General features: G+C 36.7%; 4 protein-coding genes across 7 annotated transcripts; 2 read left to right on the forward strand and 2 right to left on the reverse strand.

Moving 5' to 3' along the window:
• The first annotated feature begins 23328 nt into the window (after positions 1–23328).
• On the forward strand, positions 23329–36729 carry LOC114315161 (uncharacterized). Its single transcript, XM_028261731.2, has 7 exons — positions 23329–23782; positions 24428–24553; positions 30226–30426; positions 34182–34278; positions 35466–35569; positions 35834–35885; positions 36230–36729. Exons 1-7 carry the CDS (start codon positions 23568–23570, stop codon positions 36455–36457), a joined length of 1023 nt encoding a protein of 340 aa, XP_028117532.1. The 5' UTR covers positions 23329–23567; the 3' UTR covers positions 36458–36729.
• Positions 36730–40323: 3594 nt separating this feature from the next.
• LOC114315162 (putative nucleoredoxin 1) lies at positions 40324–53399 on the forward strand. Of its 2 annotated transcripts, XM_028261733.2 has the most exons (8): positions 40324–40593; positions 48396–48881; positions 49131–49748; positions 50402–50770; positions 51424–51540; positions 51672–51701; positions 51786–52154; positions 52763–53399. In XM_028261733.2, exons 1-8 carry the CDS (start codon positions 40489–40491, stop codon positions 53333–53335), a joined length of 2667 nt encoding a protein of 888 aa, XP_028117534.2. In that variant the 5' UTR covers positions 40324–40488; the 3' UTR covers positions 53336–53399. The 2 variants fall into 2 exon arrangements, with proteins under 2 accessions (XP_028117534.2, XP_028117533.2); XM_028261732.2 differs by having other exon boundaries at positions 51672–52154.
• Positions 53400–53891: 492 nt separating this feature from the next.
• Positions 53892–60249, reverse strand: LOC114315163 (uncharacterized). 2 transcript variants are annotated; one of them, XM_082924009.1, is made up of 8 exons: positions 60029–60163; positions 57184–57284; positions 56931–57053; positions 56761–56823; positions 56616–56663; positions 56455–56505; positions 54355–54412; positions 53892–54220 (listed from the first exon to the last, which is right to left on the reverse strand). In XM_082924009.1, the coding sequence occupies exons 3-8, from the start codon at positions 57021–57023 to the stop codon at positions 54180–54182; spliced, it is 354 nt and encodes a 117-aa protein (XP_082780135.1). In that variant the 5' UTR covers positions 57024–57053; positions 57184–57284; positions 60029–60163; the 3' UTR covers positions 53892–54179. The 2 variants fall into 2 exon arrangements, with proteins under 2 accessions (XP_082780135.1, XP_028117535.1); XM_028261734.2 differs by lacking the exon at positions 57184–57284 and having other exon boundaries at positions 60029–60249.
• A 1700-nt stretch (positions 60250–61949) lies between these two features.
• On the reverse strand, positions 61950–66786 carry LOC114315164 (uncharacterized). 2 transcript variants are annotated; one of them, XM_028261736.2, is made up of 8 exons: positions 66333–66786; positions 65271–65639; positions 64677–64748; positions 64393–64460; positions 64112–64262; positions 63652–63732; positions 63445–63534; positions 61950–62421 (listed from the first exon to the last, which is right to left on the reverse strand). In XM_028261736.2, exons 2-8 carry the CDS (start codon positions 65523–65525, stop codon positions 62332–62334), a joined length of 807 nt encoding a protein of 268 aa, XP_028117537.2. In that variant the 5' UTR covers positions 65526–65639; positions 66333–66786; the 3' UTR covers positions 61950–62331. The 2 variants fall into 2 exon arrangements, with proteins under 2 accessions (XP_028117537.2, XP_028117538.2); XM_028261737.2 differs by lacking the exon at positions 66333–66786 and adding an exon at positions 66026–66257.
• Positions 66787–68127: the final 1341 nt, after the last annotated feature.

The raw sequence follows: 68127 nt of genomic DNA on the forward strand, positions 1-68127 counted from the left end.
TCAGCAATCGAACTATGTGCCATTATCGGATATAAGTGTTTTTGGTATCCCAAACCTGGTGAAGAGGTTTCGCCAAAAAAACCATTGAATATTAACATCGTGGATAGTGGCCAATGGGTCGGCCTCAATCCACTTTGTAAAATAATCTGTTGCTACGATCAACCACTTTAGATTTCCTGGAGCGCGAGGCAATGGTCCGACGAGATCCAATCTCTATTGTGCGAATGGCCAAGGACTTGAAACAGGATTGAGCTCTTCAAAAGGTTGTTGGATGATTGGTGAAAACTTTTAGCATGCTGAACATTTCTGTACGAGCTATTGTGCGTCACGTTGCATTCGGGGCCATTAGTATCCATATGTGAGCGCCCGATGAGCCAATGATCTGCCCCCTACATGTGCCTCGTATGATCCAGTGTGCATCTCATCTAACACACTTGTGATTTCATCGGGATGTAGGCATTTGAGATAGGTTTCAAATAGGATTTCCTGAACAGCTGCTTTGAATCGCTCAGCCAAAAATACATAGCTCGCAGTCTGATCTGATGGGCCTCTTTGCTATTAGGGGGTACAGTACCATCAAACAAATATTGGATGAGAGGGGTCATCCAATTTTCCTCATAATGAATGGGGTGGCAACTTCTCTGGTAATGCTAGATGTGGAAATGGCCCCTATCTCGATCGTGCGTCGTTTTGTTTGCGCAATTGATGTGGCCAAAGTGGCTAGTGCATCGGCATGGCTATTTTGGTCTCGCCTAACCTGGTAAATTTTGAAGGAAAGAAATTGCTCGGCCGCGACTTTTGCTATTGCCAAATATTTTATCATTCGTTCATCCCTAGCCGCGTACTTGTCATTCATCAATTTGACGACTAGTTATGAATCGGACTAAACTCTTATGGATTTAGCGCCTAACATTTTTGCAGTTGTGAGGCCATTAATGAGAGTTTCATATTTATATTCATTATTAGTTGCCGAAAAACCTAGATGAGCGATATTTCAATTGTCTCTTGGTGAGGCGTGATCAGCACGAATCCAATCCTTGTACCCTTAGCGTTGCTAGCCCTATCGCAATACATTATCCACATGGTGTCGGCGGAGGATGTGATTCCTGTTTCACCCTCCATGGTGCTCATCTTTGGTGAAAATTATGCTAGGAAATAGGCTAAAACCTGCGCTTTGATTGAAGTCCTTGGTCGGAACTGAATATCATATTGTTCGAGCTCAACAACCCACTTGGAAATACGTCCTGAAGAGTCAGATTGGTGCAGGGCCCGTTTAAGTGGAAAAGCTGAATAAATGATGACAGGAAGGGCCAAGAAGTAATGGCGCAATTTGGGGGATGAAACGACCAATGCCAGGTGTAACTTTTCTAGGGGTAGATACCTAGTTTCTACGTCAAGCAACTTTGCTCACATAGAAGATTGGTATTTGCCTAACTAAAGATTCTTTTATGAGTGCCGAACTTACAGCATGATCAAAAATCGCTAGGTACAAGTACAACCTTTCCCCATTGATGGGGTTGGTGAGTAGAGGTGGTTTGGCTAGGCAACTCTTTAGTTCTTATAGAGCATGGTCGCATTTTGGGGTCCATTCGAATCGGTTCTTTTTCTTGGTCAGTTGGAAGAGCAATAGGTGTCGATTGGAGGATCGGCTAATGAACTTATTGAGGGCTGCTGCCATTCCAGTGAGCATTTGGATTCCTTTAACAGTTAAAGGCGGGGTTAGGTTGATCAATGCCTGGATTTGATTAGGATCAGTTTCTATTCCTTGATTAGTGACAATATACCCTAGGAACTTTCCCGATCCAACCCCGAACGCACATTTTGCCGCATTGAGCTTCATCTTGTACCTACATAGTACCTCAAAGGTTTCACAAAGGTCATCAGGATGATGTCTAGCTTCCTTTGACTTGATCACCATGTCATCGATGTATAGTTCAAGGTTTCATCTGATTTGACTGCAGAACATTTTCGTAACCAGCCGTTGGTATGTTGCTCCAACATTTTTAAGACCGAAGGGCATCACTTTGTAACAGAATAACCTAATAGGTGTGATGAATAAGGTCTTTTCCTAATCATCTGGATGTATTGCAATTTGATGATATCCCCGATAAGTATCCAGAAAACTCATTCTTTCATGTCCGGAGGTTGCATCTACGAGTTGGTTAATTTTTGGTAAAGGAAAGCTATCCTTAGGGCTTGCTTTGTTCAGATTGGTGAAATCTATGCACACCCTCCATATGTTGTTCTTTTTCTTGACGACCACAATGTTGGACAACCACTTCGGATATTGAACTTCCCGAATAGCATTTGTCTTGAGTAACTTTGCTACCTCCTCTTTGACAGCGTCAACGTGTTGAGGCGTGGACCTCCGATTTTTCTGTATTACTGGTCAGGAGTTTGGATTCACGTGTAATGTCACGACCTAGACCCACCCCTATGGGTTTAGCATCGTAACCGGCCAGTAATCTGTGATTACCAAAGGCCTACTTAACAGTAATGACAGTAATACAGAGTAAAGGGGCTGGCGGAAGCCAAAACAGTAAATAGAGATGTCCAATGAGCTGTGACATTCTGTATGCAAAAAGACTTTGATGAACAAGTCACATTCGTAATCAAAACACATTTACATATCAGATATACATACATACAAGTTAGGGATTCAATCCCTATGCCATAACTGTACAGTAGAAGTCTATAACATCTATTACAAAACAGAAACAGAAAGGTGAATCCGAACACCCAAAAACAGCCGTAGCTTGAACGGACTTGGAACCTCGAGGCGAGGCACAAAGGTTGACTTGACAAAACAAGAGCTAACCCGACGCTCGTAGCTCCAGTCTGGTGCCTGGACACCTACATATATATATATATAAACAGAGAGCTAAAGCTCAGTGAATAACAGTTATGCAAAGAGGTTAAGAATGAATGTCCTTTCAGTAATTAAACAGTCCTATCAGTCACTTAGAAACCATAGCAGTCATGTGTGGTGCATTCCATAGCAAAACAGTACAGTAGGTCTTAACAGACCGAACAGTCAGTCGATGGCCATCATAACAGTAACAGTAATGGTTCCAAACATGGGAACCGACAGAGATCTCTGTGTCAGTAGCAGTAACAGTATAGTAACAGTAAATTGCTATGGATGCCACGAATACAGTTTACAAATAGGACAAACATTTATTCATTACACAATAACGTTTCAGTAAGCAGAACAGTTGATCATTCAGAAAATAATCATAATTGAACATATCTTTACAACATTGTTGCTCATAGAGCACTGGGCTATAAGCAACTAGTGGGCGTCCTCGGGTGCCAACCCTACATAGTTACAAAACGAACACACACTAAGTTACACACTCGGGAATCAACAACTTAGTCCCTATCTTGACTTGGTGTGGTTCTACATCAATATCCTCATTAAGATGCCTTAAACATGGCCTAGGAATGCCTAGGATGGAAAGAGGATGCAAGGATGCACTTTAAAACACTTTTCAAAATTTGCTGAAACAGGGGTCCACGCTCGAGCGTGGCTTCTACGCTCGAGCAGACATGCAAACAAAGGAGCCCCGCTCGAGTGTGACTTCCTACGCTCGAGAGGACTGCAAACTTCATGAAAAGTACTGGATGCATGCAATTCACGCTCGACGGACGCTCGACCCCCGCTCGAGCGTGAGACTCAAGTCCTCGCTCGAGCGTGAACTTCCTCGCTCGAGCGGATTGTAAAACACATGAACTTCTAGGCATATGCATTTCACGCTCGAGCGTGACTTTCCACGCTCGAGCGGAAGTGCATGTACTTAGAGTGCACGCTTGAGCGTGAAGTCTTACGCTCGAGCGTGGGTCCAAAATCTGAAATTTCCAGATTGAACCTCAAGCATGAAATTCAACTTTTAAAGCTTCAAATTCGATCCCCTTGGGCTAATTTTCTGGAAAACACTTGAAAACCCATAATACAACATGTTTCAAAGATTAATTTGTAAAATCAAAGCCCATAGGTAAGTCAATTGAACACCATTTCAAAGAAGTTTTTCATGAATTATGTAAAAACATAACATGCATGAACTCTTATGAACTCTAGTGCTCTAAAACTCGATTAAATGCAAGATTAAGCTCAAAACCATGGTGAATTCATGGACTATAACATAAACAGGAACATGCATGTGGAAATTCATGAAGAATAACCTCAAAATTCAAGAATATGTACATGCATGCAAGGATTAACTCTCAATTCAACATTTTAAACCAATTCTTGACTTAGATCACTAATTTACCATGAACCATGCAAGAAACAATTTAACTACATAAACCAAAGGATGAATTATCTACCTTAGGTCTTGAATTCAAGATGTGGAAGCTCAAATATGCAAATTCCCTTCAATTCCTCTAAGTTTCAAGCCAATCTAGGTGAACTCAACTCCTTTCCTCTCACTCTCCTCTCACCCACAGTTTGGTCTTCAAAAGATGAGCAAATGATATGAAACTAAGCTCTAAACAATGTTTAACAAAGTGGCCCACTAATGGCAATTTGGTAATAACTCAAACTAATGTAATTTAACATTATTTAATCCAATTTAGTCATTCCAAATCAAATTTCAATTAAATCTACCATAAAATCACATAAATTCTAATTAACACATAACACCAATCGATTTCTGATTCGGCCGCCGATAAGGCCTTCAATTTGTAGTTCGAAATTCAAAACATGAACAGATCGATCAAATGACGAACAGATAGAAGTGCAAGTAAAGCAATATACTCTTGCAATCAGTTCAGAATTTTGGTCTAATCAGTTACTTATCATTCTCAGTCACAGTTTAGCATTAATCAGAGGTGAGGGTTGTCACATGTAATTTGTGGCTTGTCACTTTTGGGTCGATGCCCATTCATAAGATGTCCAGGCGAATATATCCCTGTATTGGAGTAGGAAATCCGCCAGTTGACTTTTCTCTTATGGGACGAGAATTTTACCTATGAGGAAGAACCTGTCTTCATCTTCGAGATTGATTGGTATTTTTTCGAGTTCTTCGGTACTCTTAGCTCTAATCTGGGGTTCAGCTTCCTCTCCTGAATCATTTGTCTGAACATCCGATGGCCGAGTTGAAGATATTGCCATATATTATTTTGCCATTGTCTGGTCCCCCCAAATGGTCTTGACAGTGTTAGTTTCTGGGAAGCGTAGAACCTGGTGGAAGGTAGATGAAACAGCTTCCATTTGGTAAAGCCAAGTTCTACCTATTATGGCATTATAAAGAGATGGCACGTTGACCACCTGAAACTCGATTTGGTGGACTGTTTCTCCGACCTTGGCTGGCAGAAAGATACGTCCTAAAAGGAATACCGGGCTCAAGTTGAAGCCATAGAGTGGGGATCCCACATTGAGCAGGGCTTCATGAGACAACCCTAGTTTTTTGAAGAGTCCGTAGTATATGATTTCGGCCGAATTGCCTTTGTTGATCAATATTCTTTTGACATCAAATTTCCCAATCTGTAATGTTACTAACAACGCGCCATTATGGGACATAGTTTCTCTCCGGAGTGTGGGTGCTGCTTCCCGACTTATACATCTTTTTGTTGGAATCGAATAGATCATACTGATAGTTACAGTAGGTTATGTTTCCCCAGCTTTGTCCCTGGTGTTATCTTTTCAATATGTGGACGTCAACATAAGATCGTAGATGTCTGCTTTGCACCAACTTTTCCAGGAATTGCTTTAGCGCTTTACAGTCCTCTGTAAGATGTCCGTGGTCTTTATGGTAAGAACAACGCAGTCTTCAATTGTGAAGTGAAGGATCACCGAGCATCCGGGGTAGCCAAGAAAAGTAGGGTTCGTTCTGAATTTTTGACATCAAACGATATATCGACTCAGTAAAGGTGGTGATAATTGCTCGAAAGGCCTCTTTTCGTATTTTTGGCTAATCGGCGATTGCGTTAGACTCCTTCCTTTTGTTGTCCGGAGATTTCTTCTCATCTTTTCATGGAGCCTTAGGTGGGATTTGAACCGGTTTTGGTTCTTCAGTGCCTCTTATGTCATGTTCAATCTTACAATATTGTTCAACTCGCCTCATTAGACTTTTCACATCGGTCGGTGGCTTTTTTGTTAGAGACTGTTGAAGCTTGCTCTCAGGTAGCAATCCTAACTTGAATGAGGCTACTGCCAGTTGTTCATTGCAGTTATCGATTTCATTGTAAGCTGCCCAATATTGTGACAACCCTCACCACTATTTACTGCTAAACTGAGACTAAGCATGTTAATTGACTGATTGACTGAAAGTCTGAATTGATTGATTGAGTATATGAGTTTAATTGCATTTCTCTCTGTTTGACTGGTAAATTATCTGTTCATGTTCTGTGTTTAAACTGCGAATTGAAGGCCTTATCGGCGGCCGAATTAGAAATTGATTAATGTTTTATGATCATTAGAAATTATGTGATTTAATGGTATATTTATTTAAAATGCGATTTGGCATGATTAAATTAGATTAAAATAAGCTAGATTACAAGAGTTGGCCCTATTTACCAATTTGCCACCTAGTGGATTAATCTAGGCAACTTCTCTCCACTTCATACACTCTTGACTAAACATTTCATCAGCCCATTTTGAGAGTCACAACCGACTAGAGAGAGAGAGGGTAGGAGAAAATCTTGAGTTCTTGAGAATTAGCTTGGAAATTGAGAGAAATTAAAGAGATTCTTGCATATTTGTGCTTCTACACTTGAATTGAAGACAGAAGGTAGAGAAATCACTCTCTTAATTGTGTATCTAAGTTGTATCTAGTATGGATCATGGTAGTTTAGAGAGGTAAGTCTAGAATTGGCTCTAGTATGTTGTATTGTAGCTCAAATCATGCATGCATGTTTACATTGTTGAGTTTGGAGGTTGGATTTCATGGGAATCTTGCATGCATGTTCATGTTTGTGTTAAAATCCATGAATTCATCTTGTCCTTGAAGAAATTGACTCACTTGAACATGTATTTGAAGCTTTAAAGTTGATTTAACTCATGCATGTTGCATTGAGGTCATGTTCATGAAATTTGGTTTGAAATTGGGTTTAATTGAACTACCTTTGGGCTTCGATTTCTCAAATAGATCTTTGAAACATATAATGTTATGAGTTTTGAAGTGCTTTCTAGAAAATTAGCCCAAAAGGATCGAATTTGATACATTTGAAGTTATTTTGAGCTTGAGGTTCAAATTTGGGAATTCTAGATTTGGACTCACGCTCGAGCGGGGTGACTGGTGCTCGAGCGTGAAATTCGTGCATCCAGCACTTTAGTTGTGTTTGCAGTCCGCTCGAGCGGGGTATTGGACGCTCGAGCGGGATCTTGTGTCTCACGCTCGAGCGGGTGTAGAGCGCCTATCGAGCGTGATTTTCACACATCCAGCATTTTTGACTGTTTTACAGTCCGCTCGAGCGGGGAGGTATATGCTCGAGCGGAACCTTTTTGTTGCATGTCCGCTCGAGCGGGACCTTTGTTTTCTAAAAATTCTGAAAATATTTTTAAAGCGCATCTTTGCATCCTCATTTCATTCTAGGCATTCCTAGGCCTAGTTTAAGGCATCTTAATGAGGATATTGATGTAGAACCACATCGAGGCAAATTAGGGATTAAGTTATTATTTTTCCCAACTGCATAGCTTAGTGTGTGTTCAATCTGTAACTGTGTAGGGTTGGTATTCTGGAGACGCTCTAGCTTATCTATAGCCTAGAACTCTGTGAGTAACAATGTTGTAAAGATATATTCAATAATGATTATCTTCTGAACAACTAAACTGTATTGTTTTCTGAAATGATACTGTTACTGAATGAATGATGTCCTATTTGTGAACTGTATTCATGGCATCCACAGCAACCTACTGTTACTGTACTGTGCTGCTACTGTCACAGAGATCTTTGTCAGTTCCCATGTTGGAACCACTACTATTTACTGATATGATGGCCATCAACTGACTGTTCGGTCTATAAGACCTACTGTACTGTTTTGCTATTGGATGTACCACATATGACTATTTTAGTTTCTAAATGACTGTTGGCATGAAATATAAGCCATAAACTGAATGACTGATATACTGTTTAATTGACTGTTTTCAATACTGAAAGGACATTCATTCTTAACCTCTTTACGCATATGTTATTCACTGGACTTTAGCTCACTGCTTATATATATATGTAGGTGTTCAGGCACTGGACCGTTGCTAGGGGCATCAGACAAGCTCTTGTTTTGTTAGCCAACCATTGTACCTTACTGCGAGGTTCCAAGTGTGATCAAGCTTAGGCTGCTTTTGGGGTGTCTTAGTTTCACCCAACTGTCACTGTTCTGTAATACTGTATAGACTGAATGTTTTTGAACTGTACTGTTTACATAGGGATTAAGTCCCTGTCCTGAAATATTGTAAATATTGTGCATACTGTTTGGTACTGACTGTATACATGTATGAAAAGCCTTTTGCATACAAACTGTCACAGCTCATTGGACAACTTTAATTACTGTATTGGCTTCTGCCAGCCCCTGTACTCTGTATTACTGTTCTACTGTTAAGCAGGCCTTCGGTAATCTCGGATTACTGGCCGGTTACGGTGCTAAACCCATAGGGGCGGGTTTGGGTCGTGACAGAGTGGTATCAGAGCGATACTAAATCATGAGTTATACCGCACACACGTGTCCAAATGAGTTATAGGAAGTCCTAGAAAAGAAATTAGGGCATTGCATGAACATGAAAAGTGTGTGTGGCTATGACATGAATATAAATGTTAATGTGTTAATGTGTTTAAGTATGCAACTGCCTATGTTTATAATTACCGTATTGCCTATGGTGTAATGAAATGAAACCTATGTGCATAATCGAAGAAGTTAAGTGGAATAACGTGTAACGTTAATGTTAATACCGAATGTGGAATTTAGGTAAACATGGACGTGTGAAAGAAAAAGGTCGTGTGACCGTACCTGAGCTGAAATGAAAGTATAAACACGTCTGATATGAGATAAAACGTGAAATCAGTAAGAGCCTTTCCTATACTGATAATCACCCTGTTTGTGTGTAAACAAGGGAAAGAATGAGGAATGTAGATGAAACCGAATCCTCTAATCCTAGAATTAATGAGCTAGAAGGAATGGTTGAAGCCTTAACCGAAAATCTGAGACAATAAAAGCAGACACACGTGCCTGAATCAACTATTGATGATCTGATGACACTGCTACAGAAACGCAATAAACTAAAGCCACCAGAATTTCTGGGGGGTGTCGAACCACTGAAAGCTGAGGCTTGGGTTAGAAACTGAGAAAATATGTGAAGTTTTCTTCGAAAAATATTTTTCCCAATGCATCCAAGATACGAAAGTATCTGAGTTTGAATAAGGTGAGTAAGGTGATAAGACTGTGGTCAAATATGAGGTAAAATTTACCCACCTAGCTTGCTAAGCACCCCACGTGATAGATACTGACTACAAAAGGCTAAAAAAAATGATAATTTTGAAGTGGGCTGACCTAGATGCGTTTGACCGAATTGACGTTTTAAAACCGTCAAAGTATGTGGATGTCTTGAATAGTACATTAATGCCTGAGACAACATGGCAGTATTGAAATATCCAAACCAACATCATCAACTGAATCAGACAGAATGAAACGGAAGAAACAAAAAATGGAAATGACTAGTAATTCAATGACCTGTGAATGGAAAATCTCGGGCAATAGCTTTGAACAAAGAAGGTCGAGGAAGCAATGTGAACAATGATATACCTATCTGATATACCTATTTGTTGAGAATGTGGGAAATAATATTGGGGCGCTGCCGCCGCCTATCCGAAACTTATTTTGGATGTGGACAGGAAGGACACTTGCCCAAATCCTGCCCACGAACTCATCTGAACAACAATGAGCCTAAATCTATACCCTAGTTCCAGAAAATACTCAGAACACTGAAATGACTGACGTAGGTATTACCTTAATTATGTGTAAGTGCCTATACGAACATTTGTGTGGGAATCGTACATTTCTTAATTTGATGTAGACTGTGGACATGTTGACTGAACCAATTGAATTACTGAAATTATGAACCCCATGCTATGAGAATTGTAAGGACTTGTGAGCAAGGAGAATTTGCTGGGATAGGTCCTTGTATCGTATTGCAACAATTGAATATGAACTGTTAGGTTTGACCTTTGAACTGTGCTAGAACTATTGAATGTGGGAACACCTTATGATTGACTGTAATTCGAGAAATCTGTATAGCTATGACCCGAACCAAACTGTTATATGTCGACGGACATCATTGAATGATCAGACCCATGAACTCGAATTATATACGTGAACCGTTGTGTGTGGAACTTCTGAAATTAAGAACCCATGTCGGTTTAGGAGGGTGAACTTCTGTTTATGAATTTGCGAACGAATGCCTTAATGATAATTGATGTTAGACTCACACCTGTATGTGTATTCCTATGCTTGTAATACTATTAGAACTGACGGGGATGAACTGTGGTTAATGAATCCTTTGAGATCTACTGTTTGATGCGAACTATATGTGCGACACCGTAAAACCTTATGTTACCAATTACCTATGTTATGCAAAATGTTTGGACTTATGTACATATATGCATACCTTTGCTTAAGGATGTTATTAGACTGAGTAGACTTATGACTTGTTACCCTAACTGTCGTATCTGGAGAAACTACTTTGTAATGTACATTGAACTCGTGAATCTGTATTGGGAATGTTAGTAGACTCTGAACATGCACACATATGATGATACCTTTGCTCGGAATGATTGGCATGTTATTGTTTGATAATATAACCGTTAGGATTATGACTCCAGGATTGTGTGAGTAAATAAAGACCCTAAATGACAAACTCTAGACTGTGAATCTTGACTGTGGAAATTGACAAGACTATCTGATTAGACCCGCGAGCCTATGCTTTAGTGACTGTACGACTGATTTGAGACCTTCGTATGACAACTCACTATTATGTGTCACCAAGGGTCTTATATGCTGTATTACTGTGTACCATATGCCTATATGAAAGACTTATTTGGGAAATTGCTATATTGACTGTGATACTTACCTCTCGATGTGAATAACTGCATGCCTGTGCATTGCCTATAAACTTATTGGGAGGAACACGTTGTATATGACCTGTAACGCTTCGATATGAATTATAATAGTACAAGACTCGGATGTAAGTTTGGCAATTGATGAACTTAGACTAATTGTGAAACTACTGACTATGTACCTAAACGAATGGAGTATGAGCTAATGTGCCTCATCTGGAAATGATAAGAATGGAACTTTTAACTGATCTGGTCTGATAGAACCGTGGGTTGATGAAACCCTTTGTGTAACTAATGGACCTTCTGTTTGATGACTCATGCTTTGAACTTTTACTTGATATGATTGGGCAGAACTTTCAGCTAATATGACCTGGTCGAACTTTCATCGATTTGACCAGAGGGAACCCTTATTGAGAGCTATTACTTGATTTGCTTACTTTATGGGGGAAAACTGTGTACATGATATGTAATTACTCGGTATTACCGTTATGACCATGAACTTGTTTGACTAGGGAATAATTGTTTGGGTGTTACTGTACTTCAAAACTGATGGAATTTGTTGACAACAGACTGGTTTTGATTATAAACTCTGACAATCTGGAAGTATATGTAATCAGTATGACTGCTTCCGTATTGACACGAAGTATGACCGAATCTGTGAGGACTGAAACTGATGAATAGTAAATGAATGATTACTTTAGAATTTCGCTTACTGCTATGGGAGTAATATAAAAATTCGCCTTATATTCCCGATAACTCCAGAATGACCTGGACTGACTGTGATCGATTACCGAATTGAGAACCAAATTGAACAAAGACCGAATGAATGACTCGGAATTGAATGGATCGAATCTCTGTAACTTAACGGGGGAACTACTTATGAAAACGAGACCAGTGAAAATTTATAACCCCGATAAGTACTTGATATAAGTAAGGTGAGTAATAATACAGTAAAGTTCTGTGCAACTGTATTTATGTTCTGTATCACGAAATAAGTTTTTCTTTCTGAAACGTTATATGCTGTATACTGAATGGTTGTTCAATCTTTGATATGTGTTCGTGACTCTTGGTATTATGTGATATCTGTTAGCTGTTACCGGTATCGGAGGTTCCTTTACGGAACTTATATCTGTCTGCACTCTGTTACCCGTACCGGGGGCCTCGTCACGGGGGCTCAGCTTCTGTTCTGTTACCCGGATTCGAAGGTTCCTTTATGGAACTGGTTATTCATAACCATCATGTGTCTGTAGTTGTTTTGTATCTGTTCTGTATCTGTTATGCCTATATCTGTTCTGTATTTGCTATGTCTGTATCTGTTCTGTATCTACTATGTCTGTATCTGTTCTGCACCTATTCTGTATCTGCTCTGTTAGTGCTAATGAATGCACTACGTATGCTTAAGCAAGAATTGTGCTAGCTATGTATGATCTGGACAAGAATATAAAAATGAACATGTATCTGAATCTGTTCTGGACTAAAATCTAAATGGGTATAAGACTCTGTTTTGATATGAACCCTACTCTCTGTATGTAATTTATAATCCTGTTAATGCTTGAAGCTAAGGTCGAGATCGGATTGAGCATGTCCATGAATATGGTTGTGCTTCTATTTTATAAAGAGTTAGAACTATACCTCTGTTGAACATCCTGTCTTTAATATAAGATAATCCGAGTTTGGAGGACTAAACTCTTTGTAAGGAGGGGAGACCGTGACAACCCTTACCACAATTTACTGCTAAACTAAGACTAAGCATGTTAATTGACTGATTGACTGAAAGTCTGAACTGATTGATTGAGTATATGAGTTTAATTGCATTTCTCTCTGTTTGACTGGTAAATTATCTGTTCATGTTCTGTGTTTAAACTGCGAATTGAAGGCCTTATCGGCGGCCGAATCAGAAATTGATTAATGTTTTATGATCATTAGAAATTATGTGATTTAATGATATATTTATTTAAAATGCGATTTGGTATGATTAAATTAGATTAAAATAAGCTAGATTACAAGAGTTGGCCCTATTTACCAATTTGCCACCTAGTGGATTAATCTAGGCAACTCCTCTCCACTTCATACACTCTTGACTAAACATTTCATCAGCCCATTTTAAGAGTCACAACTGACTAGAGAGAGAGAGAGGGTAGGAGAAAATCTTGAGTTCTTGAGAATTAGCCTGGAGATTGAGAGAAATTGAAGGGATTCTTGTATATTTGTGCTTCTACACTTGAATTGAAGACATAAGGTAGAGAAATCACTCTTTTACTTGTGTATCTAAGTTGTATCTAGCATGGATCATGGTAGTTTAGAGAGCTAAGTCTAGAATTGGCTCTAGTATGTTGTATTGTAGCTCAAATCATGCATGCATGTTTACATTGTTGAGTTTGGAGGTTGGATTTCATGGGAATCTTGCATGCATGTTCATGTTTGTGTTAAGATCCATGAATTCATCTTGTCCTTGAAGAAATTGACTCACTTGAGCATGTATTTGAAGCTTTAAAGTTGATTTAACTCATGCATGTTGCATTGAGGTCATGTTCATGAAATTTGGTTTTCTCAAATGGATCTTTGAAACATGTAATGTTATGAGTTTTGAAGTGTTTTCTAGAAAATTAGCCCAAAAGGATCGAATTTGATACATTTGAAGTTGATTTTGAGCTTGAGGTTCAAATCTGGGAATTCCATATTTGGACTGACGCTCGAGCGGGGTGACTGGCGCTCGAGCGTAAAATTCGTGCATCCAGCACTTTAGTTGTGTTTGCAGTCCGCTCGAGCGGGGTATTGGACGCTCGAGCGGGATCTTGTGTCTCACGCTCGAGCGGGTGTAGAGCGCCTATCGAGCGTGATTTTTACACATCCAGCACTTTTGACTATTTTACAGTCCGCTCGAGCGGGGGAGTATACGCTCGAGCGGAACTTTTTTGTTGCATGTCCGCTCGAGCGGGACCTCTGTTTTCTGAAAATTCTGAAAATATTTTTAAAGCGCATCTTTGCATCCTCATTTCATTCTAGGCATTCCTAGGCCTAGTTTAAGGCATCTTAATGAGGATATTGATGTAGAACCACACCGAGACAAATTAGGGATTAAGTTATTATTTTTCCCAACTGCGTAGCTTAGTGTGTGTTCAATCTGTAACTGTGTAGGGTTGGCATTCCGGAGACGCTCTAGCTTATCTGTAGCCCAGAACTCTGTGAGTAACAATGTTGTAAAGATATATTCAATAATGATTATCTTCTGAACAACTGAACTGTATTGTTTTCTGAAATGATACTGTTACTGAATGAATGATGTCTTATTTGTGAACTGTATTCGTGGCATCCAGAGCAACCTACTATTGCTGTACTGTACTGCTACTGTCACAGAGATCTCTGTCGGTTCCCATGTTGGAACCACTACTGTTTACTGATATGATGGCCATCAACTGACTGTTCGGTCTATAAGACCTACTGTACTGTTTTGCTAGTGGATGTACCACATATGACTATTTTAGTTTCTAAATGACTGCTGGCATGAAATATGAGCCATAAACTGAATGACTGATATACTATTTAATTGACTGTTTTCAATACTGAAACGACATTCATTCTTAACCTCTTTACGCATATGTTATTCACTGGACTTTAGCTCACTGCTTATATATATATGTAGGTGTTCAGGCACCGGACCGTTGCTAGGGGTGTCAGGCAAGCTCTTGTTTTGTCAGCCAACCATTGTGCCTCACTGCGAGGTTCCAAGTGTGATCAAGCTTAGGCTGCTTTTGGGATGCCTTAGTTTCACCCAACTGTCACTGTTCTGTAATACTGTATAGACTGAATGTTTTTGAACTGTATTGTTTACATAGGGATTAAGTCCCTGTCCTGAAAGATTGTAAATGTTGTGCATACTGTTTGGTACTGACTGTATACATGTATGAAAAGTCTTTTGCATACAGACTGTCACAGCTTATTGGACAACTTTAATTATTGTATTGGCTTCCGCCAGCCCCTGTACTCTGTATTACTGTTCTACTGTTAAGCAAGCCTTCGGTAATCTCGAATTACTGGCCGATTACGGTGCTAAACCCATATGGGCGGGTTTGGGTCGTGACAAATATCTACTAGAATATTCTCGTAGCCTCTTCGTATCTTTCTTCTTCATCATGAGGAGTACATCTACTTCTTTCGGCGACCGGTTATTGGTGATAAAGTGTGAGACAAATGCTTGCTGCAACTGTGCCCAATCGCTGATGGATCGAGCTTCCAATTTGTAGTATCATCGCAACGCCATTTCTCTTAAACTTGAGAAAAACATTCGACACATGATCGGGCCATTGTTGCTCCACAATGTCATGGCCTACGTATAATGTTGGATGTGGTTGGTTGGGTCCCCTTTGCCATTATACAAGTTGAATTTTGGCGGGGTAAACCCTTTTGGTAGATCTGCACTATCTATTGTTCGGGAGAAAGGGGATGTTAAATCATCTGTGAAGAGTTTTCATCTAATGGGTTTTGGATGGCCCCTGGTCCGAGCATCAAGCAAGCTCCTTAGGTCATTCTTCGAGTTATTTGAAAAATCCCTTCGGATGACCTGACGTTTTTTCTGCGTTTGATTGCGGTTGTTGTTGGCGGTCTGTCTTGCGACCTGATGGTGATTTGGTCGCTTTTGTTGATCGACAGTTCGGGCTCGTTCGACGAGCCTTTTTCGGGTCGCGCGTAATTCTTCCTTAAGTGCTTCCACTTTCGCCATTAGTTGTTTAATAAGTTGGCCTTGTTGGTTTTCAGGATCTGGTGGAACTATTGGTACTTAGTTCGCAGGGGTAGCATTGGGATCGTGATCGAAATTTTCACTAGCCATATTTTCGATTGGCAAATTTTGGGAGTGAGTTGGTATTTCGTCCAAAGCGGGATGGACACTCATCTTTTCTTGAGTTTCCCACATATGGCGCCAATTATGGAAGGGTGAAACTTATTCTCCACAGGGAAAGCGAGATGAACTACTCCTTCCTTCATTTTGTAGAAAAGACAAACACTAAAACGTCAGTGATCTCTCTCGACCATGGTTGGTTGGGAGGACCCTCTGACAATCAAATTAAAATCTTGTGTGAACATATCGGTTTTCTAAAGGAAAATATCTTTTTCTTCTTTCTTTTTTGCTTGCCATTAAACAATCTTCTTTCTTCCTTTTATAGTGGTATCGTGACCGTTGGATGGCTGTACCGATCTAATGGTGTTTTATGCGTGTAGGCACTGGTCGGGCAAGTGGACAAGTGATCTTGATCTGCCATATCGGAGTTACTGTATTATAAATGGCCTCGATTTAGTTCGGGTTTGGGCATTCATTCTTGATCGTTGGATTTATCTTATCGGATGCTCGAGTTGTCAGAGTTGGTTGATTTTGTATCCTTTCTTTTGTTGGTTTTGATCTCCATCGTTGATTTCTATCTGATCCAAGGGTTTTCTTTTATGTTTAAAGATCTCTTTTTTGGGAACAATCCTGTTTAAATCTCCTATCACGTGACCTTGTTTTCTTTGCAACTGTACTTTTTAAGGACTTGGGCTTGGACTTTGCCTTGGCTGAGTAAGAATGCTTTGGGCCGCGTCTTAACTTGCTTGGGCCTTGGGCTTGAATTTTTATCCACCATAGATAACATTTATTAAGAAATTTGACAAAAAATAGTGCATTCATTCTTACATTGTTAGCAATTTGGACGCATTACAATGGTATTTCAGAAAATTTGTCCATCAAAATGCACCATATTTAAAGGGTGCCTCTATTTACACCACAAAAACAAAATATTATTTATATTTTATAATAATTTTATCCTTATTTAAAATAATCAAAAATTATTAAAAACCCTAAAAATCTAAATCACAATTCTCTTTTCACTTACTCCATCAATTCTACCATACCACCACCAATGCCACCCACCGTTACCATCCCTCCAATATCTACACCACTTATAGCTAACCCTTTCCTTATTTCACTCGTCTCCTCTCATACCCATAACCACACCTCTCTTTCTTTCTCTTTTTCTCTTTCTCTCCTATCATTCTTCTTTCTCTTATTCTTTCCTTAAAACCCTAAAAATAGTGAAGGATGAAAGAAGGTTACTGGAGTTGAAGAGGTGTAGATTGATCAAAAGTTTCATTTGGATTGATCAAAAGTCTCATTTGGACTGTGGGGTTGAAGTGGGGTTGTGAGCGGTAGGGGTTGGGTTTTGGGTTGATGTGGAGAAAGATTAGAGGTAATAATTAGAGGTGGAAGAGGCGGTGGTTGGAGGTGGGTGTGGAGTTAGAATTTGACAATTAAAAAGGAAATAGATAGAATATTATTTATTTGTTTTTTGAAGAGAGTGTAATTAAAAAGCAAGTATAAAGAGTTCCGATTTTTTTTGTTATGTAGATAGAAACTCCCTCTTTAAATGGCAAGCTATGAATACACCTATACCAAATTTATTTGTCTCCACTTATTATATGTTTTGTACTTAGAAAAACTATTCAGTGTTTGATTTCAGTTTTCTAAATTCAGTTTTCTGAAAATTGAGTTTTTTGTTTTTCGTTTTTTTTTTTTTGTTTTTAGTGAATATTTTTAAAATTTAAAGTATTTTTTTACTTTTTAGAATGCATCTTTATTTAGATGTATTTAAATAGTAAAATATTTGTGAAAAATATTTTAAAAATTAATAAATACACAAAAATACAAAAAATGTATTGAATTTTCATTTTTTTTTTTTGTATTTTGGTATTTAGTGAATTTTTTAAAGATTTTTTTCACAAATATTATACTTTTTTAGTGTATTTATGTTAGGTGTGTCTAAAAATTAAAAAAATTACTTAAAATATTAAAAAATCATTGAAAACAAAAAAAAAATGAAAAATCAAAAAGTAAAATTTTCTGAAAAGTATTTTCTAAAAACCAAACCCAAACCCAAACAAGCTATCCTTAATTTCATATATAAAAAAAAAATGTACGTTAAAGAAAACCTCGTGTTGAGGACTTTGATGGACATATATTTCATGTTGAGGACTTTGATGGACATATATTTAAAATCTTCTCATCTAAATATTATTTAAGTTGACAAAAAAAAATCTATATGTACACTTATATTTCTTAGGCCTCGTTTAGGAACATGCTAATTTAGTAACTTTTTGGTTATTTGGCTAAAATATGAGTTAAAAAAAGCTAGTATGTTTGGGATGACTTTTTAGCTTTTTACGAAAAGATGTGCAAAAAGTAGAGAGAAAATAAAATCTTTGACTTGTTAGTATGGGTTGTTGACTTTTTGACTAATTTAGTAACTTTTTGACTTTTTGACTAAAAAAGAGGGTTCCCAAACGAGGCCTTAGGCCCTGTTTGAGGTGTTAGTTTTTTGGCTAAAATAGTTAAAAAACCAAAACACTCAATCACATCACTCTTTTTATTTTTTTACACTTTTTTTTATAAAATATAAAAAAGTAAGTAAAATAATAACTTCCTAAACACCCGATGTCCTTTGTCACTCAAAACCAATTTATTGATATAAGCTCTCGTACGGTAATAGTAATAGGGGAGGAGGGTAAGGTAGAGGAGGGTAGAGAGTAGGGATGTAAATTTGGCCTGACCAGGCCTATGTCGGGCTGCATGGGTTCTCGTCAAAATTTGGGCTGGGACAAGTCAACTCATGGACCAGAAAATTAAGCCCAAGTACAAGGAGTATTCGGGCATTAGGCGAGCCTTGACCTGGGCGGGCTTGAATATATTTTTTTTTGATTTTTTTCACCAAAATTTTATTTTTTTTCTACTAAAAATGACACTGAGCTTCGGATGAATAGGGTTTTGAGTGGGCTGATGAGCCGAGTCACGAGTCAGGTCAAGCAAGCTGGGCTCTAAAACACACAACCCAAGCCCAGGCTTAGGATCTCGAACTGGGCTCGAGCCCGGACCTGGGCCTAGGCCTAGTCAGGCTTAGTCAGACCGGGCTTTAGGCGGTCTACGAGCTCACGGGTCATTTTTACACTCTTAGTAGAGAGTAAGGTAAATGAGATGATTGGTAGCGACAATAGTAGTTGTGGGAATGAGGACTAGAAATGACAAAAGAGGTTGGAGAAGAGTTGGAAAGAATAAGAGAATGATGGAGTGAAACATGAATGGTTGACTATTGGAAAGGGTAGAAGAGTGAGCATGAAGATAGAAAGGCAGTTGAAGAGCGTAAAATAAGAAAAGTAAAAATGTAATTGTCATAATGTTTTTATAATTAATAATTAATAATTAACTTTATAGTCATAAAGCAATTATTTTTAATTTTCTATATTGTTACAATCTTTTTTTTCACTCTTAAGTAATTTTCCCTAAATTTATCACATTTAGGTTTCTTTTTGGATATGTCTTGTTTTTTGATAGTTTACTTATCACGAAAAAATGTGTAAAGAAGTAAAAATATAATATAATAGAAATACGCCAATAATCGATTTATTTGGAGTGTCCTCAAAATAGGTTTCACTACTCATATTTTAAGGGGAAAAAAAGGTGTGTACTATATGCATTTTATAACTAAAGTAGAAAATGACATAATTTCATAGTTTTTAAATCATAACTAAAATTAAAAAGAGCAATAATTGAGACCCCCACCCCCACAAGACCCCCACAAATCTGGACCACTCATGATGTAGACCGCACATATACATGAGTGGGCCCAACACATATATGAAGGGCTAGAATCACTTTGGGGGTGTAGAGGTTATCCCCTTTGGGGGTGTAGAGGTTATCCCCAAAGGAAGTCCCAAACATTTTTCCATTAAAAAAAAAAGAAGAAGTTATAACTAAACACAACATGAGTCATAGCTAAAAAATTTATGAGTAGAAAAAGAGGGATTTGGTCAAAACTTACTCATAATAAATTTTAATACATTAAGGACAAGTTTAAAAAAATTTCTTTGAAAAATCCAGCAAATACCACTATTACCAAATATCCTTAGTAACTAATTTAATATTTTAAACTTTAAAATGATATAACTTTTGATCTAAATGTTAATTTTTAATAAAATTAGTATCTTTAAAATTCTCTTATCAAGATCTATTAAATAAAATCTATGTTAACTATGAAATTCTTAAAAAAAAAAAAAAATTTACCTTCGAAATTAACGTAACAATAACATGTTATTTTGTTTGAAAGTAACATGTTATTGTCTTCTTAAACAAGGCATCTAAAGAGAGTTAATTAGATCGACGATGCTTGTTCGTTGAAAGAGGCTAGAGTCTGTTTCCATGCTTCTTGAGATTCTTTAACTTCTACTTAAAGATCGCTTTTCTGTTCTTCTGCTTCAACTTCTGAAGGTTTTAATTCCTTGTGCAAAGTTGTGAATGCGAACACCGACCAATTTCAAAACCCTTGCTGATGCAAGGTGTGACAACCCTCGTCACTGTTTACCGATTAACCACTGATTACTGCTAAACTGAGACTGATTATGATTGGTAACTGAATTGATTGAAGTACTGAACTGACTGACTGAAATCTGGAACTGAATTGATTAAGTATATCTGTTTAATTGTATGTCTATCTGTTGACTGTTTGATTATCTGTTCATGCCTTTGTGTTTAAATTGCGAATTGAAGGCCTTATCGGCGGCCGAATCTGAAATTGATTGACAATTTGTGTTCATTGGAATTTATATGATTTTATGGTGCATTTATCTAAAATGTGATTTGGTATGATTAAATTGGATTAAAATGAGTTAAATTACAAGAGTTGGACTTAATTGCCATTTTGCCACTTAGTGGACTTTCATGAGCCTCTTAGTTGATCTCTAATGCTAACATTACAACACTTCATCAACCCATTTTTCTTAGACTTAGCCGACTAGAGAGAGAGAGCTAGGAGAAGGACTTGATTTCAACCAATTGCTTGGGAACTTGGTAGAATTGAAGAGAGAATTGGCAAATTAAGCTTCCTCACCTTATATTGGAGACCTAGGTAAGGGAATTCAACCTCTCATTGTTGTGTTTAGAGCTTGTTCTTGCATGGTTTTGAGCAAAGTTGAAGTCTAGAGCCAACTTATGGCTTAAATTGTTGAATTGGAGCTTAATTATTGCATGCATGGTATACCCTTGCATTTTAGAGCTTGTTCTTCATAAATTTGCCACATCCATGTTATGATCATAAACCATGTTTTCACCTTGTCTTTGAAATATTGGCTCATTAGAACATGAATTGAAGCTTTGAAATGGTTTAAATTCATGCATGTTATGTTTGAATTATGTTCATGAAAATTGGTTTCAAGTTGAGTTGAATTGATCTTCCTTTTGGGCCTTGATTTTACAAATTGAGCTTTGAATCATGTTATTCTATGTATTTACAAATGTTTTCCAGGAAAAGGGCCCAAAGGAATTGGTTTTAATGCATTTGAACTTGGTTTGAGCTTGGAAGTTCAAATCTGGAAATTCCAGATTTTGAACTCACGCTCGAGCAGGGTGACTGGCGCTCGAGCGTGAAATTCGTGCTCCCAGTACTTTGCACTGTTTTGATGTCCGCTCGAGCGGAATAATTGATGCTCGAGCGAGACATTGTGTCTCATGCTCGAGCGGGTGTCGAGCGCCCAATCGAGCGTGATTTTCACCTATCCAGCACTTTTGACTGTTTTGCAGAACGCTCGAGTGGGTAAGTCTACGCTCGAGCGGAAACCTTTGTCTGTATGTCCGCTCGAGCGGAGTAACCTACACTCGAGTGTGACCCCTGTTTTCTGAAAATTCTGAAAATGCTTTTAAAGTGTATCTTTGCATCCTCATCTCATCCTAGGCATTATTAGGCCTAGTTTAAGGCATCTTAATGAGAATATAGATGTAGAACCACGCCGAGGCAAATTAGGGATTAAGTTATTATTTTCCCAACCGTGTAGTTTAGTGTGTGTTCAATCTGTAAACTGTGTAGGGTTGGCGACTGGGGACGCGCTCTAGCTTTACTGTAGTCTAGAACTCTGTGAGTAACAACTGTGTAAAGATATGTTCAAAATGATTATCTTCTAAACAATTGAACTGTACTGCTTTCTAAACTGATACTGATACTTGAATTAATGTATGTCCTATATTCTGAACTGTATTGTGGCATCCTTAGTAACTACTGTTTACTGTTACTGTTATAGAGATCTCTGTCGGTTCCCTTGTTGGAACCACTACTGTTTACTGATTGATGGCCATTATTTACTGTTCGGTCTTTTAAGACCTACTGTTTACTGTACTGTTATGCTAATGGACGTACCACATATGACTGAATGACTGATATACTGAATTAACGAACTGTTTTCATTACTGTAAGGACATTCATTCTTAACCTCTTTACGCATTACGTTATTCACTGGGCTTTAGCTCACTGCTCATATATATATATGTAGGTGTACAGGCACCAGACCACGGCTAGAAACACCGGGGTTAAGCTCCAGTTTTGTCAAGCCAACCACTGTGCCTCACTGCGAGGTTCCGAGCCTGTCAAGTTATGGCTTAGGGGTGTTTTAATTTCCCCGTCTGTCTCTGTATCTGTTTTGTACAAACTGTTTTGTCAACTGTATAGACTGTTACTGTGCTGTTTAATAGGGATTAGGTCCCTGAATTGAATGATTGTACATATGTACTTACTGTTCTGTTCTGTACTGTTCATGTATATGTGTATGAAAAAATCTTTTGCATACAGACTGTCACAGCTCATTGGACATTGTTTATTTACTGTATTGGCTTCCGCTAGGCCCCTGTACTCTATTTTACTGTATTACTGTTAAGGAGGCCTTGGGTAATCTCGGATTACTGGCCGGTTACGATGCTAAACCCATAGGGGCGGGTTTGGGTCGTGACACAAGGGAAGCAAACTGAGGCCGAGACCCTTCGGACAAATGGAGATTCTGTGAGGTCGGATGAGAGATTCGACCTGAAGAGATGTCTGTGAGAGATGCAACGCCATTGAAGCCCTTTGAGAAGTGACTAAAGCTAGGATTAGGGTTTGTAAGCGTAAAAGACTCGAGCGTAACAACCATGGTGCTGCTGCCTCTGTACACTAATTCTACAGAGAAAGTGTGTGGATTAGAGAGAGAAAAAAGGAGTTGGTGATCAGCAATGGCTGTTACGCTCAAGGCTGCAAACTCAACAAAATAGGTAAATTTGTCAATAAAAATATATCTGCACAGTATTCTTGTCGTATCTTAGTGAACTTTACACAATAAAAATTATTGAAGTGTTTTTTTCACCAAAGAAGTGTTCAAAGGAATAGTTTTAGCCAAATTTCTCTGTCTCATAATTTAAAAAAAAATAACATAATTAAAAATATATATGGTACGCTTTTAAAGGGTGTTTTGGTTAGAATTTCCCATATTTTTAATTACCCACATTTTAACAATTATTTCATCTTCTGCAATTTTCCCTCAATTTTAACACACTTGTTATAGTGTATACATGGAAGAAGCCTTGTAAATTAATTATATTAATTTAATAAATTAACAAAAACAGAAAATAGAGGGTTCCACTTCCATGTTCCAACAATCTCTGCAAAACACTCTTCATATATTTCTAGGGTTTTGGATTTCTGCAACATGACTGGGATCCGATCGCCGCCGGAGGACTCTGACGTATCACAGGCGCGACCGCCTACCGCCGCCGATCTAATCTCCGACGACGACCGCTCTGTGGCTGCCGACTCATGGTCCATTAAGAGCGACTACGGAAGTACTCTCGACGACGATCAGCGCCACGCCGATGCAGCCGAAGCTCTCTCCGCTGGAACCTTCCGAGCCGCCTCCGATTACAGGTCACAATGCCTACGAAATATTCTTGCGCTCTGTTTGGTTACTATGAAAGCAGAAGAAAAATGAAATTTTAAAAAATTTGAACATTGAACAACCAATTAAACTGATTAGTAACGCATTTCAGTTTAAGGTTTCAGTTTTGGACCAAATACCTAAGAACAAGTTACATTTATATGTTTGTTTGTTGTTCAGTATTGGTTATGAGCTAATCTTTGAACTTAGTGTGCTTACAGAAGGGTAAAATTGTGTTCTGGTTTTGATTCAAATAATGGTTGTGTGACTTGAATCATACTGTTATGGATCATGATATTCTCTGATAAGAAGCTATATAGTGAAGTTATGAAAAGCAGATTGTGTGTTATGTTCAGATATTGGCATTCATAACTGTCAATAGCTGATTGATATAATTCATTTGTAATTAGGATGTGGACACTAATTTTACTGAGAAATGCTGATTTGATTATAGGAGAAGATGACATGTAGATGGCATATGTTGATAAATATTGCCAAACAACTTTGAACTCATGGCTTGGGTTTGTGGTGCTTTTGAGAGGAGCAAATTTGTGTAAATATATTATCGTTGGAGAAAGTTTTATGCCATTTTGATTTGAATATTGTATTTTAAATTTTAATTTGTGTATGAACAGTTCTGACAAGGAGGAACCAGATGCCGAAGCAGTTACATCAATGTTGGGTTTCCAGAGTTATTGGGATGCCACATATGCAGATGAATTGGCAAATTTTCATGAACATGGCCATGCTGGTGAAGTTTGGTAATTTTTTACTTTGGCAATTGTTATTTCTCCATTATGTTTGACCTTGTTGACTATGGATCCTAGGTCTTACTTCACAATCATTTGCTCACACTTTTTAAGCATGTTGTCATCTACCTAGCAGTAAAGGACCATCCTTAATAGGTAGTAGTTTGTACACATTCCAAGATTATACTTTTTTATTTTTCAAATATTTTTTGGGAAGAAGACATTTGGTTACCTCCTTTACAGCTTTTGAGGGGTGATTATAGGCTATTTTAATTTGAGAGTTTGTGTCAGAATGTTTGATGCAGTTTCTGCTTATAGCTTATTATTAGGTAGAAATAACTTAAATAAACTGATCATTAGAAATTGGGGTAGGGGTGCTTTTAGCTTATGCTTTCTAATTATCAACTTTTAGAAAAAGCTCCACCAAACAAGGCCATTATTGGGCTCCGTTATGCTAGAATTTGCTTCTCCATCTTGTACTCTGTTGTTTTAATAGTTTTTTTTATTTCTCTAACTTACTTGGGTTGATTAGTTTTTTTTTAAGAGGTTAGATTTTCGTTAATCAATAAATTACTTATATCCCTGCCAAAGCCCCTCTTTGGGGACATGCTTCTTTCCTTGAAATACGGAGGATGAAGGTAGGCGATGTAGCATAGCTTTAGGAAACCTGGAATGAAGCGATTTATAATTGATTTTGTGGTTGGTTTCAAGAATGGAAATTTCCTTAAGATTTGGGTTTAATGGGTTGAAGAAAGTATCGGGATTTCTACACGGAAGAGGTTTCAATTTGTTAGATTCTCAAAGTGATTGGTTGTAAGAATTGTAGGCATATGATTGCTAGAAATTTTGGATAACAACTAATTATGCTATTTATTTGGGTGTTAATTTGAAGTTTAAAGCGTAAGAAAAGATTTAGGGTTTTGGCGCGAAATACCGAATGAATTCATAGATGATGTGAATATATCGAGGAGAATCGTAGAGAATTAAGAAGAAGAGGTCATAAGGAATTATCCCTTGAGAAGAAGGGGGGTTATGGTAGCTCAACAACCAATTTAAAATGTAAGTCCTATGGATTCTCTCGTTAGGGTGTTCCCTAGTTGTGATGTGTTGCATTGGAGCTTGGGTGTAGTGATAAATGAATAAGGGTTAGCTAGGGCGTTCCCTTAAGGGCCCAAACTTAGTTGCACGAAGCAAGAGCGGGGACAGGGACGGGAGCAACAGCAAGCGTGAGCCGATAGAAGTTTCGTAGGTTGAGAGTGCTTCGGGGAACGGTAATATATATATATATATATATTAATACACATTAGAAGTTTTTTTTATAAATATTTGTATTTTAATATATATTAATTATTTTGTTTATTTATTATATTTTTTAAATAATGTGTTATTGTTAATTTTTTATTTTTTATTTTTAATTGATATATATATATATTATAAATAAAAAAATATAACAAATAAAGAATAATAAAATATGTTAAAATAAATAAAAAATAAAAATTGTATGATTTATTTTATAAATTTTATTAGATTTTTTTTTATTATATATGATTTAATTAAATTTATTATTATATAACAAATTATATTATTTATTATATAACAAATTATATTAAAATTATATTATTTATTATATGTTCAAAACGGGAGGGGGAGACAAATCGACTAGAGAGAGAGAGAGAGAGAGAGAGACGACGATGGCGATGAGATGTTGAAGAAGAGATGACAGAGAGAGAGAGAAGAGGAGATTGAGAGAGATGAAGACAGAGAGTGAAGAGGAGATCGCGAGCAGATTGAAGGCGATGTAATAGAGATCGAAGGCGATGTAACAGATCGAAGCCGTGTCCTAGAAACCCATGCCCTAAACCAGCGAGTCCATGTAACAGATTGACAACAAGACCAGGTTTCTCTCTCTCTCCCCTTTACGATCCCATCTTGGACTGAATTGCGTTTCTCTCTTCATAGAAACGCGATTCTTACACGTTTCTTTCTAGGAAACGCGGAATCACGATTCTTACTCTAAATTGTCACCTGGTTGCACGATTCCTGCAAGTAAGAGCCCAAGCGACATGCCACATCGACACAGTTAGAATGTAAAATGAAGAAATTTAGGGTTAGGGTTAGGGTTAGGGTTAGAGTTAGAGAGGAAGAAGGAGAGAAAAGAGAGATATTGTGAATACGTGGTTTAGAGTTCTTGAATTACTCTACACTAGCAAAATATATTTATATAAAACTTGACATTACAAAATGACCATAGTACCCTTAACTAAATTATGACATAAGAACATATAACTATTCTATCATTGCCCCTCAAGCTAGAGCATAAAGATCAAACATCCTAGCTAGAAAGATAAGCGATGAAAAGAAGGCCGAGCCAATGGTTTGGTGAGAATGTGACCCAGTTGATCTCAGAACGAACATAAAGAGTCACAAGTTGCTTGCGTAGTAAGAGATCTTGAATGGAATGACAATCAATCTCGAAATGTTTGGTACGCTCATGAAATACAGGATTATTGACAATGAATATAGCAGGCTAGCAGCTTGATTATCAGAACACATACTCATAGGAGTGGGAACAGAAATACTAAAATCCTGTAGGATATGGGGACAACTCTCAGTGTCCAGAAAATATAAGTTATCCTTTTCATGTCCCGAACCAATTATCCTCTTGGTCTGAAGGTCCTGCAAAACACATTAAGTGAGAGAAAAAGTTATAGAACAAGGAAGAGCTTTAGTCAATCGACTAACAGAAAGCAAATTAAATGAAAAATTAGGAACATAGAGACTAGAAAGCAAGGAGAGGGATGGAGTGAGGTGAAGAGGATCCTGACTATTGACAGGTCGAGAAGACCCATCAACAAGTATAATATTATGGGTAATGGGCCTAAGAGTATCGAAAAATTAGGAATTACCAAAGATATGAGAACTAGCGTCAGAGTCAATGAGCAAAGGTTAGGTGGACTGAGCCACACTTGCAATATTACTTGAACTAGCCACAATAGCTGTAGAGGATAAAGGTAGACCAAGTCGGAGAGAATGGACAAGGCCAGTAAGCTTAGTAATCTAAGTAGTGAGTGCCTCATGAGAATCAACTAGAGAAGCAACAGTGCCAGCGGGAAATGAGGTAGACTGCGGGAATGGAGCATTCATGACCTGATGCCCATGACCAAGTTTGCCATACTTCTGCCAACACCAAGATTTAGTATGGCCTAAGGAACCACAATAAGTATACTTTTGATCACCATGAGATAGAGAACCAAGTCCAAGACCAGCACGAGAACCACCACCATGAGAACTACCTCCACGAGAACCTCGGGAGCCAGAATTGGAGCGCCGGTGACCAGAGTGTCCATGAAAACTCTCTCAACTAGGCCCACGATCACCATTGCTAGGAATCAATGCAAAAGAGGACAAGGAAGAGGAACTAGAGGTGGGTTGGGCTTGTCTCAACGAAGAATGCAATAGTCGAGAATAGGCATTAGCAGCAAAAGGTGAAGCCTCACTGGTGAGAATCTGATCCTTGAACCCCCATAAATCAGAATCTAAGCCTGAGAGTAAAGATGTCATCATAAACTCTTCCTAATGTTGCTTTTGTTTCGCCAAATCAGTAGTGAAAGGTCTATGCTACAATAACTGATCCCACAAGTTCTTAAAACCACTATAATAATCGAAAAGGGACTGGCCAGACTAGTGATTAGCAAAAATTTGCTCATATATAACTCGTAAACCCGAGAGACATTACTTTGATTCGAAAAGGACTCAGCAAAAGAGTTCCAAATTTACTTAGCCGTGTCACAAAATTCTACAATAGTAGCAACATGAGTGTCTAAGCTACACCATATCCACCACATAACACACGCATCCTCACTACATCAATCGTCATAAGTAGGATGATTAGTAGCAGGAGATAGTTTAGTAAGAAAACGTAACTTCTTGCCACGTAAATTTTTTTTAATTGCATGAGCCTAAGCCATATAGTTTAAACCATTCAATTTCTTGTTAGTAATAAATTTAGGCATCTCATCATCCTTAATCATAGCCACAGGTGGTTTTACCTCAGCCTTAGTCTCAACCATGATACTCACAAGCCAAAGAAACACAGAACCAGCACAAGACCAGCAAAAATACCAGCACCTAGCACCCATAGCAACAAGAAAGGCAAGAAAACAACTCAAACAAGAGCCCATAAAAAAAAAAAAAAGACATGGAAGGGATAACAGGGCTGCTAAACCAAACTGAGCCACAAATCATACCAAAAAACCAACCCAACACCAACAAATCAACAAACTAAGATCCAAGAAGACCCCCTTTTAGGGTAATTTCAGCACCTATAGGGTGGATTCCAACAAGTAGAAACAGCAAAAACCGCCCAATCGCAGATGCAAGTATTGATAGCGAGAAATTTGAAAAACATTCAAAAATAGAAAACTTACATCAGGATTGATCAAAAAGTTTCACAAAAAATACCATCATACTCAAGAGAGAATTTCGAGCATAAGGTGAAATTTCCATCCGTACAATTGCTGATGTCACGTTGATGTCGTCGTACGGATGATGATGTCAGCACGTCTTTGTCACCTCAGGGCAATCTCCAAAATCTGTTGAACACTTTCTGATGTAGAATGGAGTGCTCTGGTACCAAGTTAGAATGTAAAATGAAGAAATTTAGGGTTAAGGTTAGAGAGGAAGATAGAGAGGAGAGAGATATTGTGAATACGTGGTTTAGAGTTCTTGAATTACTTTACACCAACAAAATATATTTATATAAAACCTGACATTACAAAATAACCATAGTACCCTCAACTTTACTAAATAATGACATAAGAACATATAGGCCTTGTTTGGTTTGCTTTTGAGAAATAAATTTTGAAGAAAATTTTCTAAAATTTTGTTCGGTTTAGTGATTTTGAAAAAAAAATTTCAAATCACTTTTTATCTTCTAAATATCAATCAATAATTTTTTCTCTCTCCTCCTCAATCATTTTTTCTCTCACACACATTTACTCAATTATAACAAAATATCAAATCATCCCAAACTCCCATTCTCCAAAACTATTTTCAAAATATACAACCAAACAAACCAAAAAACTTTCTAAACTCTTTCCCCAAATTTTTTTTTTGAAAATTCACCTCCCAAAATCAAAGCAAACACACCCATAACTATTCTAACAGACGCCTTGGTGTGGTGAGAAGTAGGCAAGGTTCCCATACTTCAATAGACAACGGTATATAAAGAAGCTAGTCTTAGCCCAAGATAGTTGGATATGCTTAGGAACTTAGAACATAATAATATTAACAACTAGAGGGATAGAACTCGTAGATATAATGGTTAGAAGGAGAATTAATAATATTTGTTTTCAAGAAATTAAATGTTATGAGAAAATAGAGGTAATTTGAAAGGACTTGACATAAATTTTGGTATACTGAAAAAGAGAAGCATAGGATCATAAAAGCTCATTTATTTAGTAATAACAATTTTGTAGTGAAAACACACAGAGATGTGTATGCACACATGGACGCTCACACACACACACACACACACACAACCTCAACCCTCACCCCTCTTTCCCTCTGGAGAAAAGGGCAAGTAGTAGAGGAGATGTGAATTGTGTCGTTCTTTTAGATTATTACTGTATAAATCACTTCCCTCGAATGTTTACTCTATGATGAATTTCACACTTTTTCTGTAGGTTTGGGGCTGATGTTATGGAGACTGTGGCTTCTTGGACCAAAAGATTGTGCACTGACATTTCTCAAGGCCACTTGCTGAATCATGCTGATGATGAAAAATCAGAGCCTGTTGAACAGAGTGATAAAGATTTGACCAGTTGGAGTGTACTTGACATTGGAACTGGCAATGGTCTGCTACTTCAAGAACTTGCTAAGCAGGGGTAAAGTATAAAATTTTTCTTTCTTTTTTTTTTGTCTTCTGTTCGAATTCCAGTTAGAAATCAGTTAGTTTGTAGTAATTGCAAATGTAGGGTGGTGTTCATCATTTATTCTGTTTAAAGTTGATATGGGATGTGTAGAAATTTAATGTATAAAGAGAAATAGAGAATTGTATTATTGATTGATTTATATTGATATCTATTACAATGATTCATGATTCCTATATATAGAAGAGGGTGAGTGTGTAGTAGGTAAGGAGTAGGTGAAGTGGAGGTGGTAGTGGTGTAGTGGGTTAGGTTTAGTGGAGTAGGTGAGGTGGTAGTGGTGTAGTGGGTTAGGTTTAGTGGAGTAGGTTTAAGTGGGTGAAGTAGGTGGAGAGTAGGTGGATTTTAACAGCCCCCTGCAAACTCAAGGGGGATAGGAACTAACCAACTTGAGTTTGGAGAGAGTAACAAAACAAGAAAATACATAAAAATAAAAGAGGATAAGAGACACTGTATGGTCGTGTCAGACCATTGGTGAAGACACTGGATGGTGGTGTCATAACGTTGTAGAGGACACTGTATGGGGGTGTCATAACCATGTAGAGGACACTGTATGGTGGTGTCATAACGGTGTAGAGGACACTGGATGGCGGTGTCAGACCGATGTAGAAGACAGTTTATGGGGTCATGTCGGACCGTTGTAGCAGACAATGTTGTGACAGTTGTGGTGACAGTTTACGGAGTCTTGCTGGACCCTTGTAGAAACTAACCGGAATCAATGTCGGGACAGTTTACAGAGTCTTGTCGGACCCATGAAGGAGCTAACCGGAATCAATGTCGGGACAGTTTACAGAGTCTTGTCGGACCCATGAAGGAGCTAACCGGAATCAATGTCGGGACAGTTTACAGAGTCTTGTCGGACCCTTAAAAAGTCGCACCCTCAAAAGGTGTGCCCAATCTTTCAAAAGGCGTGCCATCAAAAGGCGTGCCCAATCCATAAAAAGGCGTGCCATCAAAAGGCGCGCCCACTTCATCAAAAGACGTGCCCGACAGAAAGCGTCGAGCCATCAAAAGGGGCGCCTGACACGCGGCGATGCACGTGATTGACAGAGCGCGTGTCGGCCTCGTCGTCTCTGTCTTTATAAACCAAAGCGAAGTCTGAGGCTTGGAAGCATAACAAACCAGTTGAAACCTCTTCGTTCTCTGTAACATTCTGTAACCAACCCTTCTCTGAAACACTCAGCAACCCAAAAACATGGCTTCTTCTTCCCGTTCAGCTACCCAGAACATAGCCTCTTCTTCCCGTGGTCTGCTCACTCTCTTTCCCGACCTCAACGAGTCAACAAGAGAGATAACTGGTGCGGTGGCCTGTGAACCTCAACCAAACACCTCTGGTTTTGCTCCGTTGAACTTTCCGATGCGGTCGGTGGAGCAAAAAATGGCAGTGCAAACGGATATTGAAGCTAATCAGTATACATTGAAGTCCTGTGTTGAAACTATGACTGCGGTCACAAACTTGTCGCACCGGCTGCAGAGTAGGACAAATGAGGTGCAGCAGTTAAACGCCCAACTGGCTCTGCTCCAACGCATGTATAAGGATGCGCGAGCAGAGATAAGTGTGCTAAAGGCGGAAAATAAGGAGCTGAAGCGGAAGGCCACCGTTATGTTCCGATTTGGAGGTCCGCCATATGCTGTAGTGGAGGAGCAGGGTGGAGTGATCGTGCCCAGTGGAGTGGGAAACACGGAGGCAACACCGTCAAGGGCCGCCCAGGACGGAGGCAAGAAGAAAAGACCGGCGGAATAGGCGAAAAAGTGAGGTCGGTGGGTGGCCGTCTGCAGAAAAGAAAACAAATCTTGTGGTGTTGTGGTTTGTGTTGTTGTGGTTGTGTTTTTTTTTTTTTTTTTTTTTTTTGGTTAAAATTGTGATCGGGGTTGATCCCTGAGATGAATAAAAGATGGTTTGGTGTGCAAAGCTATATGGTATGAATGAAATTTGAAAAAGATTAAAAAATAATGTGAAAGAAAAATAAAGAAAGAAATAATAAAAATATATTTGAAATCAAAATGAAAGATGGGGGAAATAAGGAAAGTGGTTTGGAGAAAATAAATAAAAATAATGGATTTTGAAATCAAACGGAGGAGAGAGAGGGGACAAGCCCATGTGAGAGAAAGAGGGGAAAAATGATAGCCGATGCACCCAAAAATAATCTAGCTGCTATCCACAGGCGCTTAGGGGAAGGAAATGGTAGCAAGAGACAGCCAACACCATATATGGCTATAGCAAAGAAATAGAGTATCAAGCTCAATGGGCTAGGATTTAGACTAGAGAGTAAAGCCACTGGTCCTGTTGAACACACACCTCCAAGGCTCAAATAATCAAAACATGCTTCACGCATTTCCTTCCTTGCTTGATCAGGAGATGCACAAAACACCTTATACAGGGCTCCAGTCATTCCTCCACCAGTTAAAGGATGACGCATGTTGAAAGCATCACCTATTAATAGTGCTCCAGGAGTAGGGTAAGGAGCAGCTGGCATACTTCTATTGGGCATTGTTCTAATACTTCCCTTATCAATTGCAGCTATAAATGAATCATGCAGCTCAGGTGGAACCTGGGGAGCCACCAGAGGGAAGCAAAGCCGAAGGCTGCTGCAAAGCCGAAGGCGGTAAAAGCGAAAAAGGAAAAGAAGGCTCCGGCTAAGACAAAAGCTGCTGCGCCAAAAGCTAAAGCCGCTGTGAAGCCCAAGCCAGCGGCAAAGGCCAAGCCAGCTGCGAAGCCAAAAGCTGCTGTGAAACCGAAGGCTGCCGTGAAGCTGAAAGCTGCAGTGAAGCTCAAGGCTGTGGCGAAGCCCAAACCAAAGCCGAAGGCGAAGGATCCTAACAAGAGGCAAATGAGCATGGAGGAGAAGCATAGATTGAGTGTTGGGTTGCAGAGTTTACCCCAAGAAAAGATGCCACAGTTAGTGCAGATTATGAAGAAGAGGAATTCACATTGGCCTCAAGAGAGAGGATTTAGGCAGTGATGGGAAGGTATGTGTAGAAAATAAGCGGAATAGGTTGAGGTCCGGCGGGCGGCCAAGGCGAGGTTGCCGCTCGCCGGTGAAACGAAAAATACTAAGTGCTTAACCTTGATACCATGTAGAAATTTAATGTATAAAGAGAAATAGAGAATTGTATTATTGATTGATTTATATTGATATCTATTACAATGATTCATGATTCCTATATATAGAAGAGGGTGAGTGTGTAGTAGGTAAGGAGTAGGTGAAGTGGAGGTGGTAGTGGTGTAGTGGGTTAGGTTTAGTGGAGTAGGTTTAAGTGGGTGAAGTAGGTGGAGAGTAGGTGGATTTTAACAGGATGTGTGCTCTAATGGTCTGACATTCAACCATCATCTGGGAACAAAACCAAAGATTTGGAACATCCTGGACAGATAATAACAGGATTCAGCTGGCTATGGTCTTAAATTTATGGTGGCGTAACTATAAACTATTTTGTTTGGACTCGTGGAATTCTTGGGTTCATGATTTGGCCTAGAACCTTTTGATTAACTTATTGGCACCATTATTGGGTCACTTCCATGGGCACCCAGAAAACTTCAGCGGACAACAAACATCCTAGCTCTATATGTATGCATTGAGACAAAGTAACCACTCTAATTGGATAATTAATTCCTTTTATTTAGTTTATGATTTTTCAATTTCTTGTTCTTAACAGTTAGTGTTTGTTACTACTGAATATTGTAGAGAACCAATTTATGATGTTTTTGGTTTCAGGTTTTCTGATCTCACTGGAACTGATTATAGTGAAGGAGCAATTGACCTTGCTCGAAGCCTTGCTGATCGTGACAGAGTCACCAACATTAAATTTTTGGTATGACAGAACTTTGAAACCACATTGAAATGATGATTTTTTATTTTTTATTATCTTGTTCTTGTGCAGTATTTCTGTCCCTTCAATTTATATTATTGGTTATGGACTGGAGTGTCACTTGACCTTAAATTTGAGGAGCCAACAAGGCACCACACCTGTCTATATTCCGAGTTACTCTGATCCCACTTCTCAAACTGGTTATGGAATTTGCACTAGTTTTATAACTAGAAATGGAACACTCATATGCTCTTTCCTTTGTTTTAATTCCAGTTCCTTTTGACTTGTTACTTGCATATAAAGGTCGATGTTCTCGTCTCTTCAATATCCTTTCATTCTTAGCTATCTTTGTTCAATTTGTGTTGCATCAAAATGTAAAGGATGGTTTGTTGATCTTTTGTGCTACTTTAATTGCCCCATCTCTGTAGGTGGTTTGGGTTTGTTGAAAGATTGTGTAGGAAAGAGTTGGACTTGTAATTTGTTTGCCTTGTTACATAATAGGAAAGATTTTGATTTGATGAGGTTTACCACGATGCAAAGCCAACATGCTTGTATATGTTTGCTTTACTATTATATGTGGGAGGCAAACTGGAGAGAAGGGTTGACGTCACCATACTGTAAAGGGAGGTAAAATGTTTTTCAATGTAGATGGTTTGAAGGCATTTGTTGAGACCTTAGATGCTAATGATCAAAAGCTTATGGAAACTTGGCTGGTTGTGGTTATACAATCTTAAGAGCTATGGATGGAATTTCTGTACCTTGAATTCTCGGTGCTTCAGCCAAGTTCTACAAGTGGAACAAAAGATTTGAAAAACATAAAAATTTCCACCCCTCTTACTCCAGCTTCCTGATTAAAGGAGAATATTTTGCTGCCTGGGGAAGCAACCGCCAAAGACTCAATAAGTGGAGACTTGGGGATATACTCAACTTGATTTGATGTTGATGATGTTGCTTATGCTTCATCCAAATAGCAAGATTATTTCCTTCTCGTAACTAATAATTATATTTTGTCATAGATTACAGTTGGCACAACTGTGTTTATTGAATTGTTCACTTACTAAGATAATTTTTTCTTATTATAATATTTGTTTCTTTGTCAACAGAATCTTCCTGATATACCTTGTCAGTTATTAAATGCCTTGTCTAATTGCTTTGTAAGTTAATTTTTCTTACCTCTGATTTGGTTCCAGGTTGATGATGTCCTGGAGACAAAACTAGAAAGGAAGTACCAACTTGTCATGGATAAGGGGACTCTAGATGCCATTGGACTGCATCCTGATGGCCCTATCAAAAGGTGAAGTAGCATACCGACTTGTTTTTTCACATTCATTCAAATTTGAGATCGGGAAAGCCTACTTTTAATCACTGGATCACACAAATAATTTACAAAACCAAGTTTTTTTGTTTTGTTTTGTTTTTTTTTTTTTTAACCACAATGTTCTGTTTTCTCAATATTTGGATAGGATTTTATTATTTTTATCTTTTCGAATTCTTTTGATGGACCTGAAGATGTAATGTACAGGCATTGGTCTAAATGAATCTTATTCTTGTCATTCAGGATCATGTATTGGGATTCAGTCTCAAGGCTGGTGGTGCCTGGTGGAATATTGGTAAGCATCTCCATTGCTTCTTTATCTACTTTGTTTGAATTGAGCCTCTCCTCTTTTAGTTTATATAATTTTTTTCATCAACTTGTATATCACATTGTTTTCCTTATCCTACGTAACAAATTGAGAAGGGATGATCATTCTTTGTACAAGTAATTTTCCGTGTTTTATGTTGAAACCATTTTTGATTCTTCATGTCCTTAATTACGAGTTGAGTGGTGCCTTCCTTCAGAGATGTGTTCAACTTAAATCCCAAAGCACAAGTTACTCTTGGACAAATTTCCCTTTTTCTTCTCAAGATTTCCAATAGATTTGTTTATCTTTTACTCTTGTTGATCATATGGCAGGTGCTTACATCATGTAATAGTACAAAAGATGAATTGGTGCAAGAAGCTGAAAATTTCAATCAAAGAAGAGTTGGTGCTTCCCAAGAAACTGGAACCCTGGGGGACCAAGAGGCAGGTAGACATCCACCTCCATTCCGCTACCTTGATCATGTTCGTTCATATCCAACATTCATGTTTGGAGGATCTGCAGGATCACGTGTCACCACTGTAGCATTTCTGAGGAACTGAAGGCAGTAAATTGTGGTTAGGTCATTTCAGGCAACTGGTTTTTTTTTTTTTTTTAGTGTTTTTACATGCGTGTGCATGCATGTGTGGTCAAGGAACTGGGAATTACTGATCTTCAATGGTTACGGATTTATGTAGTAGGGGTTCAAATGCCATTTGCAGGAGATGCTTACCAGGGTATAGTTTGCTTGGAACTGATCTGACTCTGTAAATCAGACTTATGTTTGGGAATTGTGAAGTAATGCTGTTGAATGTAGTGCTAAACCATGATCTCTGTTGCTCCTTGAGTTTCATTCATTTCTGTTTCAGAGGATTGTTTATCGCGTTTGAATGTGTTCTTCCAAGATCTTCATTAATCTGGGTTTTCGACTAACAGATGTTCATTTGTGTTTATGCTTCCTTTGAGCGTGTTTTGTTTTTATTGGTTTTTAGGGGATAGACTTATATTTGATACAAGTGTAAGTTAATGTGCGCTGCGCTCTAGGCTATAAAAGCCCCACTTGAACCATTTTTTTGCAATTTTTTTCTCTTTTTCTCATTGATTTGCAATTTTAAAAAATAAATAAATATAACTTTATGTTAAAGGTCTCTGAATTTGTGAATTGGTCATTCTAGGTTTCATTTCAATCAGTGAAAAATGGCGAATGAGGTTGGCAATGTGGAGATGAGCGGTGAGTAGGGTTGCAAACGAACTGAGCCGAGCCGAGCTTTGTTAAGTTTGAGCTCGGCTCATTTATTTAGGGGTGGTTTGAGATGATCTAAATAAGTGTGTTTTTTGACTTTTTATAAAATATGAGTTGGGTATAAGTTGGGTTTGAAGTGATGTGTTAGATATGTGATGTGATTTAAATAAGATGATGTGATAAATAGAATAGTGACTTTTTGACTTTTTAGTTTTTTTAGATCATGCCAAACAAGACCTTATTGAGCTCGTTTATTGAGCTTGAGTTCTGCTCGATAAGAAATTGAGTTCGAGCTCGGCTCGGCTCATCAACATTAATGAAGCTCGAGCTTAGCTCGGCTCGATAAATTTTTTTTTTTCATATTATTTATATTATTTAATACATAAATAATGAATTTATATTATCATTTATATATATTTATATATTATTTAATATATAAATAATATATTTATTATATAATTTAAATAAAGATAAACGAGTCGAGCTTGATGAGCCGAGTTTACGCGAGTTTGAACTCGGCTCGTTTACTAAACGAGCCGAACCGAGCCCTTAACGAATCGAGCCGAGCTTGTTCATAAACAGTTCAGTTCATTTACAACTTTAGCGGTAAGTCCTTCAATGCAGAGAGAGTGAGACTTTCTTCTTCGTAACAATGGTGACTAGAGATCATGACCTGTGACAATTTTCATTTTAACCATCATACATTCATTAAATTGGTATTGGTTAGTCCATTGTCGCAAATTGAAAGCGTTTGAAGTTTTGAAATTCTTTTGCACTTATTTTACTTATGGAATCGCACTGTTTTGATTATTGTTCTTAGTTTGGAACTTGAAAGTTGTGCTTGGTTGGAAGATTTGATGAGAGAAAAAAGAAAGTGAAAAAGAAATTTTAATCTCACTTTTTGTTTGGTTATAATAGAAAACACAAGAGAAAATAAAGTGAGAAGTAAATGCAATCTCATTTTTTATTTTTATTTTTGTTTTTTTGGTTCACTTAGGTCTTTTCTTTCTCCATTTTCCAACTCAACCAATCATAGTTTGGAATTCAAATTCTCTTATCAATTTTTTTTGAGTGAATTACACTAACGGTCCCCGTAGTTTGGGGCTTATGTCACTTTGATCTCTGACTTTTCTATTGGGACACATTTGACCATGAATTTTGAATCTTGTTCCAAATAAGGACAATTGAAGATACCATTACTTAATTTCAATGGCAAAATCGTCAATTTGATAAAATATAAACTAATTTGACAAAAATAAATGTCAAAAAAATATTTTTGAATTTTTAAAAATTATTTATACCCACTAAAGATAAAATTATGTAAAACTGATAAATCTTTTAGACATTTTTTTTTTTACCAAATTATTTTTTGTTATGTATTTGGATGATGATCATGTAATGGATAGTTATTTTTATTTTCATTAAATTAGTTTCTATTTTTTCAAAAGTCAAATATAGCGACAACTTTGATATCATTATTAAACCAATCCATTAAATCAAAAAATCCAAAACTAAAAATATTTCATATATTAAATATATCGATTACACTTTAAAATCCTAATAACCACACATTACATAATCATCATTCAAACACATAATAAAAATTAATTTGGTAAAATAAATAAATGTGTAAAAAGTTTATCAATTTTATATAATTTTATCTTTGGTGAGTAGAAATAATTTTTAAAAATTTTAAAACTTTTTTTTTTGAAATTTATTTTTGTCAAATTAGTTTATATTTTATCAAATTGATAATTTTGCCATTGAAATTAAGTAATGGTATCTTCCATTGTCCTTATTTGGAACAAAATTCAAAATTCAGGATCAAATGTGTCACAATTGAAAACTCATGGACCAAAGTGACACAAACTTCAAACTATAGGGACTATTAGTATAATTCGCCCGTTTTTTTTCTCATTTTCTTTCTATTTCTATTTCCCTTTCATTTTCCTCATCAAGTCCTCAAACCAAACACTACTTGCTTAATTCATTCCTACATTTTCTTTCAAGTTTTCTAAATTCCGCATCTTGAATTGAAAAGGGTTAAGAAGCTTCCTATGAAAAACAGATTTAAAAAAAAAAAAAAACGGGCGGAATTGAAGATAGATACGGGTGTGTGCGTGCTTGGCAAGAAAGTATCATGACATGAGAGAAACTCGAGAAATTAGACCACTGTTTAGTTGTGTTTTCAAATTATAATTCTACCTACACATTCTAATATCATGTTTGGATAGGAATTTCAAATCATATTTCCACACTAAACAAAAAACTCTGCAGAAAATACTCTGTGTTAGGCAAGATTTTTTTTTTTGAAATTTGACTTAACCGATCGTCCCATCGGATGTCCGGCCGGTCATCCCACCGGTTGACCTGCCGAACGTCTTGAACAATGTGAATTTTTATTATTATTATTATTTTTTTCAATTGGCACTATTGTTTTTTTATTTATATTTTTAATAAAACAATATTTTTGTAATTTTTTTTTTAAAAATTATAAGCTTCTCATAGATTTTTAAATTGTGTGTTTGGTTATGAGTTGTAAGTTTTTGTATCACATATCATATGTCACATCAAAAATTTTCCACTCAATTCAAAACTCTTTTCAAAACTCATTCACTAAACAAATTTTTTATACTCAAATCATAATTTCTAAACTCATAAACTTAAAATACAACTCATATTCTCAAATCATAAAAAACTCTACCAACCGCAACCTAGAAGTTTCAAATTTATTTTGCATTGGATCTCAAAGATGTGGCGCGCACAAAATAAGCTACGTTCCAATACACTCGTAGCCATTGGGTAATGAAAGAATCTCGAGGTGTGCTTTTGGGATGGAGGATTGCCTTGGAAGTTATTTAATTCTTTTGTATTGGTTTTACATATGGAATCTGATTGTTTTGATTGATATCTTCAAGAATTTACCCTTGTCTCCGGTTGTTCTTTGTTTGGGACATGAACTCTACTTGCTCAATCCATTCCATCATTTTCTTCCAAGTTTTCTAATTTCTACACAACTTGAACTAAAAAGGGCAAAGAAGCTTCTTCCTATGAAAAAAATAGTCATTGAAGATATATGGGAGTTTGCTTGGCAAGAAAGTATCTCAGAATGCTTGTTATCTTCTACAAGTTGTTCTTATATTCTTAGCTTCTCTTTTTCTTAGATTTGGATTAAGTGAATAAATTGAGAACAACCCAACAGTTAAAAAAACCACTGAGAGAATAGAAAAGGCAAAGTGATTCTTCTTCCTAGAATCCTAGTCTATATAAGTTCAATAAGGTGTTCAACGCACGAATAATTCTTGACAGAACCAGAATAACATCTTGTCCACCCAAAATCGAAAACTAATAATGGAAGAGAACAAAGCTACAGAGGCCAATGGCGATTGTTTTGATTTCATCTCGCGCCTCAGTGGCACAGGGCGGGACTTCCTTGTTCGAAATACTGGTGAAAAAGTAACTATCATTTCTCCTCCTCTTCTTTTTTTTTTTTAAATTTTTTTTTTTTCCCTCTAGAATTTCAGTTATGATTGATAAAGGCTTGCCTCAATCTTTAAATTTGGAATATATTGTGTCAATATTTTTCTTTCTTTTTTTTTTAATTTATTACTCCTATCTGTCAAAAAGGTGAACCGATAGTGCATGCCCATGATCAGGGAAGGTGGGAGCATAGGCCCAGGAGGGGCAGCTCACCTCTCTCAACTTTGTAAAATTTTCTGTTTATCTCCTTTTACAAAATATTTTTTTAATTTGTCCCCTCTAAAATTTAAGAATAATGCTATATACTTCTATTCTTTCTCTTTTTTTTTTTCAAAAAGCCCCTACACTTTCCTCCCGTTAAATGATTTGCACTTTTGTGTGAGTTTTTTCTCCAACAAAGTCATGCTGTCCATTGAATTCCTTTTGGAAGTTAAATCATACCACAACCTTGTGTTCATACCATTAAAAATAACTTCTTTTTTTTCTGTTTTTTTAAAAATCCATATCAGTAAAACTAGAAAGAAAAGAACAATGTTCACCACTTAATTTCGTACTGACTTATTGGGATGAAATTAGTGTTGGAAGAAATCGTCTTGAATTCTTCAGTTTGTAGTCTTCGAGTCTTCAAAATTTGGCGATGATTGTGTCTATGTAGAACAGAAAATTAATGCTTCAAGTCGCATTACTTAGTTACTTTCCTAAAGACAATATTTACACCCACCAAAAAATGTGTAGGGAGTTACAACAAATTTGCCTCCTGGATACAGTGAAGCCTGATCTAAGATCAAGTCTTCCGGCGTTTGCACTGTTGACAGTAGATCAGAATACCCTTGATATAATCAAGAAAACCAAGACACTGATAATCAAATCTGCAGAACTTGATTATCAGTAAGAAAAGCAGAAATTTGCTTAATAAACTCTTGATTGAAAACTCAAAATCAAGGAGGAAAGAGAGAGAGAATTGCAGGAATGGTTCTGAAAGTTTTGGATGGAATAAAATGGCTGATTTCGCAGCCCATTTATAAGCCTTGATGCACCTGATCGAATGGTCATGTCCTTTGATCGCATCTGATTAGATCTGATCGTTGGATCGGCAATCTACGGTGCAGATCATTCTCACACCGAATAGATGCCTTGACTAATCACACCTAATCACAATCGGGTGCCATCTCATCCGTACGATCACGCTCATCTCTAATCAACGGCTATGATCAATCCGCTCCAGATAGGACACATGCTTCCGTGGTAAGTGCAAAGTGTGCTATCAAACGCCACACAGCCTACTGCCCACGCCACGCGCGCCCGCGTGTGCGTGTGCGGATGGTGCGAAACACCATCCTTGCGGTGTGGGTGCATTCACACTAGCTTTCACCTTACAATTCTATATTCAAAGGAATATTCCATGTAGCATTTTATTAAGTGCTCCATGTTTCCTATCTTTCCGATGTGGGACAAAGCCCCAAGCTTATTTCATGCTTTCCAAAGAAAAACATGGAAGGTTTTGAAAATACCCAAAAATAAACTATAAATTTGAAAACCCATTTTGAAAATGCCCCAACATTCCCCCACAATTTTCAAAATATCAGATGATGATTCTTGGTTCACTTGGCAGCCTTATGCATAGGTGAAGATATCTTACGATTTGAATCATTTACTTAGTGAAAACATCTCAAAGTTAGTCAAGATGGCATAGTAGACTTGTCTTTGAACTAGCGATCTTATACAACCAACCGGACACGTCTCATGCACAGTACATGTTACCTTAAGTATTCAAACAAACTGACACGTGGATTGGCCTTGTGCCTATATCCTGTTTCATGAGCGCTCTAGAGTCAAGCCCTTGGACTCATAGGAAGTGACACCACCTCCAACACTCACATAGGTAAGCTTACTGAGAGTACCCATGTAATTTACAGTACCTTAACAACCCAGTTGTAAGCTTATTAAGAGTTTACTAACTCATCATTTTCTTTTCACATTATAGGTACCAAGCACTTCAACCTTGGGATGAAAATAAAATAAAACTACGTGCTTGTAATCACGACATATGGTGTACTTGGGCTCATTGAACTCAAGACTCGATGTTTCTTCAAGCGTTGAGTCGAGTTTCCACCAGGAGTGATTATGTTAAGTGGGCTTAAGACCCATCCCCTTTAATGTTTTCCACACTAAATCCATTGCAAGTCCCTTTGTTAAGGGTTAGCCAAGTTTTCACTTAACTTTACCTAATTAATGGTAATCACACCTTCTGTGATTAATTGCCTAACATAGCTATGTCTTAGTCCTATATGCATAGACTTTCCATTATAGACATGGCTATAGGCTCGTGATAGAATTGCTTCACTATCACAATGCAAAGATATTGATGGCATAGATTTTGGCCATATCTTAATCTCTAACAAGAGATTCCTTAGCCACTCTGCCTCTTTGCTACAAGAAGCCAATGCTACAAACTCTGACGTCATGGTTGAGTCTATTATGCATGTTTGCTTCTTAGAAGGAGATAGCTCATTCTCCAAGAGTAAAAATCCAACCACTTGTGGTCACGGTCAGTTATCTAACTAGCATCCATGAATCCTTCCAACACTGCTGGATAGCCATTATAGACTATTCCATAGTATATTGTTTTTCTCAAGTACCTAAGTAATCGATTAACAGCATGCCAATGCACACTACTGGGATTACTAGTGTATCTACTAAGTTTTCCCACTGCAAAAACAATATTAGGTCTAGTGCAAGTCATGGCATACATCAGGCTACCTATTACTCTTGAGCATTCTAGCTGATCAACAGCTCTTCCAGTATTAGGATACAATTTCAAATTTGAATCAAAAGGTGTAGACATGGGTGTACAATTATATTGATTAAATTTTTTAAGAATTTTCTCAATATAGTGCGACTAGGTTAGAATCAAATTATTGTCCTCTCGTTTGATCTTAATACCCAGAATTACATCAGTTAAGCCCATGTCTTTCATACTAAAATCAGACGACAAGAAACTTTTAGTACTTTCAATGACATCATTGTCAGTACAAAAAATAAGCATTTCATCTACATATAGGTATATGATTACACCTCTATTTCCAATAAACTTACTGTACACGCACTTATCAAATTCATGTATCCTAAAACCATTTGACACTATTACTTTGTCAAATTTCTCATGACACTGTTTTGGAGCTTGTTTCAGTCCATATAGTGACTTCACGAGTTTACACACTTTGCGCTCTTGACCCTGTACAACAAATCCTTCAGGTTGTTACATGTAGATGTCCTCATCCAACTCTCCATTTAGGAAAGCGATCTTAACATTCATTTGATGGGTTTCAAGCTTATAGATTGAGGCTAATGCAATCAACACTCGAATGGTGGCGATTCTAGCCACCGGAGCATATATATCAAAATAATCGATACACTCTTTTTGAGTAAAACCCTTAGCAACTAATCTTGTTTTAAACTTGTCCATTGTGCCATCAACTTTCATTTTCCTTTTGAAAATCCATTTACAACCAATTGGTTTGGATCTAGATGGCAAATCAGCAAGTATCCAGGTATTGTTATCCATGATAGAATCCATCTCATTGTTTATTGCTTCTTTCCAGAAAGCAACATCTTGAGACTTCATAGCCTCCTCAAAGGTTAATGGATCTGAATCCATATTCAAAGAAATCATTGTTTGCTTATAATAAGCTTTCCTAGTTCCTTCTACAAGGTAAATAACAAAATCAGGGCCAAATGACTTCTCAGTCCTAGCCCTCTTACTCCTCTTTAACTCAACAGGCTCATTAAGCTCAATGGGTTCATGTCATTCACTTTCCTCTGTAGACATCAAAGGAGTTGATTCATTTCCTTGATTAGAATCTAACCTTGGAATGGTTGTGAAACAATTCTCATAAAATATAGCATCACGTGATTCAATAATGGTATTTATTTCCATTGAACCATTGGGCTCTACTAGTAGAAACCTATATGCTTTGCTATGTATAGCATAGCCAAGGAATATGCATTCAATTCCTTTTTCACCTAATTTCTTCCTTTTAGGTTTAGGCAATGCTACTATTTCTCTACAGCCCTATGTTTTCAAGTAACCAAGATTAGGTTTCTTGTTTTTCCAAAGTTCATAAGGAGTAACATTTTTTCCCTTGAGAGGAATTCTATTAAGTATGTGACAGGCAATGAGCAAGACTTCACCCCAAAAACCAAAACTTAAACTAGAGTATGAAAGCATAGCATTAATCATTTCTGTTAATGTTCTATTCTTTCTTTCAGCTACTCCATTTTGTTGTGGTGTGTAGGGTGCAGACTTCTCATGAATAATACCAATATTTTCACAATATTTTGAAAAATGGTATTCACCGCCTCTATCAGACCTAAGTCTCTTTATTTTGACATTACACTGATTTTCTATTTTTGTCTTAAAAATTTTGAAATTATCAAGCACCTCATCATTTGAATGCAAAAGATAAATATAACAGTACTTAGAAAAATCATCAATGAATGTTACAAATTACTTCTTACCACCTCTAGTGGGGGTACTATGCATGTCACATACATCACTATGCACAAGTTCAAGCAGAGATGTGGTTTAGTCTACTTTAGGAAATGGAATGCAAGTAATTTTTTATTGCACACAAAATTTATATTTTTCAAACATATTAATGTCATACTTAGGAATTAAATCAAAAATAGATGTATTATTGATAATGTTAAGTTTGAACATTCCTTGATACATGTAACCCTTCCTAACAAAAATTCCACCCTTAGACAGGATAAATTTGTCCGACTCAAATACTAACTTGAAACCATGCTTATTAAGCAGGTTTCCAGATACAAGGTTTTTTCTGACATTAGGTACATGATAAACATCATTAAGACTTAAGACTTAAGACTTTTCCAGATGTGAACGCTAGATCCACTGTCCCTTTGCCTTTGATAGTAGCAGTTGTAGAGTTGCCCATGTAGAGAACTGTTTCATCACTCACTTGTTCATAAGTAGTGAAACGGCTCTTGTCGTTGCAGACATACCTTGTTGCACCTGAGTCAATCCACCAATCACCAGCATCTTCGAGCATGTTCACCTCGGATACAACAACCACGAACTTGTTCTTGGCTTTTGATGCTTCTGGCTTCTTCTTGTATGACTAGCATTCATTCCTGAAGTGCCCTGGCTTGTCACAGTGATAGCAAGCGCCTTTCAGCTTCTTAGCATTTTTCTCGGGTTGGGGTTCACGCTTACGCTTCTTTTTGTTGAACCTCTTGCCATCATCCACCATGTGAATCTTAGAAGTCTGAACCAATAGGTTATCTTTACTTTCAAGAAGTCTTGACTCTTCCTTAACTTGGAGGTGTTGAGCCAATTCCTCTAAAGTTAGATCTTCTTTTTTGTGTTTCAGAGTTTTCTTAAATCCTTCCAAGAAGATGGTAGTTTCTTTATTATAGATGAAACTACAATAGATTCATCTATATTCATATTCTTTTGTCGAAACTGACTCAGAATATGTTAGATCTCATAGAATTGCTCCATAATGGGCTTTGTATCAATCATTGTAAAATGCATAAAATTACTAACAAGAAATTTCTTACTGGTGGCATCCTCGATGAAGTACTTTGACTATAGTATGTCCCAGAGTTGCTTTGTCGTTTCCAGATGTTGATACACATCAAACAGAGAGTCTGACAGCGCATTCAGAATATGTCCTCGACAAATGTAGTCGTCATTCTCCTATTTGGTTCTGATACGGGTTTGCTCCATAGTCTCATCTTCTTGCTCCACCGGATAGGGGGTAGTCAGTACATAGACCACTTTGAGAGTGGTGAGCAAACAGTGCATTTTCTTTTGCCAGCGACGGAAATTGCCGCTATCAAACCGGTTAAGCTTCGTGAAATCTTGGGTCATTTTCTAAATAGACATCGCCATATCTAATTATTGTCTTTAGATTGTTGGAAGAAATCGTCTTGAATTCTTCAGTTGGTGGTCTTCAAGTATTCAAGATTTGGCGATGATTGTGTCTATGTAAAACAGAAAATTAATGCTTCAAGTCACGTTACTTAGTCGCTTTCCTAAAGACAAATTTGCACCTACCAAAAGGTGTGCAGGGGGTTACAGCAAATTTGCCTCCAAGATACAGTGAAGCCTGATCAAGTCTACCCGCGTCTGCACTGACGACAGTAGATCAGAATACTCTTGATATAATCAAGAAAACCAAGACACTGATAATCAAATCTGCAGAACTTGATTACCAGTAAGAAAAGCATAAATTTGCTTAAGAACTCTTGATTGAAAACTCAAAATCAAGAGGGAAAGAGAGAGAGAATTGCAGGAATGGTTTTGAAAGTTTTGGATGGAATAAAATGGCTGATTTCATAGACTATTTATAGGCCTTGATGCACCTGATCGAATGGTCATGTCCCTTGATCGCATCCGATCAGATTTGATTGTTGGATCGACGATCTACGGTGGAGATCATTCTCACACCGAATAGATGCCTTGACTAATCACACCTGATCATGACCAGATCGGACACACAACTGGTTGATCAGTTGGTTCAGTTGGTTGACTCATAGCCAACCAACTTGTCTGATGCAAATAGGAAAGTGCCCTCATGGCGCCGATGCATCCGTGCAAAGTGCGCCATCTTGGTTCAGTTGGTTGACTCATCGCCAACGGACGCCACGTCACTGCCATGTGGAACTGACTATATTCCACGTCATCGCTCCAACCTATCTGATGCAAATTGGAATGCGCCCTCATGGCGCCAATGCGTCCGTGCAAAGTGCGCCATCAAACGTCACATAACCCACTGCCCACGCCACGCGTGCGTGTGCGGATGGTGCTTCACCATCTTTGCGGTGTGGGTGCATACACACTAACTTTCACCTCACAATTCCATATTCAAAGGAATATTCTATGTAGCACTTTATTAAGTGCTTCATGTTTCCTCTCCTTCCGATGTGGGATAAAGCCCCAAGCTTATTTTATGCATTCCAAAGAAAAAGATGAAAGGTTTGAAAACACCCAAAAATAAACTATAAATTTAAAAATCCATTTTAAAAATTCCCCAACAATTAGTCACAAATTCATGTTAGCCTATACATGGGTTAACGTAGGACAACGAAACCAGATAAAGAAAGAAAAAAATAGTCTCCCATGGCAGAAAGTTTCGGAGATGTGAAATTTTTTAATGAAAAAGTATTCAATAGTCTGTCATTTCATTTTGAAAGACCACAAATGAAGTTAGTGAACCCAATAAAAATCGACGACTTTCATTAGAGGGTTGTGCTTCAGACCGGGTCAACCCCTGTGACGTGGCGCGTTGGAGTTGGCCAAAAATTAAAAAAAAAAAAAAAAACTATTTTTTTGGGTCCAATAGGAGCCGACCCCCAGCACCCCCACCTGGGGGTCTAAGGCATTTTTGTTTCATTAGACCTTTCTTTTTCACTTGTTTCAAACGACGGAGACTGAAAAAACTGCAGGACCAACTTGGGCTTATGGCAATCTTGAGCACAACTCTCTATCTTTCAATTCTTCCCCAAATAACATGAGACCTCCTTGGCAACTTTGTCGTGATGAAATTGCCTAAAACACTTGTCCTAAATGTTATTTGTTTCATCAGACAATTATTGTTAATGTTTTGTCCTTTATTTACTTTCCTTTTTTTCCATTTTTTCTTTTCCTTTAATGTGCTTGAATTCCCGCCATATCCCTTATGAACATGGTTTATAGCTCTGGTTTAATTAAGGTCCAATAATATCAACAATTTTATTTCTGTTTTGTGCAGGTCAAAATCAACACATTGAAGGGGAAGAAGCTTGGGTTATATTTTTCGGGATCATGGTGCCGCCCATGTCAACAATTTACCCCAAACTTAGTAGAGGTGTACAATGAACTATCCTCAATACGTGATTTTGAGATCATTCTTGTCTCAGCTGATATATATATTGAGGCATTCGATAGGTATTTTGCCAAGATGCCGTGGCTGGCGATCCCATTTCCTGATTCAGAGTGTCTAAAAAACTTGCAAGAATTGTTTGCTGTCATTGACAAGGGGATACCCTATCTTGTAATACTTGATGAGAAGGGGAAGGTTTTGACTGACAATGGAGTTGAGATTATACTAGATTTTGGCGCAGAAGGGTATCCTTTTACTCTAGAAAGGATCAAAGAAATGAAAGAAAAGGAAGAAGAAGCTAAGAAGAATCAATCCTTGAAATATCTCTTGGTCACGCCCTCACGCGATTTTGTAATTTCAAATGATGAAAGGAAGGTAAGAGTTCAATGCATGACTGGTTGAACAACCTGTTGTATCTAGTCTAGTCCTATTTAGTATTACTTGTTATAGCTTAAAAAGATTGTACATTCTTTATTACGCACACTTTCATACAAAAATGCAGTCTTTTTAAATTTCTAAACATGTGCCCTAAAAGCACATGTTAACAAAATCCTTTAGTATTAATCATCTAGACAATGCAACTTTTTTTCCAGTCTAACTATTCGTTAATAACGGATATGAAAGGTACCCATTTCTGAACTTGAAGGGAAAATGGTGGGCTTGTATTTCTTTTATCCTTCAAACCGTTGGTGCTCCAAGTTTACTCCAAAACTCATGGAAGTCTATAATAAAGTGAAGGATATAGGGGAAAGGTTTGAAATTGTGATGTTATGTGTCGATGATGATGATGAATTATTCAGGGAAAGCCTCAGGAGTACACCTTGGTTCGCTCTGCCTTTCACTGATAATAGATGGCAGAAGCTGGTACACTATTTTGAGCTCCAATCGGTACCGTCCTTGGTTATTATCAAACCAGACGGAAATACACTTAGTTCTAATGCTGTGGAAGCCATTGAGGATTATGGGATTCGGGCATATCCTTTTACACCAGAAAAACTTGCAGAGTTGGCAGAGATTGAGAAGGTAGAGGTGCAGAAGGCGGGGTGGCCTCAGAAGGTAAAGCATGCATTACATAATGAGCATGAACTAGTGCTCACTTGGCGTCGGAGTTTTATATGCGCTGAGTGCAAGGAAGAGGGTCGTAAATGGTCATTCCGCTGCGAAGAGTGTGACTTGGATCTCCATCCAAAATGTGCCCTGAAAGAAGACAATAGCACACCGATGGACACGCAACAAGAGAAGGTTTGACATCTCACATGGAATTTTGTTCAAAGTTCGAAATGTTAGTGTTTGTTATTTCGGAATTGTGATTATTTTTGTTCTTCACCTTTTTATAGTTGCTATATATGCCTGACAATATGACCTTTTTATCACAATCTTGAAAGTCATTTCCTCTAACATGACAGCTAATATTGTGTATAGCTAACTTATACAGTGTACAACTGTGATCACTCACCATTTCTTCAAGTGTCCATATTTCAGACATACAACCAAAAAAACGAAAGTGATAGGCAGAAAAGATAAATATTTAGCTATTGATTTGGTGCAAAAGAAAAATTGGAGCATTAGAAGGGAGGGAGATTTGGGAATTGGATCAGAAAATTTTCATTGTGTGGTTGAACTTTGAAATAGGAGAAACTATTTTATCATTAGGAGAGGAAAGATCTGATAATTTGTATATCACAACTTCCAAATCATGCTTCTTATATCGCAATGTCCATATAGGTATCGTAGAAAAAGGGATTACATTATACGTTCCTTAGGCCGTTTCCTTCCTCTGACTGGATCAATCACTGATGGGAACTTTGCTTAAATCATAGTATTCATTCCTAAAATAACACTGTATACACTGGAAGAGAATGGTTCTGACTGACAAAATTGTTGAGATCATACAGGAATTTGAAGAAGAAACGGAAGAGGAAGAAGAAGAACCAGCTACAGAGGAACAGTCCTTGAGATCTATCTTGGTCACACCTTTGCGCGATCTATCTTGGTCATATCCTTTTACACCAGAAAAACTTGCAGAGTTGGCAGAGATTGACAAGGTAGAGGTGCAGAAGGCGGGGTGGCCTCAGAAGGTAAAGCATGCATTACATAATGAGCATGAACTAGTGCTCACTTGGCGTTGGAGTTTTATATGCGCTGAGTGCAAGGAAGAGGGTCGTAAATGGTCATTCCGCTGCGAAGAGTGTGACTTGGATCTCCATCCAAAATGTGCCCTGAAAGAAGACAATAGCACACCGATGGACACGCAACAAGAGAAGGTTTGACATCTCACATGGAATTTTGTTCAAAGTTCAAAATGTTAGTGTTTGTTATTTTGGAATTGTGATTATTTTTGTTCTTCACCTTTTTATAGTTGCTATATATGCCTGACAATATGACCTTTTTATCACAATCTTGAAAGTCATTTCCTCTAACATGACAGCTAATATTGTGTATAGCTAACTTATACAGTGTACAACTGTGATCACTCACCATTTCTTCAAGTGTCCATATTTCAGACATACAACCAAAAAAACGAAAGTGATAGGCAGAAAAGATAAATATTTAGCTATTGATTTGGTGCAAAAGAAAAATTGGAGCATTAGAAGGGAGGGAGATTTGGGAATTGGATCAGAAAATTTTCATTGTGTGGTTGAACTTTGAAATAGGAGAAACTATTTTATCATTAGGAGAGGAAAGATCTGATAATTTGTATATCACAACTTCCAAATCATGCTTCTTATATCGCAATGTCCATATAGGTATCGTAGAAAAAGGGATTACATTATACGTTCCTTAGGCCGTTTCCTTCCTCTGACTGGATCAATCACTGATGGGAACTTTGCTTAAATCATAGTATTCATTCCTAAAATAACACTGTATACACTGGAAGAGAATGGTTCTGACTGACAAAATTGTTGAGATCATACAGGAATTTGAAGAAGAAACGGAAGAGGAAGAAGAAGAACCAGCTACAGAGGAACAGTCCTTGAGATCTATCTTGGTCACACCTTTGCGCGATTTTGTACTTACAAACGATGAAAATAAGGTAAGTTTTGACTGCTTAACTTCAAATATCTAAATGTCATTAGTCCCATGTAGGTAGTGTGAATTTTTACTTTTATTTCTAAAAAGAAACTTTTTTCCGGTCTAACTTTTCCTTAACAACGTATGTGCAAGGTACCTGTTTCCGACCTTGAAGGGAAAATGGTGGGTTTGTATTTCTATCATCCTTCACATGATCCATGCCTTGAGTTTAATCCAAAACTTATGGAAGCTTATAATAAACTGAAGGAGATGGGAGAGCGCTTTGAAATTGTGATGGTATGCCTTGAAGATAAGGATAAAGAATCGTTCAATTTAAGCCTTCGCACCATGCCTTGGTTCGCTTTGCCTTTTAATGACAATAGCTTTTTGAAGCTGGTTCTCCAATTTCATATCAAGTCGTTACCCACTTTGGTTATTATTGGACCGGATGGGAAAACACTTCACTCCAATGTTGCTGAAGCCATTCAAGAATACGGGATTCAGGCATACCCTTTCACACCAGAAAAGTTTGCAGAGTTGGAAGAGATAGAGAAGGCGAAAAATGCAGCACAAACTCTGGAGTCAATTTTGGTTTCAGAAAATCGTGATTTTGTGATTGCGAAAGATGGAACCAAGGTAAATAAAGTCGAGATCAGTATTCTGTTGACTCAATGGTAGCCTTTAATAGGGCTGCAAACGAGCCAAGCCATTGTTTTATCGAGCTTAAAAAGCAAGCTCGAGATTGGCTTGAAAATTAGTCTAGCTTGAGCTCAGCTCGGCTCGAAAGAAAAAGTTTGGCTCGATAATCAAACTCGGTTGGGTCATTAAATATTATTTTGTATTAAATATACATATACAACACATTTTATATTATTTAATACATAAAATAACATATTTATCCTATTTTATAAATAAATAATAAACAAGTTGAGCCAAGCTAGAGCTAATGAGTCTAAAAATCAGGCTCAGGCCCATTTATTTACATAACGAGCCAAGCTGAGCTGAGCTTGTAAATAGCTTAGTTCATTTGCAACCCAACCTGTTATGTAGTATGATGTTTCATCAGACCATTGTTACCTTAATTGGATCGAAGTGCTTTATTGCTGAAAGTATGATTCATCGATTGAGAAGTTGATATTCTGTTGCACACAATTCATGATGTGCTTTGTTCCTCAGAAAATGCATTTACCTCTCTCTCTGTCTTCATCTCTATGTGATTGGTGACAAATTTAACTCTGTTCCAGGTTCCAGTTTCTGATCTTGTAGGGAAGAACATCTTCCTTTACTTCTCGGCTCATTGGTGCCCCGGATGTCGTAATTTTCTACCAAAGATCATTGAAGCGTACCAGGAGATCAAGGCAAAGGATAATTTATTTGAAGTGATTTTCATCTCTTATGACCGGGACGAGGCATCCTTTCAAGCATTCTTTTCAAGAATGTCATGGTTGGCCATCCCTTTTGGCGATAAGAGGAGAGAGTCTTTGACTCGCAAATTCAAAGTTTCTGGCATCCCCACGGTTGTAGCTATTGGACGGACAGGCAAGACTGTTGCAACAGAAGTTACTGACCTTATAGAGGCTTATGGAGGCCATGCTTATTCCTTAATTTTTCAGGATGAGAATAAGGATGAGGAAGATGTTGAGAAGTCAGTACAAAAGGATGAGAAAGAGCTCGAGAAAAAGGCGAATGAGGATGAGAAGGGGCTTGAGAAGACAGTGAACGAGGAAGGAACTATGATGAACACACTCCTGAGGAAGTTTCTCTCCCTTATACAGACCATAGTTGAATTTTTTCAGAAGTTATGGTTTTTTTCTTGAAATAGTTTTTAATGGCCATGCTATTGTTGGCTTGTAAAAGCACTGTAAAGTAAAAAATATTGTATATTCTTGGACGTGTATATTTATGTTTTTATGCTGTGTTTGGTTGGAGGATTTGGAGAGGGATTTGGAAAGGGAAATGGAAAAGGTAGGTGAAATGTGAATAAATCATGTCTATATTTCACATAGTTTCACACACCTTTTCCCTTTTCCTTTCCAAATCCCTCCCCAAATCCCTCAACCAAACACACCATTAGTGTTTCAAAACACTCTCTGTTCCACATCATTTTCTCAAAGTCTTCATATGATTATGTATAGAAAATGCTCCATAAACTATTTAACACGAAATTGGGCTTTAGACTATTGGTTAGACTTGACTTCATCGGTGTGCCGCTACAATTTTGAGTTTTCTTTATTGAGGAATATATTTTGTCATATTTATATTTGTACATTTATGCTGTTAATTATTTTGGAATTAGACAATGTACATTCATTCAAATTAATAAGATTGGTTAGTGAATAAAGTTTGTTGAGGAAATCTATGTTGTAAAGAATATTTGAGGAATAAAGAAAAAATAATATTAAATCTAATCTGCAAGTTCTTTGCTCGTAATCCAGAGGGGAAAAAAAATACATTGTGCTTCAGGAATAAGATGGATAAAAAGCTTCGACTCTTGAAAGTATAGTTGCAACAGACCGAAGTTGTTTTTCTTTTTTCTTAACAAAAGTTCAAACATTTTCGGCAATTTTAATGAAACAACACAAATGCACTCATCACCTATTCAGCTATTAGCATGCGAATCAGAAGTTCTCACAATATCGAAAGACCAACAACAATATCCTCTCATTCATTTGCAGATGCATCCTCGGATGGAGCATTCCCTCCTGTATGAAAATAATAAATGATGAGCATTTTCCCTATAAGAAAATGATTTCGAGGAAAGTGTGTGTTACAATAGTGGTAGATGTGGCGTTGCTATGAATAAATCCATTCAAGCTACAATTATCATTGTGCATACCTTCACCATCTGATGGGGCATAAGGAGATTTTCGGTATCTAGTTTGCTGTTGTGTTGGCTACACCAAAAACAAAAACAAAAAGATGTCATTAGCAAGACATACAACAAATCTGTGAATTTCCTCATTTTATGTTTCAAAGATTTTTCAATTTTATTAAAGCAGTTACAACGCCATAACCAAAATTTCACAGCACATTCGTGATGTTTAGAGAATCATTAAGCAACAATCTCAGCAAGAAAGAACTTGATTTACTATGTATCATAGCCATGGATACAAAATTGTAGAAAACATAGGGCACAGTCACAGAAATGACACCACAACATACTAACATTTTTTATATATCTTTCATGCCTATTATATAAGAAAATATGGGATCTGATCCTCCCCATCTCATGGATGGAATAGAGATCTCCATTTTATTTTATAAAGTTGCGACACATCACCAAAATCCAAAATCAGTGGCTTATGACTACCATGACAATATAAGTTCTAAAACTTTCCTTTAACAGTATTAAAATTTAAAATAAAGATCCATTGATGGGGATCTTTTTCAGCCATTGATGATGGAATGGAGATCTCCATTCCAATCATGAATAGGAAGGATCTGGAACTGAAAATATGTATTTAAGTTATTATCTAGATGTTTTCTACTTAAATTTGCAAAATGTGAAAAATGAATCCCCATAACCATCATGCATGGGTTTTTTTTTATTTTATTTTTAGCACTAGAATGTATATTAGGCATACTCCTATTACTATCTTTCTAATTTTATTTTTCCTTATTACAAAGTTCTCTTCCGATGTTGAAGTTGTCCATTGCATACTTTCATGTATTCTTTTTATAAATGTTTAAAGACACATTTGGGTTGTGTGAGTTTTATTCTCAAGAATGCCAAACATTGTTTAGAAATGTCACCATGTTTTTAAAGTGTCTAAAAAGCTCTATTATCAGTCTTATAATTCATGTTTTGATTTACAATTCAAATAAAGATTCAAGCATATATCGATACGAATCTATGGATGAATCTATTAGAATCAATAGTGAATCACATGATTCATGATTCAATTCATACATTACGATTCTTGAAACTATCAGGTCTAATAGATTCCGATTGCTATTTCTCTCTATTTTCTTTTCTTTTCTTTCTTTCTTTATTTATTTTTTTGTTTGTGAAAATGTCAAAACATACCCTTTAAGAGTGTTTAGTACAAAAATAACCAATACACGATTTGTTGTTATTTTGGTGGTCAAAGGTTTGATAGGATCTAATCAGATACATTCAGGTCCAACAAATTCCTATTTTTCATTTTTTTTCTCTTTTAGCTCAAGCTTGTTCTTCTATCAGGGCTTATTTAGCCTTTTTTACATGCACTTCTTTCCCACTGGTTGCATGATATTTCCTCTACCTTTGCTGATCTGAATTAGTGTTTACTTTCCATTTTTTGCATATACCATTCTCGACTTTTTTTGCATTTAATTGTTTTTTACTCCATCAGTCCAAGCATATTAATGGAATGGTATATATCATGAGTGTTGATTACACAATTACGCTTCAATCATGTTAGGATACCTGAAATGTCATCAAAATGGCACATAATTTGAATAACAAGTTAATCAATAATATTGATTTGTATACACTTTTCACCTAATTTTGTATGTATACACATATTTATGTATCCCTCAAATACAAATAGTGGAAACTCAAAAAGATAACCACTCAGCACTTCAAAATTTGTGTTAGCCTTATGGGAGGTAAAACTCTCCTTGAACTTTCACTTTTTAAACCATGGAGTGTGTTTAAAGTTATATGGGCTCTGTTAACCACTGGACCATTGCCAGTCTTATTGGGAAAGTAAAGTAAGCAACTTTTTAGAATGTGCATTGGCCGAATCGTGGCACCAATAGTGTTCACTTTACCACAGAGAGTGATTGAATAATGATAAAATCCACCAATGCATGTATATATGTGCAAGGCATAGCAATTCTCTTTCTTTTTTTCTTTTTTTTTGATAAATTACAAGGCACAGCAATTCTGGAAAGCAATAAGCAGCACAACCAAGATGTTAACCAAAAAGGAAGGACAATGTTGTATATGTACCTGCAATTTAGGTCGAAGTGGAAGTGGTCCTTTGGGCTTCTCTACACCTTGCTGTTGTCGTCAACAAGCATTGAACACTATTAGGAATTCAAAATGATGCAGGTATTTCTACTATTACAAGCGTCAAGCTCAAGTAAGAGAACAGGGCTACAGACAAATACCTTCCCCAGAGCCCAATCAGCAGAGTCAAAGTAAGCACGTTCATGGTCCTGAAAAAAACAATTGAGTCGAAAAAAGCACACACTATCATCGCTTCCAAACGTTTTTGTAGAAAGAACTATCTTTAAAATTGAATTGAGACAGTACCTTAGAAATCAGTGGTGGTTTCTTACGCATAATTCCTCCATACTTATTCTTAACAGCTTCCTCCTGCAGAAAACAACATACAACTAAGTCCTGGGATATTTCTGCAAGGGTATGAAGCGAAGCAGAATAAGTTTTCCAGCGTGTAGAGAAAGCTAGGATAGGAACACAACCTCCTGTTGGGGTGTTGGCATGGCTTTTTCTGAGTCCTCTGTGACATCTCCATCCACACGTTCATGATCTTTGACATCCTCCATGCCTGACATATTGCCCTTGCAGCAACCCAATGTACAGAGCTGAAATAGCATAAACCATGAATTTCCACAAACATTTCATCCAATAAATAATATGGAATTGCAGAAGAAGAGGTTCAATGATCACCAATTATTTACCACTCGAATTAAAAAAAATTAAGACCTTAAGTACCTTATAAAGGAATTCAAATAGATGACCGCCACCCTAAATCATCACTACTGATTAGTTTGACCGGACAAACTTAGCTACAACACAAAACCAGAAGTGACTCCCTGAGATAAATTGATTGACACATGCTACTTTAGAGGAGGAACAAACAGAGTCTTAACATAAATGTTTACATATACAGAGAGGAAAATTTTTATCCAACACAATAAACAGGAAAACCTTAGGAAATAGGTTTTCCAAAGAACAGTATATTTCCAAGCTATTAGTAAGGCTTCAGTTTTTCCATGTTATCTACAACCATGCCTTTCACTAAGCATGAGATATAAGCACCTCTCAGAAATACCCCTTCAAGCACACTCTGCCAGTGTGCTAGCTTTGCTACAACTTACAACCATTCTCCTTCCTTCAAAGTTTAGATGAAGGTTAAGCACAGTAAACGCGGTTATTATTCCATAGCTTTCCATGGCAAAATCAATCGATTGATGCTCAATATGTACCAGCTATGAAGCACGGATACTTCAAAAAGGGTGACGTATCCGTATCGGATATTTATCGGATACCGATACTCCTCGGATACTCGCGGATACGTATCGGATACTTCTTAAAAGTATCAGATACTTCTTAATTAATTTTTTATTAATTTTGAAGTATCAGATACTTAATTTTGAAGTATTGGATACTCGAAATTATATATTACTTATAATATTTTGTTTAGTTCTTTGATAAGAGGAATATAGTGAGAGTTAAAGTAATAGAATTTGTCAAATTGATGTATCCTTGTTGTCTCTCTCACTTCTCTCTCGCTTTTTCACTCTCTCACGTTTCTTCTCTCTGCTCTCATTCGTTTTTTTGGTGTTGGCATGTAAGGATGATATTTAATTTGCATTTGCATTTGCTTTTGCTTTTAGTTTTGGATGTTTTATGAATGTTTGAGCACTTTTAGGTTAATAGGAATCCCTCTCCTTATTTATTAATTTACTTTAAGTTTTATTTTCATGCATATTACATTATTAAAATTATATAAAAAAAAAAAAATTATGAATGTATCCCCGCTGTACCCGTATCGTACTTTTTCAAATTTTGACATATCGCCATATCCACATCCCCATATCACCATATTCGTATCCGTGCTTCCTAGGCTATCATTGATGACTTAAAAAAGTATATTTGCTGAAATTTTTATTTAAGAATGGTTTTTTGGCTTTAGTTAAGGTCTTGTGATATTCGATAATGAAGGGGAACAAGTTAAAACTATTGACCTTGAAGACTCTTAGTTTTATAGGAATCTTTCTTCTTTATCAAGTTGTCTTTTGCTTTAGGTTTTATTTTTATGCATACTGCATTACTAAAAATTGTTAAAATAATATTTTTTACGAACGTATCGCCGCCGTACCCGTATCCTAGTTTTTCAAATTTTGTCGTATCGCTGTATCCGTATCGTATCGTATCCGTATCCGGTATCCGTATCCGTGCTTCCTAGTGTACCAGTTTGTGAAATATGAGGTCTCTTGTATTTTCATTGACACTTTTGGATCAAAATTCATATAATCTCCTTTAATTTGATGAACCAGAGACATCAAAATAGATCATGTCAAAATCATATAAAAAGGGAAAGAGATCCAAATATATGGCTTAGCAAGATTGAGCTAGCTATAGTTTCAGTAAATTAATCATCATTATAGTCAGAGACGGAACTGTGTATAGACCTACAGGGCCCTGGGCCCCCACCTTGCACAAGATGCTCTGCTGGTATATATAGATTTAGTTCAACACCAACAACTTCTCCTATGGTCCCCCCTCCCATCTAATTCTTATAATTTTAACTATTCTCTTTAATAGCTCTTTATAATACAATAATAATATACTATATAGGAGAATGTTTTATGTACACCCATTATAAGAAATATATGAATTTTTTTTATTTATGAAAGTTTAAAATATTTGTAGTCTTATGTGTAGTAAAAGTTACTAGTAGTCAATTTATGGTATGCATCTATAAAGTGAAAGTGAAAGTTATGAATCATTGTAGTGTAAATCTTACGAATAATTTGTGATACAAAATGTTACGAACTATTTTGGTGAAAGAAATTGCTATTTGTTATGGTTATGCTACATATATTGTGATAATGTGTATACGATATGCACCTTTTAAAGAGTGCACACCATAATAACTCCCTAACATATTATGTTCTAAAATATATTTTCAATTATATTATTCACTTTGTAAATGAAATTGAGTTAACAATTTTTGTCTCTCATTAGCCCAATCATTATTTCTCAGTACTGTAATGTAAAAACTCTCATTGATTAGTGATGTTGTCACGTAATATTAACCGTACATTAGATATTTAACAAAAATAAGAGTTTATCCATTTTCAATTAATAGAATAAAAAATCACAATTGTTAATTGCATGAAAATCCATTGCTCTAAATCTAACCCCACTTATGTTCCTATGTTTTTTTTTGGGCCCCCAATGATCGAATCCTGGATCCGTCATAGTACTAATTACTCAACTTCACCACTCCAATTAACGAACTGAGAACATAGCTAAACTGCAAAATTATAACAAGCATAACAAAAAAATCATAGGATCTACAATACAACAAAATTCGTCAATTGAATCATTCAAAACCAACCGAAGATCTGTTCCACCATTCTCATTTATCACTCCATCCGGTTTTAATTTTCTAGGTTTTTAATCACGGAAATAAGATTGTAAAAGATCTAGAATGATGAAACACATGCAAACATACACAAATATATATATACATATATATATATATAGAGAGAGAGAGAGAGGGAGAGAAATGTGTATGAAGATAAGATAAGATTGATAGATTTATTACCGAGATCAAACGAGCTCTCGAGTTCACCTGCTTCTTCTACCTTCGATCGAAACGAATGTGAGAGAGAGAAAGAGAGCGAGAGAGAGAAGGGACTGTCGGCAGTTGCGTCCGGAGACGATAGATTGACGAAAAATTAAAAAAAAAGGGTTATTATACTATGCTTTACGATTTATTTTGCAACCCTGGAAATTCACTGCTGTCATTTCAATTCATTATTGTACGGTTCTGAAAAAAAGTGTTTTGACTTTTTTATTCGTTGGAGTTTCCAGGATAAATTACACGGAGGTTTAAAAAATTATTTTTAAATTATTACTAATAAATATTTTAAAAAAAAATTAAAAATATTCACCATTTTATAATTAATTTTTAAAATTTTTCTGTCAGGTCATTTTTCCTTGAAAAATGATTTTTTCCCACAAATTTGTCTTCCCGAACAACCCGAAATTTAGAAGAGAAAGAGAAAGAGAGAGAGAAAGAGAAAAGAGGGCAAGAGAAGAGGAGATGGCAGCTCGTCGCAGCTCTCCGCCCGCCGTCACCTCCACTCGATTGTCGCACCCGCTTCCACCTCTGCCTCCGCACGCCGTCGCCTCAGCTCTCACCTCGCAGCCCCCGCCTCTGCCACTGCCCCTGCCTCCGCCTCTTCTCCTTCTTTTTTCTTCTCTTCTTCTTTCTTTCTTCTTTTCTGATTGAAAAAAAAAAATCAAAACGACATCGTTTTGAATTCGGGAAGATTCGGACACCCTCTCTTTCGAGCTACGTAACACGATTGTTTTTCCTTACTTTCTATTTCTTTTTGTCTTTGTCCATGGCCCAGCCTAGGCCCATTTGGCCTAACGGGCTTTTACTTAGCTTGAGTCCATAATCCGGATGTGACCTGATTTGGGTTTGGGCCTAGTATTTATCACCTTGCCCAGCTCATTGGGTTGGGTTGGCCTTGTGCCAGTTAAAAAATAGAAAAAAATGAATTTTTTAAAAAATAGTTCTTAGATTTTGACTCATTCAAACAAGCTTGCTTGACCCGCTACACAAACCCATTAGGCAAAGCTTCGGCCTAAGCTAATGGCTTAAGCCCATCAAAAAAAATCTAAGCTAACGGCTTAAGCCCATCAAAAAAAATTGCGCTTAACTCATAGGTGGAGCTAAGTTATTTTTGGCTTTTTGACTTTTAATCAAACTTTTGACTTTTTTAGACAAATGATTTGAAAAGTTGATAAAAAGTTACTTTTGACTTTCTGATTAATATTTATTTATGATATTAAATCACAATAAAATGACTAAATTATCCTCATTTAATTTAAAATATTTACAACCACAATAAAATGATCAAACTATCCTCATTTAATTTAAAATATTTATAATTTCACCCATATAGCACATTTTGACCAATGAAGAATAGAATTATAATTTCACCATTGGCTAAAAACCAACTTCTTAAATGAAAAAAAAAGTCAAAAAAGCCAACTTTTAACTTTTGCTACAAACTAAAAAAAGTGACTAAAAACTATGTTCACAAAAGAGGCCAAAGTATATTGAATTCACTAGACAATGTCTCCGGTTTATTTTATTTTATTTTTTCTTCTTCTTATGCTCTAGTGACATTTTGTAAGTTCTGTGAATAGCTTAAGCTTAAGCTTTCAAACAATTTTTTTATTTTTTTTATTTTCTCAATAAGAGATAATTTAATAAATATCATGACACATAATCCCATGCACAGCCACCATCAACCAACTCCCAGTTACGACTGGGCTACCATGCTAATTGTTACCTTACCCAACTATATCAACAAACACTATTCTAAATTCTATTTTCAAAATTCTGTTTCTGTAAATTTACTCATCAAACTAATTCACACAAAGATGTTTCTTGCCATAGGAGGGAAGAAAGAGAAGACAAAAGAAAAGAAAAAAAGAAGAAGCAAATATTGGAAGAAAGAAACTCACATATTTCAATTTAGATTTCCTTCCTGTTTTCCTGTTTCCACAAGCTGCAAATCAAAGTTACATTTTCTTTCCTTTTTTTTCCCCCTTATTTTGGGAAAAGATGAAACAATTTCATCCTACTTGTTCCTCACTTTTACCACTCTCATTTCTTTCCCTTTTTTCTTCTTCTCTGCAAGTGGTGTACTTGTATGTACAATGGAACATTTTCCTCACTATACAGATCATCATTACATATGCATTTCATGGATGCCACAACAACATTACTTGTGCACTATCCAGACCGCTAGCGTGTCTCTATTCTTCTGCGTAAAACTGAACACGAACATATCAAAATATTTGATTCAAGCGAAGTGCTTGCACAAATTACTGAACATGAATGAAACGTGGCAGAGTCTGTAGTTGTGGCAGTTCGTTTTCTTCGTCTGATGCAGCAAGAGATAAGTTACGAGCCTCCTAGCACAGCGAACGAAAATCAATGAATTCATGATTAAAATTACTTTTTGTACGATACCATAAGCAGCTAGAAGATGTGAAGAGAAATGATCTTTACTAAATGGTCTATGGAGTTAGATTAGCAATATATTGTGGATCATGAGACGAGCTTATCACAAGTTCACTTGAATATCTTCGTTGAAATTATCCAAGAGGGGCACTTCTGGTCCAATAGGGTGTATTTATAAGTAAATTAGTTCATTCCCGCAACAAATGAATTTTAGATCCTTGGGGTAAAAATATTTGCTATCTTCTTCAATCTAAAACTATTTGTTGACCCATTTTATTTTATTTTATTTTTGATGAATAATTTGATGACCCATTTTATGACTAGTAAAAACCTAGCACAACTTAATCATCCACTTAAAAGTTTTCAATTTTAGGTGACCTAGGATGCAAATCCATGATTCTAAATTGTTGTCAATTGTAACAAATAGAACGTCTTTCACTTTGATTTTTCCTTTCTTTTCTTTGCTTCCTAACAAGTAGAAAGGTCTTCAATTGGAATGATTTGACCATTTTTTTTATTTTATGATATTCATTCCAATTGAGGATTATTCTACTTACTTTTTTTATGCCATTGATGGGATTGAACTGAAGATCATTCACCTCGTGCTGGTCAAGCAAGTATTCAAAAAGACTTCCAGAACAAGTAAGTACTATCTAGATGGAAGTTAAGAGTTGAACCAGCAATGGTACCAATGACAGTAAAAGTTCAAGGAGAAAAAGGAAGGGAGGAAACATGGGGGAAATGTTTAAAAATGTAGGTGACTCCAGAGGTAACCAACATAACTGAATTGCCAGAACAAATAAGTACTATCTAGATGGAACTTAAGAGTCCAACCAGCAATGGTACCAATAATAGTTAAAGTTGAAGGAGAAAAAGGAAAACAAACGGGCGAAATGTCTGCAAATGTAGGTGATTCCAGAAGTAACCAACATAACTGAATTGCCAAAACGAACATAAGTTGACATGATACTGACCTGTTGGTGTCGCCGACGTTGGATAGCAGTAAATGCTTTAATCATTATGTAGATTGGCAAAAGAATCCCAATGGTTCTCAACATCAGTAGCTGCAAAACAAACCAGGTATGCATTTTTTAGATATCAATATGATGAGAAAAGCATCATAATTTATTTATTTATTTACTTTTTTTTTTTTTTGGAAAAAGAAGAGAGGCCATCCTCACCATGAACAGCGTAATTTTGTAATCTCCAGCTCCACTAATTATGGCCAGTAGGGTATGGCGTAAAACTAGAAGAACCATGAACTGCAAATATACAAATAAGAGATGATTTAGTTGTAAGAATGTCAGTGATCTAAAATAACTTCAATGTTTTTTCTTTGATCAGCTAAATAACTTTAATGTTTATGCTTCTAGAATGCTAGATAGTGATGACCTGGTTCTAAAAGTAATCTCTAAGACTCAAAAGAAGGATCTTTAGAAAATTGGAAAAAAAATTATTGCCATGATTATTTTGTAGAGAGAAGGTATCAATGGCTTAGAAAGAAATGATCATGTAACAGTCACATGGTGGTTAAACAGAAACTTCAAGTACTATAAATGGATACTTGAGTAGAGAATATTGATTTAGCCACCTAGATCTTGCCAGTTAAATGTCTCAGAGAGAGAGAGAGAGAGAGATTACCATTATAGCAACCACACGACAACAAATCTGGCTTCTTGAAGTGGGAGATGAATAGTCATCAAAATTGGAATCCAGAAAGATGCGATCAGTAGCAACTGTAGTTATAAATTGAGGATTATGCAAATCCCTTCTTGAAACCTCCCAATTTCCCCTGAAAGAAACCCCATATGGATGCTCAGTTTATATTGTCAGTGAGAAGAGGGGAAAAAAATTCAAAATCAATGCAGTACAAAATCTGAAAATCCCAGTTCAAAAATAGAAAAACAAAGTAGAGAAGAAACCTGAAGTTCATTGGAATAGCACCATAATGAAACAGAGGAGGTGGCGCTGTGTAACCTGGCTTGAATTGCTGCAATTTTACATTCATACAAATGAATAGCTAGTAACCATCTCAGGAATTTGATAGGATGGAACAAAATAGATAGAGAGTAAAACACTTTCTTTCTTTTTTTTGCCCTTTCTGCCATGCTAAAATGGAATGTGTATTAGTTATCAAATATCATTGGTTACCAAATAAACAAAAGCATTCCAGAGTCAGAAGCACGTTTAAGAATTAATAGCAGACCTGGCGGCAAATCTCACAGATAATGTCACCCTTCTCGTTGCACCATCTTTGGACACATTTGCGATGGGCATACTGTGAAGATAAACGGAATTTTAAGGAGCAGGTGATAATGATGGAACCATCTGAAACCACTTTACCAAACCTTGGCATTTCAAATATAAGTAATAACAAAAAACAAAAAACAAGAAAGTAAAACAGAGTAATCACGCAAGAACACAAAGATATACGTAGTTTGGCTTAGCCTAAGTACATAGGTGAAGAATGACAGAATAATTCACTATCAAAAGAGGGGGACATACAAGAAGCGGCTGTCAAGAATTCTCTCTACTCACATAAGCCTAATTCCCAAAATAACCCAAAATATGAGGAACACTTATGAGTCATATGCTCAAACCAGGTAGAATACAAGACACCCACAACAGTAGCAAAGAAGAAAATATCAAAAGAGAATATAGTACTTCCATAATTAAGATTGACATGATCAATAGAACAAGTGAGCCTACACTTGGAAGTTGGAACTACATATAATTTGAATAGACTATCAACAATTTAGTACTTAAATCAAATGATCAGAGGTCAAAAAAAACAACTGACCTTCAAGCTTCCACAGCACGAACAAGGTATCTCCATTTTTGAGTCATCATCCTCATCGTGGCAAATTCTACACTGTACCATTTTCCTTGGTGAAGATCCAATATCTACATCCATCCTAGGAGAAGAAAAATCATTCACCATATTTTCACTTGCCGATGGTGTGGCATGCTGCAACTGGTTTTTGCTCTCAATAGCTGCTTCAAGGCTTGATTCAGTGAGCAACCGATCAACCAGCAACACAAAATGATCCCCCATCCTTCAAATAATTCACTAAAAAGAAAGAAAAGCCCAATTATAATCAACCAAACCCTTTGTTGATTCCTTCTCCTTGGTAAAATGGCTGGAAAATCAAATCCCAAGAAAATCAACCTGCATTTACGTACAATAGTAATTTATTTAGATAATAACAAGAAGAAAACAAAAGAATTGGAAAAGAAAAGAGGGATCATCCCTTATAGCCAATACCAAATGGATGAAAACCCAATACATTTCAAGTGGCATGAAATAGAAAAGGAGCAAGATATATTAGACCATGATAAAAGATTAAAAACCAAGATTTCAAAAGGCAAATAACATTTTTAGAAAATTAAAAAAGTGTAAAGAAACCCAATAATGGAGGTGGAGGTATGGATAACAGTCATAAAGCAACTAAGCTACGTCAAATCCAATGCCTAACGTGAAAGGAAAACAAAATTGGGAATATAAAGTTGAACAATGAGAAAATGAAGAGCGAAATAAATGCTAAATGAAGGTACCTTTACAAAAGAACAAAAAGTGCAAAACCCGGGAACCAAACAAGCGCAGGAAAACAAGAACACAATAAGACGAAAAATGAAGCAAAACCCAGATCAATCTAGAGGAAAACAAATAAACCCAGATTCCAGATTGCGAAACAAAAGTTAAAATGAAAAAAAAAGCCCAATTACAGATACGATTCACATAAGAAAGTACGAAACAGAGAGGCTGAGGGGGAAAAAAAAAAAAAAAAAAAAAACCAGACTGTAAAAAGGATATATATATATATATATAATCAACATATAGAGAGAGGGAAACAAAGCTTACAAGAATAGGATTGGGATATCTGCAACAAAAGGAAGCAATTTTGTCTTTGGCTTTGTTTTTAGTTTTTGCTCTCATTCATTCATGGTGTGCTGTTGCTTTCTCAATTTTTGGGGGTTTTCTTCACAGTTTCTGTTTTGGAATGGAGCAAGCAAGACATGGAAGAGTGTTGTTGTTGTCATCATCGCATCGGTGGTGCTATTTACTTCCTAATCCAATCATCGATGACTATTAATATATTCTTTATTTTATCCTTCCCTGGTATTTTCTCTTTCATGATTGTTGTGGGAGTGAAAAGTGGAAGAGGGAAAGGTGAGGCCTCAGAGGTTCTAACGGCAAAGTCCCATCCCATGACATGAGTCCATCACTACCACGATTCCTCCAACGGTTTTCCTGATATTAGTACTGTAAGGCTGGTTTATCGATTTGAGGAGTAATGTGAAGAGTATAAAATAAAAAGGTAAATAAAACATTATATATATATATATATATATTTTTTTTATCTTTTTAAATTTTTTTCCAAAAGTGATTTGGCAAGGGAAAAAAAATAGGAAGAAAAGATTAAAAAAAAAGGGATAAATTACGCTTTGTTCCCGTAAAATTTTACCCATTTCTTATTTTGGTCCTTTTATGTTTAATTTTTTCACTTTGGCCCTTTATTTTTGTAATCCTTCCCACTTTTGCTTTTTAAGTTTAATTTTTCTTACTTTGACCCTTCATAGTTGCAATTCATTCCACCTTAGTCTTTCATATTTATAATCCTTTTCACTTTATTCCTAAACTAGGTCTTGTTTGGTATGCGAGTGTTTTAACTTAAAAGTCAAAAAGTTAGGGGTTGATTGAGGTGTCTTAAATAAGTACATTTTTTGTCTTTTTGGACTAAAAAGTTGAGAAAAAAAAGATGGATGTTTGAGTTAATTTTTTGACTTTTTACGAAAAAATATGTATTAAAAAATTATATAAATAAGTGTGTAGGAAAAATTAGTGGAGTAGGCATACAGGTTGGGTAGGGTAGTGGGTGAGAGATGGGAAATGATTGCCTCATTTTCAGACTTGAATTGAACGGTATTGTTCAGCATGGGGGCCCACCACAGGTCCCATTTTGCTAACCGAAACCGTTCAATGTGTAGAACTCGTCGAGTACAATATGTTTGTAAAAAATCATATTGATTGGATATCGATAGTTATCTGATTGTGTTAGTTTTTTTTGTCAACTATAAACTGTAACATCATTCATTTTTTATACAAAACTGATTTGATCATATAGTTAGCGATATCTGATTAATGTAATTTTTTATAGGCATATAGTTCTGGACGAGTTCTACACATTAAACGGTTCGGATTATTAAAACGGAACCCGTGGTTGGCCCCCACGGGCCCAACATTACCGCCCAACTTAGTGATTTTATATATGTAATTTTTTCCCTCCTGTTATGGTACTAAAGGGGTCAAGTTAGTCCTGAAAACTGTATAAATATGGATATTAATTTTTTTATATTTTTAATTTGTGAATAGTGATAATTTTTTTGTTTTTTTTTTTTGTAACTTTTTGACTTTTTAGATTTTTTGGAACACCCCAAACCAAGCCTTACTAAAAAAATCAAAAAGCCAATAAGTTATACCAAAAACTCAAAAATTTCATTTTCTCTCTACTTTTTACACATCTTTTTGTAAAAAATCAAAAAGTTATTCTAAACATATTAGTTTTTTTTATCTCATATTTTAGTCAAAAAATAAAAAAGTTACTAAAATAGTTTGTTCCCAAACGAGGCATAACTTACATCCAACAAACTCACAA

This window comes from Camellia sinensis, chromosome 1 (assembly GCF_055761805.1).
Source record: "Camellia sinensis isolate YWXY chromosome 1, ASM5576180v1, whole genome shotgun sequence".
In the NCBI taxonomy this organism is placed as follows: Eukaryota; Viridiplantae; Streptophyta; class Magnoliopsida; order Ericales; family Theaceae; genus Camellia; species Camellia sinensis.

Excerpts from the sequence above, each read along its gene's own strand:
- LOC114315161 (XM_028261731.2), top strand. The coding sequence starts at position 23,568 with ATGACTGGGATCCGATCGCCGCCGGAGGACTCTGACGTATCACAGGCG. Across the intron at positions 23,783-24,427 it reads CGAGCCGCCTCCGATTACAG|TTCTGACAAGGAGGAACCAG; the intron begins GTCACAATGCCT and ends GTGTATGAACAG. Across the intron at positions 35,570-35,833 it reads CCTGATGGCCCTATCAAAAG|GATCATGTATTGGGATTCAG; the intron begins GTGAAGTAGCAT and ends CTTGTCATTCAG.
- LOC114315162 (XM_028261732.2), top strand. The coding sequence starts at position 40,489 with ATGGAAGAGAACAAAGCTACAGAGGCCAATGGCGATTGTTTTGATTTC. Across the intron at positions 50,771-51,423 it reads TGGACACGCAACAAGAGAAG|GAATTTGAAGAAGAAACGGA; the intron begins GTTTGACATCTC and ends GAGATCATACAG. Across the intron at positions 52,155-52,762 it reads TTGCGAAAGATGGAACCAAG|GTTCCAGTTTCTGATCTTGT; the intron begins GTAAATAAAGTC and ends ACTCTGTTCCAG.
- LOC114315163 (XM_028261734.2), bottom strand. The coding sequence starts at position 57,023 with ATGTCAGGCATGGAGGATGTCAAAGATCATGAACGTGTGGATGGAGAT. Across the intron at positions 56,664-56,760 it reads AACCACCACTGATTTCTAAG|GACCATGAACGTGCTTACTT; the intron begins GTACTGTCTCAA and ends TGTTTTTTTCAG. Across the intron at positions 54,221-54,354 it reads TGCCCCATCAGATGGTGAAG|GAGGGAATGCTCCATCCGAG; the intron begins GTATGCACAATG and ends ATTTTCATACAG.
- LOC114315164 (XM_028261736.2), bottom strand. The coding sequence starts at position 65,525 with ATGGGGGATCATTTTGTGTTGCTGGTTGATCGGTTGCTCACTGAATCA. Across the intron at positions 64,461-64,676 it reads TCTGTGAGATTTGCCGCCAG|CAATTCAAGCCAGGTTACAC; the intron begins GTCTGCTATTAA and ends GTAAAATTGCAG. Across the intron at positions 63,733-64,111 it reads GTCGTGTGGTTGCTATAATG|TTCATGGTTCTTCTAGTTTT; the intron begins GTAATCTCTCTC and ends GTATATTTGCAG.